Genomic DNA, 72,089 nt, shown 5'->3' with positions numbered 1-72,089 from the left:
TGGCCAGGGTGGCTGGATATCAGCATTCTTAAGGTAGCAGTCAGCTTAACATGGCCCAGCAAAGAGCACCTGTCTTATTACCTCAGATTCCTAACTTAGGGAATGCGTGCAACTGAGGATTTTCCAAATGCCCTACCTATTGGTATAAAATTTTTCAGATAAAATAACAACAGCAGCAACAACAATAGCAACCAAACAACAACAAAAAATCTTATCAAAAGCTTCTCCCTTTTTCACCATTCTGTCCTGTCTTCCCAAATTAGATCTTTTTCTTTCCAAACTGTTTATGATGCTGGAAAATTCTCTATGGCTTTCCCGGATGGCTCCAATATCTAAAGATGTCCCTCACCACTGGATTTATTACTGGGCCTCTCTTGAGTGGGGTCAGAGGGCATCCCAAGCTCTATATTCTGAACCTCCTTCTTCTCTTATGTGCTCCATAACTCTCCTTTGCCGTTTATTGACATTTAAGACACTTGATCTATGACTGCCTTTCTTTCCCTCCCCCCTGTATCCATGCCTTGGTTTTCAGGGGCAGCCAGAATATATTATTTCAAGAGTGAAGACAGGGCCAACTTATCTAGGCTCTGTGAACATATTATGGGTAGAATTTTGCTTAAGTTGACGTTGCATTTAAGACTTAAGATTCAGTATAGCCTTAAACACATTATTTAGATTCTAGATCCAGCAACCTAAGACTGGAATCAGAAATGAGTTGAAGATCCCCATGGTGCTGTCCTCTACCCCTCAGCTTGCCTGGTCATTGTCTCAGTGGCCCTGTGAGGTAGGTCTCATCTCCATGTTAGGAGGGACCAAGAGTCAGAGACTGATTGATTACAATGGTGGTAGAATTGGAAATAAAGCCAGGGGTTCTGGCTTTTTCCCGTGCACCATGACAAGCTTCTTCTTTTATTTCTAAAAAATTCGCATTTAAAAAGAGCATAAATTAGGAAATGCTTTGAAAAGCACATTGTATCTGAAATTTCTCAGTTTCTTAGAAAATCAATTGACCTTACTGTCAGGAGACTCTGTAGGCAGTACTGCTCAGGGTGGGGGTTAGGGGGACCTCTGTTGGATGTTGGCCCTGCTCCTCAGACATCACAACCCTGGTCAGCCACGTGCTGGACAAGAAGGGGCTGCTGTGGGCTCGTGCACATGGAAAGCTTTGGTTTCTTTATTCTTATTTCAAATGAACCTTTAATTTTACAAAATGCTTTAGAATATTGACTTTAAAAATCCTCAGCTCCTAGGCTCTAGGGAGCTGTGTTGATACCTGGAACAGAATAGCTTACCTCTGTGGTTGCTAAACTCTGACCTTTGGAGGGGTGTCAGTCTAAGATGGATCTTCCACTGATGCAGATAAAATGAGAAAAATAAGGACAAATAGGAGAAAAATAAAATTTAAAAAGTGAGAAAAATAAAAATGAGAATAAATAAGGAATTTTCTTAATAAAGCTTCTTTCATTCCATTTAAAGGCTTGCCCTTTATTCCAAGACTACATTGTTTTTTCTATATTTTGATGGTAAAATGATTGTGAGGATAGATTTTTCTTTTAAATTCTTAATCAGTAAAATAAAAAGTTAGAAACCCTATATCCTTTCCTAAATATATATATATTTAGGAAACTACTTGTTTAGCAGGTATTTTTCCAGGCGTAGTAATCTCTGTCATGGGGGGAGGGGATGTCTGTTTGATATGTTATCAGTTTTGGGCAATCAGTCTGTATTTTATCTGAGCAAAGTAAAAAATTTATCTTCACCTTCATATCAATCAATTCATGTGTGAAAGAGCTTTGGTCTCCTTTGGCTATAGGGACTAAGATTCTCTCTCTCTCTCTCTCTCTGTGTTTTGGGGGACCAGAGTTGACCTTTTAAGGCTAGGCCAGAAGAAGTGACTTAGGGCAGTTTAGGCTTTGACACTCAGGAATAAATTAATTTACTTACTGTCAGCTACATTGATATTGGATCAATTTTATTTTTATAGCTAATGCAATATTTTTAGTAAAATAATTGAATAGATTATTATGAGACAAGAAAGCAGGGTTTAGTGTCTTTATTACATTTTGTAAAATGTTGATAGTTAATACTCCATTAATAAATACCCTTCATTAATAAATTATATGGAGTTAAATTATATTTACTTTTACATTATTTAAAAAATTATTATCTATTTAAAAAATTAGGACTACTTGTAAAGAATTGGTAATGTCCCAGCAAGGAAGTCACCGATATGTTCTCTATTGATTGTTGCAAATCTGAATATATAATAGAGTTAGGGAGCTGGATTCCACAATCACTAGCTGTTGTTCAAATAAAACGTCACTAACATGCATTTCTTTAAGGCTCACCATGGTCCTTCTTTGTGACATACAGGGACAATCGGGAGCATTTTGGTCTTTATTTATTGCGGCTGCATAATCTAATTATCTCTCATTAGTCCAGAGCTGATTATTTCATTTATCTTTGTAAATGTGACAACAAAAGGCTCACTTTAATTAAGCAGATCAGCAATTAGCTCTTGTTTTATAGGAGTTTTAAACATCCTTGTACTAATAGCAGGCAGCATGATTATAATCAGAAGCCCAGGGAAGAATAGTGGCAGAGGACAGTTTGATTTAGAGCCCTATTTAAGTGAAAGCTATGTAGGCAAAATAGCTTTCCAACAACAAAGGTCCAGAAAAGGCTGGCCAAACCAGAGGACAGACTTGAGGGGCCCAGGCCAAGACCTTCTCACCTCCATTTATGATACAGGCAGTGACTTAATTCCGTTTTACAAAAAATTTTATTCACTTGTAATAGTAATTGTTATTATTTATCAGTCACTTACTATGCCTCAGTCTTTGCATCTGTTACTTTCGTTTTATTTATCCTTTTAAAACTTCAGAGTAGCCCTTAAGGTGCATATTAATTAACCTATCACCATTTTACAGATGAGGCAACTGAGGCTTAGATTAAGTCACTTGTCCATGTTTACTCAGATAAGGATTAGAACACTTATCTGATTTTGCTTCTCTACAAGTTGGTTTCTTCTCCTCTGTCTCTCTCCTTGCTCCTTCTTTCTTTTTCTCTCCCCCATTCTTTCCTTTTCCCTCTCTTCTCTCACTCATTTCCTTGTGATATGCCAGGCACTGTACACTGGGCTGGAGACAGTAGGTTGAGTAAGACTTGGCAGGACCTTTGAGAAGCTGACAGTGTAATGTAGACAGAGGCATAAACTATTACAGTGCCTGAGACAATGCTAGGACAAAGCTAGACAGAAAGGGCTCAAACTATCATGACTGGAACTTCTGGGTTAACTTCTGGGTTAATAAATCAATATTTATTAGATTGAATTAGCATGGCCCCTTTCATTATTAAGGTTAAAATTTTCTTCTTTCCTAAGGAGGAGCTGCTTCTAGCTGCTCAGAACTCTTCTGATTACCCATATTGATTACATGTTAATGTTTAATGTAAATAGAACTTACTTTAGGGCAGAAGTCTGGCATGGTCTATCGTATGCTACCTTGCAGTCTCATTTAGCTTTTCTGGAATAGTTGGAGGAGGAATAAGGTAAATATGGATTTTTCAGAAGATGAGAGAAGAAAATGGGAAATGAAAGGATGCATGGAAGAAAAACAGGGAGCTCTGTCTGCTTGGTAAGGACAAGGGAAAGAGTGAAATAGGGTGACTGGAAGGTGGGTTCCTGCCTTCCTTGGGGATGGGCTGGTGACTAGCAGTACAGAGGAACTAACTAGTTAGGGCCAGGGCTGGGCCAGCTGGGTGGTCAGGCTGATGGGCTCTGGTCCCTTGCAAGATCCTTGCAAGGTCTGACCACATCTCTCTGGAGACCTGGACAGTGCTGCCACCTGTAACCCATACCTGTCACTACTAACCATGCTAAGATTATCAGAACTTCTGCAAATAATTTGTAAGTTTTTCAGTATCATTTTTGTACTAGACGCTATGCAAAGCACTTTATATGAGTGATCTAATTTTATCTTTTAATTATATTGTGAACTAGGTATTGTTCTCGTCATTCTTCATTCTTCAGATGAGGTACATATAGGCAAATTAACTTAACTGGATTCCTATAGTTGTGGAGCCTAGACTTGAATCTATGATCTAACCACTATGTAATAACTGCCACCCTTCTTTAGACTTTATGACCCACAAGGCACTGGGCCTTATAAATTATGAAAAAAATTTAATTTAGTTATTGTTTCTGAAAACCCTTCTTCATGTTCTTCATGAGCCACAGGTTGGGGACTCTTGCTGTTGGCAATGGGGAGCCATTGAAGGATCTAAACTGAGGTATGACATCATGAAAGCAGTGTTTTAAGATGTGTGGAGGGAGATTTGAAAAGAAACAACACAGAAGTTAGGAATATTGGCTAGGAGGATATGTTGGTTAGGAGAGTATCTCTAGCAGAAGGAAATGCAAGCCTGATGGCAATTAGAATGGGGAAAAAGGTCCAGGTGTGAGAAAAATTATAAAGAATGATTGATAGGTCCATAATCATAGGAGGAAAAGATGGAGGACAACTAAGGAGGACAACTAAAAGCTTACTGTGTTTTTGAGTCTTCATGACTAACAGAAATACAGAAGTCATGTGCAGTTGAGTACATGAACTACAGAAAAAAATGTTGAACATAGTGATAGGTCTTTAGTGACCTAAGAATTATGGTTTCCATAAGGATAGAGCCGATTTGGAGGAGATTAAGGGGAGACTGGATGGTGAGGAAGCTGATAGCATGCAGGATGGTTTTCAGGCCAGGGAGACACGTCTCTTTCAAGGTAGAGAGTGCTTAGGTCCCCCTTCAACCCATCCCTGCCCCAGGAAGGACCTCTGAGATAGCAACCATCACCTCTCCCATCCTGCTCAAGGGACTCAGATGAAACGTAAAAGTAGGAACCTGATTTGTTTTTATCATCTCTGCATTCCCAGCACCTAAAACTGTGTCTTGTGTAGAGTAGGTGCTCAGCAAATAATTATGGACTGACTGAATAGTGACTGAGTGAAAAACTAAGGCCAGAACTGCTGGCTCTATAATGACATTTGGTGGCAGGAGCCAGAAGCAAGGGAGTCCAGATGATCACTTAGGGCAGCTGGGGATGGGAAAAACCAGGAGACTGAGGTTAAGGGTCACAATGAGAGGGGTTGAATTTTATCATTAAATCTTAAGGGTAAGAATTGCAAAGAGGAACCAGTAGGGATTAAAATTCTGTGCCATCACAACCTGGAAGAAATGGACAAATTCTTAGAAAAGCACAACATCGTGAGACAGAACTAGGAAGAAATAGAAAACATAAACAGACCAATCACAAGCACTGAAATTGAGACTGTGATGAAAAATCTTCCAACAAACAAAAGCCCAGGACCAGATGGCTTCACAGGCAAATTGTATCAAACATTTAGAGAAGAGCTAACACCTGTCCTTCTCAAACTCTTCCAAAATATAGCAGAGGGAGGAACACTCCCAAACACATTCTACAAGGCCACCATCACCCTGATACCAAAACCACACAAAGATGTCACAAAAAAAGAAAACTACAGGCCAATATCACTGATGAACATAGATGCAAAAATCCTCAACAAAATACTAGCAAACAGAATCCAAGAGCACATTAAAAGTATCATACACCATGATCAAGTGGGGCTTATCCCAGAAATGCAAGAACTCTTCAATATATGCAAATCAGTCAATGTGATACACCATATTAACAAATTGAAGGAGAAAAACCATATGATCATCTCAGTAGATGCAGAAAAAGTTTTTGACAAAATTCAGTACCCATTTATGATAAAAACCCTCCAGAAAGTAGGCATAGAGGGAACTTACCTCAACATAATAAAGGCCATATATGATAAACCCACAGCCAACATGGTTCTAAGTGGTGAAAAACTGAAACTATTTCCTCTAAGATCAGGAACACGACAAGGTTGTCTACACTCACCACTATTATTCATCACAGTTTTGGAAGTTTTAGCCACAGCAATCAGAGAAGAAAAAGAAATAAAAGGAATCCAAATAGGAAAAGAAGAAGTAAAGCTGTCAATGTTTGCAGATGACATGACACTATACATAGAGAATCCTAAAGATGCTACCAGAAAACTACTAGAACTAATCAGTGAATCTGGTAAAGTAGCAGGATACAAAATTAATGCACAGAAATGTCTTGCATTCCTATACACAAATGATGAAAAATCTGTAAGAGAAATTAAGGAAACACTCCTATTTACCATTGTAACAAAAAGAATAAAATACTTAAGAATAAACCTACCTAAGTGGACAAAAGACCTGTATGCAGAAAACTATAAGACACTGATGAAAGAAATTAAAGATGATACAAACAGATGGAGAGATATACCATGTTCTTGGATTGGAAGAATCAACATTGTGAAAATGACTATACTACCCAAAGCAATCTACAGATTCAATGCAATCCCTGTCAAGCTACCAATGGCATTTTTCACAGAACTAGAACAAAAAATTTCACAATTTGTATGGAAACACAAAAGACCCTGAATAATCAAAGCAATCTTGAAAAAGAAAAACAGAGCTGGAGGAATCAGGCTCCCTGACTTCAGACTATACTACAAAGCTACAGTAATCAAGACAGTATGGTACTGGCACACAAACAGAAATATAGATCAATGGAACAGGATAGAAAGCCCAGAGGTAAACCCACGCACCTATGGTCACCTTATCTTTGATAAAGGAGGCAAGAATATACAGTGGAGAAAAGACAGCCTCTTCAATAAGTGGTGCTGGGAAAACTGGACAGCTACATGTAAAACAATGAAATTAGAATACTTCTTTACACCATACACAAAAATAAACTCAAAATGGATTAAAGACCTAAATGTAAGGCCAGGCACTATAAAACTCTTAGAGCAAAACATAGGCAGAACACTCTATGACATAAATCACAGCAAGATCCTTTTTGACCCACCTCCTAGAGAAATGGAAATAAAAACAAAACTAAACAAATGAGACCTAATGAAACTTAAAAGTTTTGAAACTTAAAAACTTTCCTTTTGCACAGCAAAGGAAACCATAAACAAGACGAAAAGTCAAACCTCAGAATGGGAGAAAATATTTGCAAATGAAGCAATTGACAAAGGATTTATCTCCAAAATTTACAAGCAGCTCATATAGCTCAATACCACTAAAACAAACAACCCAATCCAAAAATGGGCAGAAGTCCTAAACAGACATTTCTCCAAAGAAGATATAGAGATTGGCAACAAACACATGAAAGGATGCTCAACATCACTAATCATTAGAGAAATGCAAATCAAAACTACAATAAGGTATCACCTCACACCAGTCAGAATGGCCATCATTAAAAAATCTACAAACAATAAATGCTGGAGAGAAAAGGAGTGTGGAGAAAAGGGAACCCTCTTGCACTATTGGTGGGAATGTAAATTGATACAGCCACTATGGAGAACAGTATGGAAGTTCCTTAAAAGACTTAAAATAGAACTACCACATGACCCAGAAAGCCCACTACAGGGCATATACCCTGAGAAAATCATAATTCAAAAAGAGTCATGTACCACAATGTTCATTGCAGCTCTGTTTACAATAGCCAGGACATGAAAGCAACCTAAGTGTCCATCATCGGATGAATGGATAAAGAAGATATGGCACATATATACAATGGGATATTACTAAGCCATAAAAAGAAACGAAATTGAGTTATTTGTAATGAGGTGGATGGAACTAGAGTCTGTCATACAGAGAGAAGTAAGAAAGAGAAAAAGAGATACCATGTTCTAAAACATATATATGGAATTAAAAAAAAAATGGTTCTGAAGAACCTAGGGGCAGGACAGGAATAAAGTCGCAGACGTAGAGAATGGACTTGAGGACATGGGGAGGAGGAAGGGTAAGCTGGGATGAGGAAAGTGGCATGGACATATATACACTACCAAATGTAAGATAGATAGCTAGTGGGAAGCAGCCACATAGCACAGGGAGATCAGCTCAGTGCTTTGTGACCATCTAGAGGGGTGGGATAGGGAGGGTGGGAGGAAGATGCAAGAGGGAGGAGATATGGGGATATATGTATATGTATAGCTGATTCACTTTGTTATACAGCAGATACTAGCACACAATTGTAAAGCAGTTATACTCCAGTAAAGATGTTAAAAAAAAATTCTGTGCCATCAGTGGTATAGGAGTATTGTTAAGAAAAATGCTCCTATTATACCTGAGGCCGTTTTTAATCATACCAGGGATTTGCCATGTGGATGGGGTGAACCAGAAGCAGATCTTTCTGTCTGTAACTGAGAGGCCTTTACAGAGACAGACTTGAAAGTTACAGTAAAAAATAAGCAAGTGTAATTGCTACCCATTGTTTCCTAAGAACCATGGAGAACAGGTGGTGATGGAGGTGAGGATGGTGGTGCTGGGGTGGTGGATCTTGGCCAGACTTAAGGAGTAATAGATTTAGTATTTCTCACCACTCTGTGTAGGATTTGGAGTAGGCCCTGGTCGAACAAATCTGACATTCTTTGAGTGCCCAAGGCACCTGGACTATTCTTTGTCTACCTAAGGAAGTCAGATGACCAAAGCAAGAAAGTTTCATTCAAGGTGAATTTTGCTGTGGAGCCTCAAGCCTTGAGTGCCTCTTAACAACACATTGGGTTTTGTTAATTTAAAGGCACCAGTCTGGGGACATCAGAGAGAAAGGAGTTAGTGAAGTGGAAGAGAATTAAGATACTGGCTGGAGGGGTCATAATTGATGTCGCAAATCCATGGAGTCGTAGAAAGTTATATTTTGATGGGATCTCCTATCTTCTACTCAAACATTTGTAAAAAATTCAAGAAAAATAGTCCTGTGAGGGCTAGGAGTGAATGAATTCTAGGAACAGGCAGCAGCATTCATTCTGATCTAGAGAAGGAGTAGCTGTTTCTGAGAAAAAGTGGTGAGTGAGAAGATAGGGCTCTAGACAGAAGCTATTTTGAAGTTCAAAGGCAGATATTAGGGCTTTTATATATGAAAAGTAGACATTTTACCTCTTCCTCCTCAAATACTGTTTCTTTCTCCCCTCTTCTGCACAAGGACTTTGAGTGGCATGAGGGATACACAGACTTTCACTTGCTCCAATTCACCTGTAACACTATGCAACACATAAGAGGAGGCTTGCTGGCAACAGCTAAACCAAAGGTGCTTACCTTCTGAAACTGAAACTCTAAAGGAACGAAAATCCTAATTGTCAACACTTTTCAATTTCTTTGTTTTTTTAATTTCTTTTTTTTTTAATTGAAGTAGAGTTGATTTACAACGTTGTGCCCATCTCTGCTGCACAGCAAAGTGACTCAGTTCTACACAGAGGCATTCTTTTTTAAAATTCTTTTCCATTATGGTTTATCACAGGAGATTGAATACAGTTCTCTGTGCTATACAGTAGGACCTTGTTGTTTATCCATCGTACATATAATAGTTTACCTCTGCTAATCCCACACTCCCAGTCCTTCCCTCCCTCAAACACTTCTCAATTTCTTGAACAACAGTTCTCCTAACCTGTTTTTCAAAAAAGGGAAAAGTATTAGCTTCCCACATAACAGTGTTTCTTCCTAAGTGCAACAATAAACAAAGGTTAAATATATATACTTATGATACACACACAACACATAAACACTATATATAGTCAAGGTGATTTTGCCACAAGACAAAAAAGTAAATGGTAGAAAGTTAAACAAATATGTATAGCAATCCTGAGGTAGATTCAAAGTCTTTGCTTTATACCAAAGTGTAAAGACATAGATGGTATAAAGCAGCTATCCCCAACCTTTTTGGCACCAGGGACTGGTTTCGTGGAAGACAATTTTTCCACGGACTGGTGGCGGGGGCGGGGGTGTTGGTTCAGGTGGTAATGAGAGCAATGGGGAGCAATGGGGAGCGGCAGATGAAGCTTCACTTGCTAGACCGCTGCTCACCTTCTGCTGTGTGGCCCGGTTCCTAACACGCCACGGACCGGTACCAGTCTGCAGCCCTGGGTTTGGGGAACTCTGGTACAAAGGACTGGTTGTTTGTCTCCACGAAAACTCAGGAAACTAGACTTTAAAGGCTATATAAAATGGATGGAAGTAGACATGCACACAGGGAACGAAGGTCTCCCAGACCAGAAGACCAAGCTGGCAGGGTTTGCCTGGAGCTTAACCGAGGAGATTAATGTGTATAAAGGTTCCGTGTGTCCATAGGGTGGGTGTGGGGTGCATCTTCAAGCTGGCAGTGTAAATGCCTACTCTGTGCCAGGAGGTAGACGTTTTAATTTAATTCTCCCAACCCTGGGAAGCCATTCAGAAATTTTAGATAAGGTTCAAAATGGTTAAGTAATTTGCCTGAGGTCCTATGGCTTCAAAACGGAGGAACAACATTTAGCACCTTGGGTTCCTGCTCCCAGAGTTCCTGCTCTTTTCTCCCCACTGTGCTGGTGGATGCCTCTGACCAGGCGTGGGGTCTGATCTGCAGGCACCTAGGAACCGACACTTAAAAAATGCGCACTAGGGGCTTCCCTGGTGGTGCAGCGGTTGAGAGTCCGCCTGCCGATGCAGGGGACACGGGTTCGTGTCCCGGTCCGGGAAGATCCCACATGCCGCGGAGCGGCTGGGTCCGTGAGCCATGGACGCTGAGCCTGCGCGTCCGGAGCCTGTGCTCCAAAACGGGAGAGGCCACAACAGTGAGAGGCCCGCATACCGCAAAAAAAAAAACAATGCACACTAGTGTTTACCACTTTGTTCATTTGGTTACTTCTCCTCTTCAGATTAGTTCTCTGGCTTAATTTATTTTGGCATTGGGGCTTTTTATACAACTACTTATTCTCCCTACCTGGCTTAAGAAATTGTATTCCATTTGGTATTTTCTGACCTTATACTTGGGTGGTATAATAATAGAGTATTTTACACAGGAATGAATTGTGGTGTCATAGGTGAATGTGTGGGAGCTCATAAATCAACAGTGATCCCTGGGGACCATGGAGGGCCTCTTGGCCCTGGCCAGTGCTCTTTAGACTTCTTTATGCTAATAAAACAGAGATTTCTCTCTGAAGGGCTCCACCTTTGCAAATGACACTCAAGCTTGGAACAGTGTTGCTGTGATAGGCTGTTTACCTGCTGGTAGTTGCTAATTTAGCCAGTGTAAAAGGGCTAATGGTCCATTTTCTCCATTTAGAGAATTAAGAGGTAGAATTTTGTCCAAGTAAACTGCATTTGCCTATGGAAGGCCCTGAAGAGAGCCATGGACAAGGAATGTTTCCCAAGAGTATCCTTGCTGAAAATACAGATGTATGAAGACATGTAGGATTATTCATTTCCTGATCTCTATGAGTTACTGAGCTTCCGTGAAGGAACTTTGTTGTCTATTTATTTGGGCATCTTGGTAAGTGGGAAATGGAGCAATTTATCAAAATGGCAAAGAATAGATTATCATGATTCCTTGTTCTACTAATTATGACTTGGAACAGTGAATGCTACTGGAAGACTAGCATGATTATTTAAAACTTGCTTATTTTAGTCTGTATAGAGTTAATAAGAATATATTGTTACAGGGCTTCAGGGGGAAGGAAGGAAAAGAATGTATTTGTCTAAACTAAATGATCACAAACAGGGATTTTTTTAAAGTGATGACAGCATGTCAACATAATGAAGAATTGTGGAGATATTAAATTAACTAAGAAAATATTTAGAAATAAGGAGAATTTATGGTATGTACATACTGAAAAAAAGCAGGACACCAAATTGTATTTGTTTTCTGATGAGATATATGTAAAGTAAACATGTATAGGACAAATTCTGGGGAGCAATATGGAAATCTGAAAATACTTGGGAGAATATGCATTAGTAAGTCTAAGACAAGGTACAAACTGCACAAGATAAATTTTGGTCAGTGGGACGCAGTGTATGCGCTATTTTGATTTACTACTAGTAAGAACAATCATATTTTTCCAATCAGACAATCTTGGTCTTAATTCATTCTAACAGTAGGATTCCTACAGGCCAGTACAATCACAGAAAAGAATGTTCGGTGTTTTGAAAGCTCAGAGAGGGTTTTCCTTCTGCCTGGACTTTCTATAATGTTTTTATGGAAATAAAAGAATTCACACATGGTCCTGATATACACTGAGTTTTGTCAAGTGAAGATGGAGCAGAAGATATTTCAAATGCAGGAAGAGTACAGCTGAGGGCCTGGGGTAGGAAAGTGCCAAATATGAAAGTGCATGGAGGATAAAGTGCTTCGTTTGGCAGAAGTCTGGGCATGAAAGGAATTGGAGAGAGGTTCATAAAGAGTTAACTGGGGGCAGATTATGGATGGCCTTAAATGTTTCACTAAGTACTATACAGTCCCCCTGCTTTGCAGGTTCCCTCTTTAGTAAAGATCTATACCATATCTCAAAATGCAAATTACTGAATATCCTCATCACTTAACAAGCCAGATTCTTCCAGTGCATAAACTCTGCCCTGGCATTAAGCAAAGTACTCTGAAAAACTGCATTATCTCATTCTATTCACTTTTTGAGAACATTTGTTAACTGGAGTAGTGCATGCTATAGGGATGGTGCATAATCTAATGGCTAGAATAGGTATTAGAACATTCGTATTTTTAGCTTGAATAACTAATATTTTGGTTGTCACTTACTCTGATGTTGATCTTGCTTTCACAAGTTGAGGACAGTACTCTTTTATTCCACTGAGGTGACCTTCCCTCAACTTTGCAGGTTAACTGTGTCCTGGGAATGCCTCTTTCTCTCCATCAGTCCAAACACCTCTTATCCTTTGAAGTCAAGTTCAAATTCCACCACATTCTCAAATCTTCTTGCTCTAGCCCATCTGTCTATTGTCTTCTTTGCATATTTGCACATTACTTTTTCTTTTCTTGCATGTACCACATAGTTCATAACTAAATTCTGTCTCACTTAGCCCTCCACCATTTCATGAGGGTAGGGGTTTTTTTTGACTCAGGCAGACTGGAAGCATCTCGAGTGAAGGAATCATCTCATAGATGTCTTATGTATTTTGGGCACATGGCAGGGTATATAACTTGTACATATTAAATATTGGTGAATTCAATGGTTTCAAATAGTACATCGGTCTACAGACATTTTACTGGACTTTGTAATTTTTAATTTTCTTATTATGACTAGAGGTCATGGAATGGAGTTGATTATATTACATAGAATTCATGGCATTTAACCCATGCAAGGCTCTCTTGTTTTTTATTTTATTTTATTTTATAATGTATTTCTCCTATTAATTATCCCCAATATTAAATCCCATACCATTCCACAACCACATAAACTATGTTTATTTACATACAGTATTATATATAGTACTGTTTTGTGTATAAATTTTAAGAAGTACGTAAGATCCTCTGTATTCTGCCTATTCATTTCTCTCCCTCCCACCCCCTGCTAATCCCAGCAATCATTGATCTTTTTATTGTCTCTGTAGTTTGCCTTTTCTAGAATGTCATGTAGTTGAAATCATATAGTATGTAGCCTTTTTGGACTGGCTTCTTTCACTTAGAAATATGCATTTAAGTTTCTTCCATGTGTTTTCATGGCTTGATAGCCCATTTCTTTTTAGCACTGAGTAATATTCCATTGTCTGGATGTACCACAGTTTATTTATCCATTCACTTACTGAAGGACATCTTGGTTGCTTGCAAGTTTTGGCAGTTATGAATAGTGCTGCTATAAACATCTGCGTGAGGCTGTTTGTGTGAACATAAGCTTTCAGCTTCTTAGGGTAAATACCAAGAGACATGATTGCTGGATCATATGGTAAGAGAATATTTAGTTTTGTGAAAAGCTACCAAAATGTCTTCTAAAGTGGCTGTGCCACTTTTGCATTGCCACCAGCAGTGAACGAGAGTTCTGTTGCTCTACATCCTTGTCAGCATTAGGTGTTGTCAATGTTCTGGATTTTGGCCACTCTAATAGGTCTGTAGTGTATCTAGTTATTTTAATTTGTGTTTCCCTCATAACTTGTGATGTCAAGCATATTTTCATATGCTTAGTTGCCATTTGTATATCTTCTTTGGCAAAGTGTCTTTTAAGGTCTTTTGCTCATTTTTAAATTGGGTTGTTTTCTTATTGTTGGGTTTTAAGTGTTCTTTGGATATTTTGGATAACAGTCTTTTATCAGATGCATTCTTTTGCAAATATTTTCCCCCAGTCTGTGGCTTGTCTTCTCATTCTCTTGATCCTGTCCTTCAAAGAATGGATATTTTAAATTTTAATGAAGTTCACCTTATCAATTATTATTTTTTGTAATTTATTATTTATTTTCTTTTTTAAACTTTATTTATTTTTAACATCTTTATTGGAGTATAATTGCTTAATGGTGTATTAGTTTCTGCTTTATAACAAAGTGAATTAGTTATACATATATGTGTGTCCCTCTATCTCTAACCTCTTGCATCTCCCTCCTTCCCACCCTCCTTATCCCACCCCTCTAGGTGGTCACAAAGCCCTGAGCTGATCTCCCTGTGCTATGTGGCTGCTTCCCACTAGCTATCTATTTTACTTTTGGTAGTGTATATATGTCCATGCCACTCTCTCACTTCGTCCCAGCTTACCCTTCCCCGTCCCCGTGTCCTCAAGTCCATTCTCTAGTAGGTCTGCATCTTTATTCCCATCTTACCCCTAGGTTCTTCTGACCATTTTCTTTCTTTCTTTTTTTTTTTTTAGATTCCATATACATGTGTTAGCATACGGTATTTGTTTTTCTCTTTCTGACTTACTTCACTCTGTATGACAGTCTCTATGTCCACCCACCTCACTACAAATAACTCAGTTTCATTCCTTTTCATGGCTGAGTAATATTCCATTGTATATATGTGCCACATCTTCTTTATCCATTCATCTGTTGATGGACACTTAGGTTGCTTCCATCTCCTGGCTATTGTAAATAGAGCTGCAATGAACATTTTGGTACATGACTCTTTTTGAGTTATAGTTTTCTCAGGGTATATACCCAGTAGTGGCATCGCTGGGTCATATGGTAATTCTAGTTTTAGTTTTTTAAGGAACCTCCATATTGTTCTCCACAGTGGCTGTATCAGTTTACATTCCCACCAACAGTGCAAGAGGGTTCCCTTTTCTCCACACCCTCTCCAGTATTTATTGTTTGGAGATTTTTTGATGATGGCCATTCTGACTGGTGTGAGATGATATCTCATTGTAGTTTTGATTTGCATTTCTCTAATGATTAATGATGTTGAGCATTCTTTCATGTGTTTGTTGGCAATCTGTATATCTTCTTTGGAGAAATGTCTGTTTAGGTCTTCTGCCCACTTTTGGATTGAGTTGTTATTTTGATATTGAGCTGCATGAGTTGCTTATATGTTTTGGAGATTAATCCTTTGTCAGTTGCTTCGTTTGCAAATATTTTCTCCCATTCTGAGGGTTGTCTTTTCGTCTTGTTTATGGTTTCCTTTGCTGTGCAAAAGCTTTGAAGTTTCATTAGGTCCCATTTGTTTATTTTTGTTTTTATTTCCATTTCTCTAGGAGGTGGGTCAACAAGGATCTTGCTGTGATTTATGTCATAGAGTGTTCTGCCTATGTTTTCCTCTAAGAGTTTAATGGTGTCTGGCCTTACATTTAGGTCTTTAATCCATTTTGAGTTTATTTTTGTGTATACCTTATCAATTATTTATTTCATAGGTTGTGCCTATGAAACAGTTATTAATATGACCTAAACAGGGATTATTATACCCTAGTACATCTGGGTTTTCTCCTATGTTATCCTGTAGGAATTTTATAGTTTTGTGTTTTTCATTTAAATCTATGATCCATTTTGAGTTAATTTTGGTGAACAGTATAATATCTGTCTAGATTTTTTTTTTTTTTGCTTGTGGACATCCAGTTGTTCCAGCACCATTTGAAGAGACTATCTTTGCTCCATTATTGTCTTTGTGCCTTTGTCAAAGGTCATTTGACTGTATTTATGGGGGTCTATTTCTGTGTTCTCTATTCTGTTTCATTGATCTATTTGTCTGTTCTTTTGCCAGTACCACATAGTCAGTGATTACTATACTTTTATAGTAGATCTTGAAGTTGAATAATGTCAGTACTCCAACTTTGTTCTTCTTCTTTAATATTGTGTTGTCTAGCCTTAGTCTTTTGCCTTTTCATATAAACTTTAGAACCAGTTTGTAGCTATCCATAAAATAACTCCTGGGATTTTGATTAGGATTACACTGAATCTATAGATTAGGTTTGGAAGAACTGATATCTTGACAATATTGAGTCTTCCTATTTATGAATTTGGAATATACTATCTCTCCATTTATTTAGTTATTCTTTGGTTTTGCCCATCAGAGTTTTGTAGTTTTTCTTATATAGGTCTTATACCTATTTTGTTAGATTTATACTATTTCAATTTTTGGATGCTAATGTAAATGATATTGTGTTTCTAATATCAAATTCCACTTGTTCATTGTTATTATATCGGAAAGTAAACAGTTTTTGTATATTAACCTTGTATTCTGCAACCTTGCTGTTAACTGCTTATTAGTTTCAGGATATTTTTGTTGATTCTTTTGAATTTTCTACATAGTTTACGTCATCTATGAATGAAGACAGTTTTATGTTTTTTTCCCAATCTGTATATATATATATATATATATTTTTTTTTTTTTTTTTTTTTTTTTTGGGGTTTGTGGGCCTCTCACCGTTGTGGCCTCTCCCATTGCGGAGCACAGGCTCTGGCCACGCAGGCTTAACAGCCATGGCTCACGGGCCCAGCCGCTCCACAGCATGTGGGATCTTCCCGGACCAGGGCACGAACCCGTGTCCCCTGCATCGGCAGGTGGACTCTCAACCACTGCGCCACCAGGGAAGCCCTATATATTTTTAATTCATTTTCTAGCCTTACTGCATTAGCAAGGACTTCCAGTATGATATTGTAAAGCAGTTGTGAGAGGAGACATCCTTTCCTTGGACCTGATCTTAGTGTGAAAGCTTCACGTTTCTTGCCATTTAGTATGTTAACTGTACGTTTTTGTAGATAGTTTTCATCAAATTGAGGAAGTTCCTTTCTGTTCCTAGTTTACTTAGAGTTTTTATCATGAATGGGTACTAGAGTTTTCAATTGACTTTTCTGCCACATTAATTTTTGTACTAGGTCTTTCATGTGTATTTTATACTTAGAGAATGTCTCAATTCAGACCAGTCACATTTCAAGTGCTCCACAGTCACCTGTATCTAGTGACTACTTTATTGGACAGTGAAGATATAGAACATAGGCTTCTTGTCTGTCCAGTTTAGTGCTACCTTCCTAAATCCAAGAGGAAGGCTCTTCTCCTAATAGGCACTCAACCAAAAGTTTTACTGATTAAATGGATGTCTCTCTCCGAGTTGTGTCTGCACCAGTTTTATATTCCCAGCAGAGTGTATGAGGCTTTCCATTTCCTATTTTCTAATGTTTGTCAGCCTAATGGGTTTAAAATGACATTTTTCTTTTAATTTGCATTTCTCTGATTATTGGTGATGTAGAGCATCCTTCCGTATAACAAACATTTACTGTACCCATTTTTCTGTACAGTTCCCTATTTTCTTTCAGGGGAGAGAGTCTTATTTGTTCTTGTTTGTTGTCTATTCCAAATTTTAGACACTGTAAGATTTTTCTGTCAGTCATCTGTTAAATATATCAAAGTATGAACAAAAATCTTCAGTTTCCATGTAGTTAGTCCAGCAATTTCTCCCTTCATGGCTCTGTTCTTGTTTTGTTGGGTATTCTCCTATATTTTCTTCTACTTTACTATTTTGTCTTTATCATTTAGGGTTTCACTCCATATGGAGTTTATTTTTGTCTGTCCTCTAAAGCAGTGAACTAACTTTATATTTTTTAAAATAAAGTAAGCCAGTTGTTCCAATTGTTTTTACTAAATAGTCCATCTGTTCCCCATTGGTTTTTGGTGCCCTTTCTAACAATTGCAAGTTTCCATATGGCTCTATTTCTGAGCTCTTCATTCTTTTAAGACAATTTTCTTTGTCTTCTTGCAGCAACACCATTCTGATATAATGCTAAAATTGTGCATTTGCTCTAATATCTGATTAGATCTGTTTCAGCCTCTTGCTCTCGTTTTTCAAAAACTTCTTGGTTATTTGTAGATATTTATTTTTCTATACAAATTTCAGATACAGCTTTTCATTTCTATACCTTCTCTTTTTATTCTTTTGGAATATTGATTGCAATTACGTTAAAATTTTAAATCTAAATATTATAATGTGAAATGATCTTATGCATTACTATGGTATATCTCTTCTTTTATTCAGATTTTCTTTTGTGCATTCTTAGTTAGGTTAATTCCTGATTCGTCACTGTAATGGTTACTTAGGTAGCTTATTTTCTTTTGCATTTTCTAATTAGTCATTGCTGATGTAGAGGGAAGTTTTTGATGTTTATATATTCATCTTGTATCCAGCGGTCTGGATGGACATTCTATTTTGATAGTTTATTCTGTTGAGTTTTGGTAGTTTATTCTGTTGGGTTTCTATACAGATAATTATATCACCTGCAGATGAAAATTTTATCTATTTCCTCCTAAGTCTTGCCTCATTTCTTTCTTTTTCTTGCTATTGAATTGGCCAGGAACGAGCAGTACTTGGTTGAGCTGTAACTAATGGTGGGCATTGCTGTAAATTTTTTTTTTTGGTTCATTAATGTAGTAAATTGATAGATTTTTGATGTTGAACCTAGAAGGAATAAATTATATTTAATTATGATATGTTACAAATAATACACTGATGATTTAATCAACTAATTTTTCTTTAGGTTTTGGCGTCTATTTGTACAAGTGAAATTGGTGTATACTTTTTCCTTTTTTTTACAGCTCTTTCTTGGTTATAGCATAAAACCATTATTCATAAAATGAGCTATATAACTTCCTCTTCCTATTTCCTATTAAAAAAAAACTTGTGTAAGGTAAAGATTATTTGCTTTGTTATAACACACTTGTAAAATCACCTGTCAGATCCTTTTTATAGGGGAGGGGTGGTGGTAGAGGGAAGATTCTGATGGCTAATTTCAAGTTCTTTATTGGCAATTCCATGTGTTTTATGTCCTCCTGTCCTAATGTTGATATTTTATAATTTAATAGAAATTTATCCATCTCCTCCAGGTTGTCAAATTTTCTAGAGTGCATATGCTAATAACATTCTTTGTTTCTGTTTAAAATATCTGTTCTTTTCTACTTCTATCTTTCTCTTTTCTAGATCAATTTTGCCAGCATCTTATTCCTCTTATTAACCTTTTCAGTGAACCATTTTTGGGGATTTGCTAATGACCTTTACAGTTTTATTGACATTGTTGTTCTTTATTTCACTGATTTTTAACCTTTTCTTTACTATTTCTATTTTTCTTGTTTTTCTGAGTTTATTCTTTTGCTTTTCTCTAGATTTTTATGTTAAATGGTTCTCATTTATTTTAATTCCTTCTAGCTTTTATGTAAATATAATTAAGACTGTAAATCTCCCTTACAGTATTACTCTAACTGCAAGCCATACAGTTTTGCATTTAATGTTTTTATGTACCTCATAATTTCCCTGGTAATTTCCTCTTAATTCTAGGGATCATTTGACAATATGTATTTAGATTTCTAGACATAAAAAATTAATGTATGATTTTGTTATAAATGTTTTATTGCATTGTAGACAAAACCACATTGTATATGATGCCCATCTTCAGAATTTATTGAAGTTTTCTTTGTGACTTAATGCAGTAAGTCCCCAACATATGAAAGAGTTCTGTTCCAAGAGTGTGTTCATAAGTCCAGTTTGTTCATAAGTCCAACAAAGGTAGCCTACGTACCCAACTAACACAATCAGCTATATAGTACTGTACTGTAATAGGTTTATAATACTTTACACACAAATAACACATAAAGAAACAAGCACAAAAAATAAAGAACACATTTTTAATCTTACAGTACAGTACCTTGAAAAGTACAGTAGTCCAGTACAAAAGTTGGCATACAGGGGCTGGCATCAAGTGAACAGGCAAGAAGAGTTACTGACTGGAGGAGGGAGAGGAGGTGGGAGGTGGTGGAGCTGAAGGATTGTCAGCAATAGGAGACGGAAGGCAAGCTGCAATTTCACTCATGCCTGACATTGATGGCACAGGTTCTGGTTCCTTGCTAGATTCAATTCTGTCTATCGTCTTGAAAAAGCAATCTGGTGATATCTGGGTAGTAGCTCTTTTTTTCTCATTGTAGATGACATGGTAGCACTGGATTGCATTCTGAATGGCTGCTGCAACCTTCATGTACCATTCTACGTTGGGGTCCTGTGCCTCAGAAACTAACAGTGCCTCCTCAAATAAAGAAAATCCCCTTGCCGTTTCCTGTGTTGTGAATCTCTTCAGTTCTTCAGTTACTTCCTCTTCCTCTTATCTCTCTTAGTCCTTTCTCTGGGCCTCCAATTCTATCATTATAGCTTGGCGCTTCTTAGCAGTTCCAGCTACATGACTGCTGCTTTTACACTTGCTCCTGGACATCCTGGGCTTGAAATAAAGATACTGTACTCTATACAGTACTGTACAGTAAAGTACACAAAAGCACAACTACTTGTAAAGGATGCACGCACGTGACAATGTATGCCAGACACGTGAACTAACTTACGTGACTGGATGTGCGAACACATGTTAGCATCTTTGAAAGTTCGAAACTTGAAGGTTCATATGTAGGGGACTTACTGTACATGATCAATTTTTGTGAATTTTTATATATGCTCTTAGTGAAAGTTTATTCTATGCCCTTTGGGTATAAAGTTTATATATTTAGAACAAAATTATTTATCATTTTATTTAATCTTTGATCCATCAGTTCCTGAGAGAAGCAAATTATCTTTTTCTCCCTGCAGTTCTATCAGTTGTTTTATCTATATTTTAAGCTATACTGGACTTGCCTGGTGGCACAGTGATTAAGAATCCGCCTGCTAATGCAGGGAACACGGGTTCGAGCCCTGGTCTGAGAAGATTCCACGTGCCGTGGAGCAACGAAGCCCGAGAGCCACAACTACTGAGCCCGCATGCCACAACTACTGAAGCCCACACGCCTAGAGCCCATGCTCCATAACAAGAGAAGCCATCTCAGTGAGAAGCCCGTGCACTGCAATGAAGAGTACCCCCACTCGCGGCAACCAGAGAAAGCCTGTGCACAGCAACGAAGACCCAGCTCAGTCAAAAATAAATAAATAAATTTATGTTTTTAAAAAAGCTATATTATTGAGTATATATTTACTCACGATTGCTATACATTCTTGTTATATTATTCCTTTACCACTATATAATGAGCATCTTTGTTCCTGATAATATTTGTTCATACTAACTCTATTTGTCTGAAATGAAAAGTAGCTATTTTGGGGGCTTCCCTGGTGGTGCAGTGGTTGGGAGTCCGCCTGCTGATGCAGGGGACGCAGGTTCGTGCCCCGGTCTGGGAAGATCCCACATGCCGTGCAGCAGCTGGGCCTGTGAGCCATGGCCGCTGAGCCTGCGCGTCCGGAGCCTGTGCTCCACAACTGGAGAGGCCGCAACAGTGAGAGGCCCGCGTACTGAAAAAAAAAAAAAGTAGCTATTTTGGTCTTCTTTTGGTTTATATTTGTTTACTATATATATTTTGCTTTATTTCAACTTTCTTTGTCATATATGTTCTAAATTCCTTTTAAAGATAATATATATTCTTTAAATTTTGACTTTTGATTGGTGAGTCTAAATTATTTACATTTACAATAACCATTGTTTTTTGATTTTGGCAATGTGGTTTCATGTTTTCTATTTGCAGTGCTTTCTTTTGTTTTGTTTTGCTTTTATTTTTCAACTTCCCCTCACATACCCATTTTCTATCAACTAGTGTATTGGTTAAATTTTATTTTTCTGGTTTAAGTTTCGCTGCCAACTCATGTTGCATGCTCTCTCCTAGATAGTATACATTTATATCAAAAGTTAAATTGGTTCTTTATCTTTTCTTGCTTCGTGTTTCTTATAGTCTTCTTAATCTCTCTGAGATTATTAATAATGTATATTTTAACTTCATATTCTGTTCCATGAATTTTCCTTCTTCTGATACAAGTTAATCCATCCATTTGTTGCCTTTCTTTCATAGTTCTCATGCTTCTCATATTCTTGTAATGATTCCATTGTTATCGTTTTTATCATTTTGGGATGTCTGCTAATTTGATTGATAATGCCTTCCTGGAAGAAGCACAAAAACCTAGACCTTAGCCTGGGCTCCTTTGGGAGAGCTAAGGGGGTCCTAGGTGTGCTTTAAGGAAGAGAATCTCAAGTATTCCAATTTGGGTTAAGCCACTTCTTGTTTTTTTCCCCAGGTATTGCTCTTCTCTACCAGTAGACCACTGTGAAGGGATGAGATAGAAAAATGGAGGAAGGAGGCCACCCTGATGTTCTGGCTGATTCATCTATTTCATCATCAAAGTCCTTGAGAGAGTGAGCAGTGAACACTACAGTCCAGTGAGTACATTCATATTCATGCAGGTGTGGCTTTTGTTGTTTTGTTTTGAACAGAGTATTTTTTGCCAGTCTCTGAGTCTCTGAGTATTTCTTTTTTTAAAAAAAGAAATTTATTTATTTATTTATTTATTTTTGGCTGCGTTGGGTCTTTGTTGTTGCGCACGGGCTTTCTCTAGTTGCGGTGAGCGGCGGCTACTCTTCCTTGCGGTGCGCAGGCTTCTCATTGCTGTGGCTTCTCTTGTTGCAGAGCATGGGCTCTAGGCGCACAGGCTTCAGTAGTTGTGGCATGCGGGTTCAGTAGTTGTGGCTTGTGGGCTCTAGAGCGCAGGCTCAGTAGTTGTGGCGCATGGGCTTAGTTGCTCCGCAGCATGTGGGATCTTGCAGGACCAGGCATCGAACCCGTGTCCCCTGCATTGTCAGGCAGATTCTTAACTACTGTGCCACCAGGGACGTCCCTCTGAGCATTTCTTTTTATGCTCTGGACTTACCCAAAGCAAGATAATGGAATCGGAACACAGTACAGTAGAAAAATAATTGAACTAGGAGAGAAAAGCTGGCTTCTAGTTTTACATCTGCCATGGGCAAGGCATTTCATCTTTCTAGTGAAGCATTTCTATAGCAATTAGTCTTGGAAGATGCTAAGCAATTTTGTAGGAATATGTGATCCTATATTTTCTTTCCTTCTCTCTACCCCAAGATTTACGATGTACATCAGCACTAATGAGCCCTGCAAGGTAGAAACTTGTTTGTTCTAAGATTTCCCAAATTTATTTGGCCTCAAAATCCTGAGGACCACACATTAGATCCTGGGCAACTACTGTCTGAGAAAAACTTTAGAAAGTGATATTCTACAAACTCAATTTTCTCATCTATGAAAATTGGACTATATGAACTATATATTGCGCCTGTTGGTTATTCTGTGTCACTTGCCCTATGTCCATTCAATGTTTTTCTTGCCAAGTCCTTGCTCCTTCTGGTGTCCCAGTTCTTTAGGCTGTAACTGCAGATGGCTTAAGATTTTGGTCCCTCCCCCTGCCACACACCCCACTGCATTAATGGAATATTAATTGGGTGGAGTTCTGAGTATCAGAAAAATTTCAAGACCTGACTCAAAGGAGTGATTTACTAATGGTGGAATTTCAGGCACTGTGACAAGTGCTTTGGCGAAAGTTTTCTGGGTTCTTGGAGCTTTCTCATTGTCCTTCTAAAGGCGTCATCTATTTAGCAATCTCTTTATAAGACTAACACTATTTTCCTCTAAGTGAAGGGGCAGGGAGTGAGCAGCCTCCAGTTACTGATCCTTTCTTTGAACCACTTAATGGATATAAAAGCTCAACTTTACAAGGGGAAGAGTTGTTATTCCCTCACCTAGATAATGATTTCTTTATCCAAAATGTCCCCTTTGTATCTTCATGACAATAAAGTAGGGAAAATGGATTTTTTTAAAAAGTAATTACACAATTGAACATGTGATAAATCCACTTAATAGGCAAGAATAATCTGCTTTGGCTGCCTTCACAGCCCAAATTCACAGGGTAATTCACAACTCATTCACTGGAATTCAGCTTTATCTCCTAACATGGGGCTTGAAATTGAGACAAACTTATAACAAGCTGCATGCTTTTTCTCTTAATGATGGTCATGAGGGCTTGTCAAGTCCTGTGATTACCTAGTGTGATATACAACCTGGTGCCACAACACAAAAGTGAGATCCAGCCTCCCTGGGTATGACATCTCCAGTCCTTGGCAAGTATGTTAGGACCTGGAATTCATTGCTCTTGAGCCCTGTCATGCCAGGTAGATGGAGAGGGTATTGGTAGAAGGACCCCTTGGATCTCATTCCTGAGTGAATTACTTAGCTCTTCCTCATCAGGCAATCAAGCTTCCATCTAAAACCAATGTCTCTTAAATATTGATTGTTTGTGTCCACCTCTTTTCCTTGGCAAAGGTAAGTTATCATTATTGTGATGAAGAAAAATTTTGTTTCTTTTGGTGAATTATCAGGAAGCAGGTGACATAGGGAAAGTAGATAGATGTTGGAGTCAGAAGGGAAACCACCTCTGAGACAGGAATATAATTTCTTTTTTTTTTTTTTTTTTTTTTGGGTTTTTTTTTTTTTTTTAACATCTTTATTGGGGTATAATTGCTTTACAATGGTGTGTTAGTTTCTGATTTATAACAAAGTGAATCAGCTATACATATACATGTGCTCCCATGTGTCTTCCCTCTTGCGTCTCCCTCCCTCCCACTCTCCCCCCCCACCCCTCCAGGCTGTCCCAAAGCCCCGAGCTAATATCCCTGTGCCTTGTGGCTGCTTTCCCCTAGCTATCTACCTTACTACGTTTGTTAGTGTGTATATGTCCATGACTCTCTCTCGCCCTGTCAAAACTCACCCTTCCCCCTCCCCATATCCTCAAGTCCGTTCTCCAGTAGGTCTGCGCCTCTATTCCTGTCTTATCCCTAGGTTCTTCATGACATTTTTTCCCCTTAAATTCCATATATATGTGTTAGCATACGGTATTTGTCTTTGTCTTTCTGACTTACTTCACTCTGTATGACAGACTCTAGGTCTATCCATCTCATTACAAATATCTCAATTTCATTTCTTTTTAAGGCTGAGTAATATTCCATTGTGTATATGTGCCACATCTTCTTTATCCATTCGTCCGATGATGGGCGCTTAGGTTCTTTCCATCTCCGGGCTATTGTAAATAGAGCTGCAATGAACATTTTGGTACATGACTCTTTTTGAATTTTGGTTTTCTCAGGGTATATGCCCAGTAGTGGGATTGCTGGGTCATATGGTAATTCTATTTGTAGTTTTTTAAGGAACCTCCATACTGTTCTCCATAGTGGCTGAACCAATTCACATTCCCACCAGCAGTGCAAGAGTGTCCCCTTTTCTCCACACCCTCTCCAGCATTTATTGTTTCTAGATTTTTTGATGATGGCCATTCTGACTGGTGTGAGATGATATCTCATTGTAGTTTTGATTTGCATTTCTCTAATGATTAATGATGTTGAGCATTCTTTCATGTGTTTGTTGGCATTCTGTATATCTTCTTTGGAGAAATGTCTGTTTAGGTCTTCTGCCCATTTTTGGATGGGGTTGTTTGTTTTTTTGTTATTGAGCTGCATGAGCTGCTTGTAAATTTTGGAGATTAATCCTTTGTCAGTTGCTTCATTTGCAAATGTTTTCTCCCATTCTGAGGGTTGTCTTTTGGTCTTGGTTATGGTTTCCTTTGCTGTGCAAAAGCTTTGAAGTTTCATTAGGTCCCATTTGTTTATTTTTGTTTCTATTTCCATTACTCTAGGAGGTGGGTCAGAAAGGATCTTGCTGTGATTTATGTCATAGAGTGTTCTTCCTATGTTTTCCTCTAAGAGTTTGATAGTTTCTGGCCTTACATTTAGGTCTTTAATCCATTTTGAGCTTATTTTTGTGTATGGTGTTAGGGAGTGATCTAATCTCATACTTTTACATGTACCTGTCCAGTTTTCCCAGCACCATTTATTGAAGAGGCTGTCCTTTCTCCACTGTACATTCCTGCCTCCTTTATCAAAGATAAGGTGTCCATATGTGCGTGGGTTTATCTCTGGGCTTTCTATCCTGTTCCACTGATCTATCTTTCTGTTTTTGTGCCAGTACCATACTGTCTTGATTACTGTTGCTTTGTAGTATAGTCTGAAGTCAGGGAGCCTGATTCCTCCAGCTCCTTTTTTCGTTCTCAAGATTGCTTTGGCTATTCGGGGTCTTTTGTGTTTCCATACAAATTGCGAAATTTTTTGTTCTAGTTCTGTGAAAAATGCCAGTGGTAGTTTGATAGGGATTGCATTGAATCTGTAGATTGCTTTGGGTAGTAGAGTCATTTTCACAATGTTGATTCTTCCCATCCAAGAACATGGTATATCTCTCCATCTATTTGTATCATCTTTAATTTCTTTCATCAGTGTCTTATAATTTTCTGCATACAGGTCTTTCGTATCCTTAGGTAGGTTTATTCCTAGATATTTTATTCTTTTTGTTGCAATGGTAAATGGGAGTGTTTTCTTGATTTCACTTTCAGATTTTTCATCATTAGTATATAGGAATGCCAGAGATTTCTGTGCATTAATTTTGTATCCTGCTACTTTACCAAATTCATTGATTAGCTCTAGTAGTTTTCTGGTAGCATCTTTAGGATTCTCTATGTATAGTATCATGTCATCTGCAAACAGTGACAGCTTTACTTCTTCTTTTCCGATGTGGATTCCTTTTATTTCCTTTTCTTCTCTGATTGCTGTGGCTAAAACTTCCAAAACTATGTTGAATAAGAGTGGTGAGAGTGGGCAACCTTGTCTTGTTCCTGATCTTAGTGGAAATGCTTTTAGTTTTTCACCATTGAGGATGATGTTTGCTGTGGGCTTGTCATATATGGCCTTTATTATGTTGAGGAAAGTTCCCTCTATGCCTACTTTCTGGAGGGTTTTTATCATAAATGGGTGTTGAATTTTGTCAAAAGCTTTCTCTGCATCTATTGAGATGATCATATGGTTTTTCTCCTTCAATTTGTTAATATGGTTTATCACATTGATAGATTTGCGTATATTGAAGAATCCTTGCATTCCTGGAATAAACCCCACTTGATCATGGTGTATGATCCTTTTAATGTGCTGTTGGATTCCGTTTGCTAGTATTTTGTTGAGGATTTTTGCATCTATGTTCATCAGTGATATTGGCCTGTAGTTTTCTTTCTTTGTGACATCCTTGTCTGGTTTTGGTATCAAGGTGATGGTGGCCTCGTAGAAGGAATTTGGGAGTGTTCCTCCCTCTGCTATATTTTGGAAGAGTTCGAGAAGGATAGGTGTTAGCTCTTCTCTAAACGTTTGATAGAATTCACCTGTGAAGCCATCCGGTCCTGGGCTTTTGTTTGTTGGAAGGTTTTTAATCACAGTTTCAATTTCAGTGCTTGTGATTGGTCTGTTCATATTTTCTATTTCTTCCTGATTCAGTCTTGGCAGGTTGTGCATTTCTAAGAATTTGTCCATTTCTTCCAGATTGTCCATTTTATTGGCATAGAGTTGCTTGTAGTAATCTCTCATGATTTTTTTTATTTCTGCAGTGTCAGTTGTTATTTCTCCTTTCTCATTTCTAATTCTATTGATTTGAGTGTTCTCCCTTTTTTTCTTGATGAGTCTGGCTAGTGGTTTATCTATTTTGTTTATCTTCTCAAAGAACCAGCTTTTAGTTTTATTGATCATTGCTATCGTTTCCTTCATTTCTTTTTCATTTATTTCTGATCTGATTTTTATGATTTCTTTCCTTCTGCTAGCTTTGGGGCTCTTTTGTTCTTCTTTCTCTAATTGCTTGAGGTGCAAGGTTAGGTTGTTTATTCGAGATGTTTCCTGCTTCTTAAGGTGGGCTTGTATTGCTATAAACTTCCCCCTTAGAACTGCTTTTGCTGCATCCCATAGGTTTTGGGTCGTTGTGTCTCCATTGTCATTTGTTTCTAGGTATTTTTTTATTTCCTCTTTGATTTCTTCAGTGATCACTTCATTATTAAGTAGTGTATTGTTTAGCCTCCATGTGTTTGTATATTTTACAGATCTTTTCCTGTAATTGATATCTAGTCTCATGGCGTTGTGGTCAGAAAAGATACTTGATACAATTTCAATTTTCTTAAATTTACCAAGGCTTGATTTGTGACCCAAGATATGATCTATCCTGGAGAATGTTCCATGAGCACTTGAGAAAAATGTGTATTCTGTTGTTTTTGGATGGAGTGTCCTATAAATATCAATTAAGTCCATCTTGTTTAATGTATCATTTAAAGCTTGTGTTTCCTTATTTATTTTCATTTTGGATGATCTGTCCATGGGTGAAAGTGGGGTGTTAAAGTCCCCTACTATGAATGTGTTACTGTCAATTTCCCCTTTTATGGCTGTTAGTATTTGCCTTACGTATTGAGGTGCTCCTATGTTGGGTGCATAAATATTTACAATTGTTATATCTTCTTCTTGGATCGATCCCTTGATCATTATGTAGTGTCCTTCTTTATCCCTTTTAATAGTCCTTATTTTAAAGTCTATTTTGTCTGATATGAGAATTGCTACTCCAGCTTTCTTTTGGTTTCCATTTGCATGGAATATCTTTTTCCATCCCCTTACTTTCAGTCTGTATGTGTCTCTAGGTCTGAGGTGGGTCTCTTGTAGACAGCATATATAAGGGTCTTATTTTTGTATCCATTCAGCCAATCTGTGTCTTTTGGTGGGAGCATTTAGTCCATTTACATTTAAGGTAATTATCGATATGTATGTTCCTATTCCCATTTTCTATATTGTTTTGGGTTCATTATTATAGGTCGTTTCCTTCTTTTGCATTTCTTATCTAGAGAAGTTCCTTTAGCATTTGTTGTAAAGCTGGTTTGGTGGTGCTGAACTCTCTCAGCTTTTGCTTGTCTGTAAAGGTTTTAATTTCTCCATCAAATGTGAATGAGATCCTTGCTGGGTAGAGTAGTCTTGGTTGCAGGTTTTTCTCCTTCATCACTTTCAGTATGTCCTGCCACTCCCTTCTGGCTTGTAGGGTTTCTGCTGAGAGATCAGCTGTTAACCTTATGGGGATTCCCTTGTGTGTTATTTGTTGTTTTTCCCTTGCTGCTTTTAATATGCTTTCTTTGTATTTAATTTTTGATAGTTTGATTAATATGTGTCTTGGCGTATTTCTCCTTGTATTTATCCTGTATGGGACTCTCTGTGCTTCCTGGACTTGATTAACTATTTCCTTTCCCATATTAGGGAAGTTTTCAACTATAATCTCTTCAAATATTTTCTCAGTCCCTTTCTTTTTTTCTTCTTCTTCTGGAACCCCTATAATTCGAATGTTGGTGCGTTTAATGTTGTCCCAGAGCTCTCTGAGACTGTCCTCAGTTCTTTTCATTCTTTTTTCTTTATTCTGCTCTGCAGTAGTTATTTCCTCTACTTTATCTTCCAGGTCACTTATCCGTTCTTCTGCCTCAGTTATTCTGCTATTGATCCTATCTAGAGTACTTTTAATTTCATTTATTGCATTGTTCATCGTTGCTTGTTTCATCTTTAGTTCTTGTAGGTCCTTGTTAACTGTTTCTTGCATTTTGTCCATTCTACTTCCAAGATTTCGGATCATCCTTACTTTCATTATTCTGAATTCTTTTTCAGGTAGATTGCCTATTTCCTCTTCATTTGTTAGGTCTGGTGGGTTTTTATCCTGCTCTTTCATCTGCTGTGTGTTTTTCTGTCTTCTCATTTTGCTTATCTTACTGTGTTTGGGGTCTCCTTTTTGCAGGCTGCAGGTTCGTAGTTCCCGTTGTTTTTGATGTCTGTCTCCAGTGGCTAAGGTTGTTTCAGTGGGTTGTGTAGGCTTCCTGGTGGAGGGGACTAGTGCCTGTGTTGTGCTGGATGAGGCTGGATCTTGTCTCTCTAGTGGGCAGGTTCACGTCTGGTGGTGTGTTTTGGGGTGTCTGTGGCCTTATTATGATTTTAGGCAGCCTCTCTGCTAATGGGTGGGGTTGTGTTCCTGTTTTGCTAGTTGTTTGGCATAGGTTGTCCAGCACTGTGGCTTGCTGGTCGTTGAGTGAAGCTGGGTGCTGGTGTTAAGATGGAGGTCTCTGGGAGATTTCCACCGTTTAATATTATGTGGAGCTGGGAGGTCTCTTGTTGATCAGTGTCCGGAAGTTGGCTCTCCTACCTCAGAGGCAGAGCCCTGCCTCCTGGGCTGGAGCACCAAGAGCCTTTCATCCACACGGCTCAGAATAAAAGGGAGGAAAAGTAGAGAGAATTATTAGAAGTATGAGGAAAGAAAGAAGGAAAGGAGGAAAGGAAGGAAGGAAGAAAGAAGCAAAGAAGGAAAGAAAGGAGGGAGGGAGGGAGGAAGGAAGGAAGGAGGGAAAGAAGGAGAAAATGTAGAGAGAATTAGTAGAAGTATGAGGAAAGAAAGAGGGAAAGGAGGAAAGGAAGGAAGGAAGAAAGAAGCAAAGAAGGAAAGAAAGGAGGGAGGGAGGGAAGGAGGAAGGAAGGAAAGAAGGAGGGAAAGAAGGAGAAAATGTAGAGAGAATTAGTAGAAGTATGAGGAAAGAAAGAAGGAAAGGAGGAAAGGAAGGAAGGAAGAAAGAAGCAAAGAAGGAAAGAAAGGGAGGGAGGGGGGAAGGAAGGAAGGAAGGAGGGAAAGAAGGAGAGAATGTAGAGAGAATTAGTAGAAGTTTGAGGAAAGAAAGAAGGAAAGGAGGAAAGGAAGGAAGGAAGAAAGAAGCAAAGAAGGAAAGAAAGGAGGGAGGGAGGGAGGGAGGAAGGGAGGAAGGAAGGAGGGAAAGAAGGAAAAAAGACAGAAAGAAAGAAGATACAGTAAAAATAAAATAAAGTATAATATAGTTATTGTACTAAAAAATATTTAGAAAGAAAGAAAAAAAAAAGAACAGATAGAACCCTAGGACAAATGTTGGAAACAAAGCTATACAGAGAAAATCTTACACAGAAGCATACACATACGTGTTCACAAAGAGAGGCAAAGGGGGAAAAATCATAAATCCTGCTCCCAGAGACCACCTCCTCAACCTGGGGTGATTCGCTGTCTAAAGGAGGGAAGGAAGGAAGGAAAGAAAGAAAGAACGAAGGTAAAGTACAATAAAGTTATTACAATTAAAATTAATTATTAAGAAAAGAAAAATTTTTTTAAAAAAAAAAACCATGGACGGATAGAGCCCTAGGACAAATGTTGGAAGCAAAGCTATACAGAGAAAATCTTACACAGAAGCATACACATACACGTTCACAAAGAGAGGCAAAGGGGGAAAAATCATAAATCCTGCTCCCAGAGACCACCTCCTCAACCTGGGGTGATTCGCTGTCTAAAGGAGGGAAGGAAGGAAGGAAAGAAAGAAAGAAAGAACGAAGGTAAAGTACAATAAAGTTATTACAATTAAAATTAATTATTAAGAAAAAAAAAATTTTTTTTTAAAAAAAACCATGGACGGATAGAGCCCTAGGACAACTGTTGGGAGCCAAGCTATACAGAGAAAATCTTACACAGAAGCATACACATACACGTTCACAAAGAGAGGCAAAGGGGGAAAAATCATAAATCCTGCTCCCAGAGACCACTCCCTCAACCTGGGGTGATTCGCTGTCTAAAGGAGGGAAGGAGGGAAGGAAAGAAAGAAAGAAAGAACGAAGGTAAAGTTCAATAAAGTTATTACAATTAAAATTAATTATTAAAAAAAAATTTTTTTTTTTTTTTTTTAAAAAAAACCATGGACGGATAGAGCCCTAGGACAAATGGTGGAAGCAAGAGTATACAGACAAGATCTCACACAGAAGCATACACGCACACATTCACAAAAAGAGGAAAAGGGAAAAAAATCACAGATCTCGCTCCTAAATTCCTCCTCTTCAATTTGGGATCACTCCCTGTGTATTCAGGTATTCCACAATGCAGGGCACATCAAGTTGATTGTGGAGCTTCAATCCGCCGCCTCCGCGGCTGCCAGGAGAGACCTCCCCCTCTCCTCCCTGCTCTCACAGCTCACAGGAGCTCAGCTTTGTACCCGGCCCTGTCCCTGCGCGCAGATCGCTGGAGGGCGTCTGTTTTTTGCTCAGACAGGATGGGGTTAAAGGAGCCGCTGATTCGGGAGCTCCGGCTCACTCAGGCCGGGGGTTGGGGGATGGGGGAAGGAGGGGCACTGCGTGCGGGGTGGGCCTGCGGCGGCAGAGGCGGCGTGACGCTGCGGCAGAGGCCGGCGTGACGCTGCACCAGCCTGAGACCCGCCGTGCGTACTCCCGGGGAAGTTGTCCCTGGATCCCGGGAACCTGGCAGTGGCGGCCTGCAAGGCTCCGCGTAAGAGGGGCGCGGAGAGTGACCTGTGCTCGCACACAGCCTCCCTGATGGCGGCAGCAGCAGCCCCAGCGTCTCCCGCCCGTCTCTGGGGTCTACGGTTTCAGCCGCGGCTTGCGCCCGTCTCTGGGGTTCGCGCTTTTGGCCGCGGCTCGCGCCCGTCTCTGGAGTTCCTTTAAGCAGCGCTCTTAAACCCCTCTCCTCGCGCACCAGGAAAGAAAGAGGGAAGAAAAAGTCTCTTGCCTCTTCGGCCGGTGCAGGCTTTTCCCCGAACTCGCTCCCGGCTAGTCGTGGCGCACCAACCCCTTCAGGCTATGCTCAAGCCGCCAACCCCAGTCCTCTCCCTGCGCTCCGTCCAAAACCGAAACCCGAGCCTCAGCTCGCAGCCCCGCCCGCCCCGGCGGGTGAGCAGACAAGCCTCTCGGGTTGGTGAGTGCCGGTCGGCACCGATCGTCTGTGCAGGAATCTCCCCGCTTTGCCCTCCGCACCCGTCGCTGTGCACTCCTCCGCGGTCCCGAAGCTCCCCCCTCTGCCTCCCGCAGTCTCCTCCCGCGGAGGGGCTTCCTAGTGTGTGGAAACTTTTCCTCCTTCACAGCTCCCTCCCACTGGTGCAGGTGCCGTCCTTATTCTTTTGTCTCTGTTTTTTCTTTTTTCTTTTGCCCTACCCAGGTACGTGGGGAGTTTCTTCCCTTTTGGGAGCTCTGAGGTCTTCTGCCAGCCTTCAGTAGGTGTTCTGTAGGAGTTGTTCCACGTGTAGATGTATTTCTGGTGTATCCGTGAGGAGGAAGGCGATCTCCACGTCTTACTCTTCCGCCATCTTCCCGCCGCTCAGGAATATAATTTCTTGACCAAACTTATATTGTAGCTATTAGGAACACTAACTCACTGTTCTGTTAATATAACTTCATCTTCATACATTATACATGTTTACAATGACATAGTCATACTATGACATATTCTGTGAGGAATGCTAGAGCTAGTCTGGCCCTTCAGAGTTGTCTGGAATTGTCTGGGTCAAGATGGTCAGACCTTTATCCTCTGTGATCAGTCAGAGGAAGCACGGTCCTAGGAAGGGGTATGACCTTGAAGCAGGCAGTTCTCTGCAGCTGAGGCTGACTGTCATCAGCAGAAGGGGGATCTGGGTCATATATCACAGTGTCAACCACACCATTGTGTTTTTGTTGGGAGAATCTTCAAGCTACTAAACTCCTGGGAAGCTCAGTGTGCTTGTAGTAAAATGGGGATAAAAATATCTACTAGGCTAGAATGGTTGTAAAAATGTAATTAATTCTTGTTTATTAATGAATTTAAAGTACAAATACTTAGCACAGAGTCTTTCACTTAGTAGGTACTCAAGAAATGATGATGGTGATGGTGATGATGTTAAAATGTTATGCTTCTGAGTATTGGATAATAGAACTTTGCCCTTGGTTTCTCTTTTTGTCTCAGATTAATTGTTCTCTTGTCAATGTATCTATGTTTTTATATTAAGTTATCTCAAATCCTTGCTTTGGAAATGACGGGTATAAATAAGACAATGTAACATATTTTTAATCATAGAGGTATAGCAGAATAATACTTGATATACTGTATTAAACTTATGTTTTCTATTCTCAACAATTCCTGTTATTCTGTAACCCTCCTTCCACCCAAGCAGCAGCCAGAGTATTCCTGAGCTTACTGCTTCAGGGAAGGGATGATGCCGTTGACTAAAAGCCAAATTCTTGTTTTTGAGTTTCAAAAGCTGAGGTCCTGGCATAAATAATAGATTTAGACTAGGTGATCAGTCAGTGTGCTTTTGTCCAAACCTAGAGGAAATGAAGGGAGGAAGAGGAGAGTGGAGTTCAGGTCCTGGTGGGTCCTTGGGCAGGGCTTGTATCCTGCCATTTCCCCCATGACTTGGCTGGGGGAGGGGCAGCTAGGTAAGAGAATCCAAGAGTGGGTTTGTACAGTACCTTCCTTCTTGGGCATATCTCAGGAGGCAGTGGGATTTGCAGACTTCCCTGTGTGGCCAGCATAGTATGGTAATGGCAAAATAGAAATGGCTGTGTGCAATGTCCAGGCAGATAGTCCCAGGACAACCTCAAGAGATTCTGTACTCTCCAGTGTGTCTGGGGAGAGCAGCATAATGTTATCCCACGTGGCACAGTTGTGACTCACAAAACTAGTGGTCCTGAATTGGCCTTGTAGTCAGGATTGAGATGAACACAGCAGCATCTGGATGGCCTATGTATGGACATTGGACAGAACCAGTAGTATACCAGTGGATGCCACTATGGGGAGATGATACCTGAGGATCAGGCAGGTGATTGTTCGCTCTCACCCAATCAATGATCAAATGTATCCATGGGGAAAAAGAAACTGGATATCCTGATTTGACCACTTACCCCAAGTGGACTGTAATGAACTCCACCACTAGCAGAATGGGGCTCCCATTAGAAGTTAAGTTTAGTTACAGAAAAATACCAAAAGTCATATTTCCTGCACTCTAAAATTTATGGCTTTATATTTGTACACATGAATTATGTTAATCTGTGGAACAATGGCCTGTTTTCAGTTCTTTTGTCTATATTATTTGAGCATCATAACTGTCTAGAGGGCATGTACTATTATCTTTATTTTAGAAATTAAGGGTCTTAGTGATTTTCTCAAAGTCACAGAAGACAGGAAAAATATAAACCTTATTAAATGTAAGATCTGGGATTAAAATTGTTTTTCTTCTTACAAGTGCAGATATCTGTAAAATAGTATTTACTAACATTTAATAAATATCTATTATACATTAGATACTGCTTTTTCTGCTTTAAACAGGATTAATTTACTTAATCCTCATAACAATGCTATGATACAAGGATTATATTGTCCCCACTATACAGGTGAGAAAATTGAGGCATAAAGAAGTCAAGTAACTTATTCAACATTACACAGACCATGAGAGTAGAATCGGTCTTTGAAACTCAAACAGCCTGACTCCAGTGCCTATGCTCCTAACAACTCTTCTACAGTAGCAGGCATTTCGGTTCCCCATTTCTGCTTTTTCAACAGAACTTTGACTGTGTTCAGGTGTCCACCCTACTGAAGCTCCATGAGTGTGGAACCTGATTATTCTAGGTCAAACACAGCACTCCCATTCTCCTTCCTAGAGTGATTGGTTTTAGAACCCCATTCATGCATGGTATTCCCCTGGTAACTCTTATTGGCCTGAAAGTTGGCACCTGATCTAAGGTAGCCCAAGGAAAATAATGAAAAACACTTACATTCCAGGGGTGGGGGAGAGGTTGTTTCCTCTCCTTTGGATGTACACAATGAAGCAAGCTGCTGCTGGCAGCCATCTTGGAGCCATCAGTGGACAAGCCTCCATAGGCAAAAAGCCAGAGGCTATATAGAATTGCCTCTGGGAAGCAAAATTGGAGCCCACCTCTGACATGACCTTCCTCCTATAAGGGATAATACAGTTTCTCATTATAATACATTTTCTTATTATTTACACCAGTTGGAGCAAGACTTTCTGCTACTTGTAGTTATAATGACTCTGTTACAGCTCTACTACTTTATCACATGGCTTAAGGAGGTACCTATTGTAGCAACAAGATTCACAATTTTATCCTGTAGGTGGGGTAATTTAATTGCTGTTATTGGCTTTGGAAGATACCAGTATTCTGTTATTGACAATCTATGAAAGGGAGAATTCTTGTGGCAAAAATTATTCTACCACCAAGATGTAAGAAAACAAATAGACTCTTTTATGTTTCTAAGTCTGTGTCTCTATACTCAGAGTTGTTCTTGTCCCTATGACTCATCATTGTAACAGCCCTAAATTTTCTGCTATGTTGGTTACATAGGCTTTTCCAGAGCGTGACCCCTGGCACATGTTAGAGGAATGTGAGGAAGCGCTTCTTTTGTCTGTGTCTCAGTTTGTGTAGTGGGCACCTGTTGAATTGCCCACTGCCCAGTACCCCTTTCTCTAGGAACTGTTCTTCTTACCTCATCGACATATTTGCAGCAGGTGGTATCCTGTCCTCACAGTATGACTCCTCCACCAGTCCTCAGTTGGTCTGCTCAGTTAGTCTCTTCTTTAGGAATTTTGGTACTCATATTGAGGAAGAGGGAGAGGGAGACAAAGAGGGATGGAGGGTTGGAGGAGAGACAAGGGGGAAGAGAGAGAGAGAGAATGAGAGAGAGGAGAAAAGAAACCAGACTTTCAGGGAGGAACACAAACAAGAAATGTAATATACTGATGCTTCCTTTAATTTTTTTCATTTTAAAGTATTTTTAGATTTATACAAGAGTTTCAATGATGGTATATAGTGTTCACATATACCCTTCACCCAGCTTCCTCTAATATTAACATCTCATATAACTATGGTACATTTGTCTAAAACTAAGAAATTACAGTATTAACTAAACTGCAGACTTTATCCAGATTTTGCTTATCCGATAATGTTCTTTGCTGTTCTAGGATCCAATGTAGGATACTACATTGCATTTTGTCATTTCTCCTCAGTCACCTCTAATCTGTGACAGATTTTTGGTTTTCTCTTTTCTTTTGAGATTTTGATACCTTTAAGAGTATTGGCCAGATATTTTGTAAACTGCCTTATGATTTGGGTTTGTCTGAGTTTTTTCTCCTGATTTTACTGGGGTATGGTTTTAAGGAGGAATTCCACAGAGGTGAAGTGCCCATCTCATTACATCATGTCAGAGGTATTAATGTGACTATTAATACCTCTGCTATTAATGTGACTTTTCAGTGGTAAGGATGGGCTTTTTATATGCATGCACCCATCTGAAACTTGCACTAATCTGTGAAATATCAATCTTGGATATTTATGCCTACTTTGCAAATGAGGAAACTGAGGCACAAAGAAGCCAAATCACCCATCTAAGTTCTCAAAATTAGTATCTGGTACAGCAGAGAATGGAATCTAGGTCATCTGGTGATAATCCTGTGTTTTCCTCAAAGCATCATCCTGCCTCCAGATCTTATGTACATTATTCTGTATAGCTGTATCTGAGCCAGTTACTGTCTACAAGACATAAACTTTCAGACCACGTGACTATCACTCTCAAAAGTGATGGGATCAAAGCCCAAGGTCTAAGGTGGTACAGAGAAAAGGAACCTTAGATTTTATCTTTATGAAATAATACCAGACATTTGTCCTAATATGTACATATTATTTCCTAAAATGCATCATGAGTATAGCCCTAGCATGAAAGGATTCCTTGAGGATCACAGGCACATTGACATATTAAAGTCTCTGAGAAAATCTGCAGCTACTCAGCTCATTTCATTATGTGTAACCCAGTTCTTCCCAAACTTCTTTTGAATAAAACCCTGTGACTATGTCCATACCGTAGGAAGTGTTGGTATAGAATAGAAATAGAAATTGTATATAAAACATCACCCAAGTTGAATTTCTCTTCCAAGCAATGTGAATTTATAACATCCTAAAAATTGTTTAGCCTAGATCTTTGAAACCACCCCCTGCCACTTTGGCAAGAGACAGGGAGTAGTGAAGGATCTATTTGGGTAAATCTACTGCCCAAGTTCACTGGATAGGAGCCAGCTCTAGACTTGACTTTGGTCTAGGTAGACCTGTCTCTAACATAATAACTCCTAAATTGTAGAGTGATTTAGAGGTAGATTAGGTTTCTTTTATCCCATGACTTGTTGTTTCACCCTTGACCCAGTAAAATTGCCCTTTTTTAGGAGGAATTGATAATGAAATCAGTGGCATCACTCAATTGCATATCCTTCAAAAGGCCAAGGAAAAAAATAAATAGGAGAGCTTTTATGAGAGAAATTCCAGTGTAATATTTTTTAGCTGTAGCGAGCCAAGGAATTGGACCATTTTGTCAAAATCACCATAAAAAACAGGGACTCAGAAAAGCCTGCGAAACTTTTCTTACTCCAAATTTCAACAATAATACTACAAATAGCTTAGAGAATTCCATTTTGAGATGTAATGGGTCTTTTATAAGATTATGTCAAAGAACTAGAGAATGACTCCTGGAAAAATGCCTACCAGTTCCTAGACCTTCTCTCAGCCATCACAGTTGCTCTGCATGGTTGTTCAGGGGCCAGTGCAAATGAATATGGGGTTCTTGTGCGTGTGTAACATTCCTTTGAAAAAAAGCATTCAAAAATTTTTTCTCAGAAACTTTAAAAAAAGATTCTTAATCAATGGCTTTCAACCAGAAAGGATTTTGCTCACTAGGGGACATTTGGTAATATCTGGAAACATTTTTGATTTTCACTACTTGGTGGGGAGGGAGTGTTTCTGATCTAATGGGCAGAGACCAGAGATTCTGTTAAACATCCTTTAGCACACAGGACAGCCCACAACAAAGAATTATCCAGCCCCAAATACCAATAGTTGAGAAACCCTGCTCTAAATCATATCTTGCTTAAATTGGTATCTCTTAAAACATGTACTAGGTCTGAGAACTTATCTGCTAATTAAAACAACTGTCTTTTGATTTAAAATGTATGAGAATAAGGGACTTGGAATTTTGTATCAAGCAGTTCTGGAAATGTAACCATGTGAAAATAAGCATAAATATCACACAACTGCACCCTATTAGTTCTTCAGACATGGAAATTATACTCTCAGAAGCATATAAATTAAAAGTCTAGTGTTGTCTGATGTCGTTTGTGATGTGCTCATTATGCTCATCACTACTACTGACTAAATGAAACTAAGTGATGTTCTCAATGCATGGAAATGAATAATTTTAGTGTTTGTTTCCCCCATAAAATTAATGTCTAGTAGCAGTTCCAAGGAAACCACATACAAGCAGGTGAACATGTGCTTGCACACATGCACATATACAATCACCCATAATGACAGTGCAGTTCATGCTGTGCCTAAATTGTTTGCAAAGTATGGAAGCAATTACAGAACAAATTCCGGTTCTCAATCTGCTTCTGTAAAAGAGGTCTGGCTCAGAGGCGCTCTGGAGTTATTTACGGCAGGAGCAAACAGAATGGCTTAACTATGCAGATAAACTTCTCATTCTTTTATGTGAGGCAGCAAAATAAACACCTTAACAATTCATGGTTCCCAGAGTGCATTAGTTAATTGGTCCAATATCATTCTAATTCTCCTCGTAGCTCATTGAATTGGAGCCTGTGAGCAGACAAAATATGTCTTTAGCTACTATGTACTTATTCCAGTGGCCCTATGGTTGATGGATGACTTTCTGATTTTTTGAAACAATGCCAGCCGAGGGCCTCATGGCGGCTGCACAGTGCCCGAGATCTCTTGTTGTGCTTTGGGGCGCAGGGAGAGAGGGAGGGGGCTCTGCAGTACGAGGTCTGGCTCAGTCATTTTCAAAATCAATACTTGCTCTCCAAGCCTTGGATAATTTAGAGAACATAATTCAGAATTCTCCCTTTCAGCATGTATCCTCCATCAAAGGGGTGTTTTCATCCAGAGTCAGCACAATGCTTCTGTGACCCAGGAATGCACACATAAGGTTAAAAAGGAAGAAAGAAGTGCATTTATTCTCTCCTTCTCTCTCTTTCCAAGCATGTTTTGGACCCAGCATACGTGTGTTTGTATGCCTCATTGTGAATATTTCTATTTAGAACAGAGAACCTAAATTATGGTGTCTCATGGTATTACTTCATATTTAAGGCTTTTGGGGGGTGTTTTCCATTATAAACCCTTAGCCTAAGGGATGTCAGCCTCAGATAATTTATTCCCAGCAGGTCAGATATAGGATACAAAAATTTCAGCCCAAAGGCTGTTAAACTCTGCTTTTCACCTTATTTTAGAAAGTGCCATCAAAGTAGTGTTTTGTTGCAGTGATAAAATTTTGTGTTCCTGTGCACAGAAACAATAGATTTCATTTGCTTAAAAACCAGCATGACACCAATTATTTAATCCTTCAGACTCTATTCACTAGGTTGCTCTAAAAAAGGAGCCTCAGTGGAAAACATCTTGGTCATTTAAGTACAAAGAGCTGGAGATTTTATAGCAATTTTCCAATACTAATTACATTTCACACTATCTATCATATGCATGGCTTGCAAAACCCTATTGATTTTAATGGATACTAGTGCATTGGGAACAGGTTATTTTATGACATGTTATGTTATAGAACCTTTGTGAAATACCTGGATCTTAAAATGTGGGCATAGATATACTCTCAATTATCCACAAGTGGATTATCCACTTTGTCTATTACCCACAACATATTTAAAATTAAAGCTGCTGTCATTAGGTGACTCAGTAGCCCAAGGCCAATTTCTATCATCAATTTTCTGTGCTTCTGGAATGCAAACTCATTTCAAAAGCCTTTGCTAACATGATTAGTAGGGATGTACTTTTGAAATTGTTGCCAAAAATGTAAAAATAAAAGACTCGTGGATTATGTCTTATTTTGAATTATCTTTGTCACAAATGCCTTCCTTTAGCAGGAAAAATCAAGAGACCAATTACAAACATAGGCTCATAGACATGTTGTAAATGTAAAGTATCCTGAGAAATAAGCATAGTCTTGTACTGTCTGTAAATGATTGTTTAAAATAGTTCAGGCTGAAATGCCACCTGCTTTGTGGAGCCTTCCTGCATTTTGCCCTTCAGAATTGTTCACCTCTCCCTCTGGGGCAGCCTTGAGTAGACAAACGAGAGCATAGGCTTTGAAATTAGAAAGAGCCTGAATTCTGATTCTATAACTTATTAGCTGAGTGATCTGGAAAGAGTACTTAACCTTACTGAATCTCTTTTTCCTTATATTTAAAAATGGCCTTAATGATCTCTACCATAGTAATACAATATATGTTAATTCCATAGCATGTTGTTTGGCAAATAGCATGAACTCAATACGTGCTTGTTCCTTTCTGGTTCCATATCTATTTTTCATTAGATTCTGAGTTCCTTGGAAGCAGTGATCATATTTAATTCATGTTTGAACCCCACAGTGTTTAGTAAATTATCTTATATGTAGGATTTAATAATATTTGCTCAATTAAAGTGTGAATTAAAATTGTCTTTTGGTTTTATATCTGAAATAAATTACATTTTCAAATTTCCACAAATGTGTTAAAATTATTTTGCTATTAATTTCATAGAAAGAATGAACGCTAGATCAATATTTTCATGTATAAATATCAGCAATCAGGTATAAGATTTCTCTTAAGTAAAAAACTTATCCTAAGAATATCATTAACATATGTACATGACTGTATTATATGTGTGTATATAATACACACATACATGCATAATGTGTGTATTATATATGTATGAAGACCAAATACCAGCTAACATTAACAACAGGAAAGACTCCTTAGCAAATTCACAAATTGTTTTATTGCTTTTAGAGCTATTCTCAAGGCTACATGTTGAAACAAGAGTTTTTCCGTAATTAAAATAGCATATATTTTAAATTTATTATGTTTTTCATTTTTCAGTTGGGAGCACAATACAACAAAGCTTCCATAGACTTACAATCTTAGTGAAAGCAAATGTCCTCAGTGTAATAAACAATTAATTAATCCTGAAAAATCAGAGATTTTTTTCATTGTGTTACTTAGCCATGAACTTCAGCTTTCTCTTTTCATATGTGTCCAACTGAAGTAAGCACCACAGTCATTCCTTAGATGTTTATTTTGCACCTTCTCTGTCCATGGTACTGAGTGGTTCCTGTGCCATGGATCAAATATTACAGTGAAGTCAAGCTGGGATAATTATGCTTACATCACTGAGTGCTGGGCTTGGGTGACTGGAAATGTAACAGCAACATCATTCTTTTCAATGTATTTATTTGTTTACTTTTGAACTACATGCTCATTTTATTTAAAAACTATAATTATAGAACTAATATAAACTTATAAATATTGTAGAAATATATAATCTAGAAAGTTTGTCATTTGTTTCAGCAACCATACTTTTATTTAGGGTTCATTGATGCTAAAAGCAAAATGGACTGAGAGAACTCTTGGATATAGGTTGTGCTTCAAATTTGTAACTATATTGTGCAAATATTTGTATGTGAATCTTTGTAAAGAAGCATTCATGTTTGCATCTCTTTCCAACATCTGTGCATTTACATCAGCAACAAAACACCAGAGGCATTTGGGCTTTCCCTACTAAAATGTTTCTTAGTTACCTTGACATTTTGGGTAATTAGATTGAAGAAGATGTTCCACTTTATTTCAGTAATGAGAGATATTACCTGAAAATTGTTACATTCGTTCTCACCAACGCAGTTCTAATGGAAAGGACAAATAACTGGGACTCTCTTCATTGCCTGCATGCAACAGCTTAAATACATAAGTGCATAGCAACAATATGTGAATAACATATCAAAATAAATATATTCAAGTGCAGTTGATTGAGTGGGTTGTGTGGGGTCAGTGTCATGAATGGGGGTTAATTTCTGTTCAGTCAGGTGAGGTACAAATGGATCAACTTTGCTGGAAAATGGTTCTAATTGTGGCTGAATGGTCTAGTTTCCTGTGGGATACAAGCAGCCTATTAGTTCATGTTTTTTTTTTTTTCTTTTTGCGGTACGCAGGCCTCTCACTGCTGTGGGCTCTCCCGTTGCGGGGCACAGGCTCCGGACGCACAGGCTCAGCGGCCATGGCTTACTGGCCTAGCCGCTCCGCAGCATGTGGGATCCTCCCGGACCGGGGCACGAACCCGTGTCCCCTGCATTGACAGGCGGACTCAACCACTGCGCCACCAGGGAAGCCCTATTTCATGTTTTAAAAGGCTTGTTCAGGTTGGACCATTTGGATGGGAATCAATACAACAGAGGATGGGGGAATCATCAAAGACCACACCAGGTGTACCACTGAGGCCAGGTCCATGTGCCCATAATTTCTCCAGTAATCCAGGAGACACAATCTGTTTTTGTCTGGCATCACCAGGAGCTAGATGGTCCAGTTCAATACTGTAGGCTTCACTTCATTACTGATAAGATGATTCAAGGTGGGAACAAGAGCTAGCAGCCCTTTGGCTATCTGACTCTTCGTAAGCCATGATTGAAGTGAATCAGTCAGGAGGAAACCAAGTCATTCCTCAGTGAATTTGGGCCAACCAGAATAGCTGTCTGGAAAAGGCAAGCTGCTACATGTGTCTTTGTAAGTGATCTAGATTCCCCTGCTTAAATTAGTCAGAAATGTGCAGGATCCTCTGGCTGTGTGGTAGGAGTTATAAAGGAATGACGCAGATTTACCACCGTAGGTTGTGAAAATAACTTCTTGCTCACCTATTTGCAAATTTGCTTATAATGAGTTATTTTAGTTTTAGGAGCATTTGTATAAAATTATGATACGTACAAAATAGGATTCTTTTTTCAGACACCTAAGAAAGAGCCCCAAATCACAGGTATTGAATTACTGGGATTTCACTAGGCTTATGTCTGAATCATTTGAGTCCAAAGATAGGTTTACAGTGGTCAAGTTTTCTATGAACGAAATATATAAGCCATGATATTTTTTCAAATATAGTTAAGTTTTGCAAAAGCCAAATAAAATTTAGTAACACCCTAACTGGTACAGTTTTCTCATACCCTGATTTCGCTAGGTAATGGCCTCTTTCTCCACTGTATGTGGCTTGGGATCTCACTTACATTTTCAGTACAGTAAAATCTACCAAACCTATCGGACTTCAATAAAAGTTGATTCTAAGCTCTAAGGTCCCCTGGCTGGAATGGTCTTTTTTGTTCCGTGAAGTAGCATGGAGCTGCACAGCAAAGTAACCTCTTACAAATCAATCCTCCAATTTTTCTCCAGACGTGTGTACTGGAATGAGTTTTGATGCAGTTGGACTTTCTGTCCAAACAGTGAGTATTACCTTTGAGCTGCAGACCTATAGAAAGGTGACCTAGGGAAAATGAGTTAATGTTCCTGATCCAGTCTTCAGTATCCATCACACACATACCTTATGGCTATTAGTAACTGCAAAAGAGAAGTCCTAGCCATTTGGCTCCAAACTTATCTGAACATGAATCCAGTGTAGGGACTACATCTGAGGGCAGTGACAGGAAGGAAGGCCACAGACCATTCATTCCTAACAATTCTGCTCTGCAGATTCTTAGAGGCACCTTTTTGGTGAAGTCACTCACTACTGAAGATTTATTATCAAAACTTTAAAAAGAAAGAATAAAAAAGCAGCCTGTTAAGCATTTGCTTGTGTTCTGAGATTATTTATGAGATAGAGAGGCAAGACATGAAAAACCTGATCTGTGTCTATGGAAGAAGTAATCAGTTTTGTGAGAAACTCTATGAAAAGTTAGGAAGTAAATAAGTGCTAAGTTAAAAAGAGATAATTTATTAAATTTTGTTGAATTGTCTAAAACATCGCTTAGATAGGACTGTATAGGACAAATTGAGTTAAGCTGGCTTTTAAAAAAATCTAGAGGTATTAACTTTTTATGTCTATTGTAATTCGATAGCATTTAAATTTCTACCTTTATCAAAATTCATCTACAATGATCGTATAAGTGTATAACAAAATTATTTTAAGGAACTGGACACATTCATTTTTTTCTCTTGGAGATTACTTTGTATTTTATACATCTCCATTATTTTTCCTTAAATGAATCTGCAATTCTTATATTCAAGTAGGAAACTGCTTCTAAGCCTCTCCATTTTGTGCTATAAGAAAAACTGAAATATATTCTGGTGTCCACCCCACCTGCCCCACAGCCCAAGTCACTTCGTGGGCCTCATATCTCTTAAACCACCTGCTAATCATAACAATTGCTAATTTGAGCCCTTTTTAGTCACTTCTGGTGACTGACAATGCCATCGAGTTTGCAATGGCCATGTGGTCAGTCCCTCAACCATCCTAGCAGGCTGCTGCTGCTGCGCCTTTAGCTGGGGTCTCCATTGTTCTCCCAGCCTCTGCTGACCATAAGCAATTCCTTCTTCCCTAATCTCGGGGGATCTGCTTCTTTCACAATGGGGGTAGGGCCGTTTGCTTTGTGTGCAAGATAATCTTCCTTAGAATTGTTCACATATGCAAACATACACATAACAAAACCTGACTCTGGATGTAGAAGGATATATGTATTTGTATATGGGTACACACATATACACACATACATTTTAATATTAGCTACAATAATCACTTGTCAATCCTGTCTAATTTTTTTAAGTCACTCAGTAATATCTATTAATTTCAATTATTTGGGTTTCTCCTTGCCTTGATTTTAAATTGATTTTTTTTTCTTCTTACATACGGCAATGGAGATTTTAAACATTACTAAGTTCTTCATTTTAAGTTTCTTGAAGCCCCTGTATACCCTGCCTATGCCTCAGGAACATATTTTGGGAATGAATTGGAGATGGAGGTAGATGCATGTCCCTGGCTGGGATGAATGATTAGGAATTGAGGAATTGATCATTTAAACTCAGCAGGCCTGATTTCTACTAGGGAGCATCCCTTGGTTGAATAGCAGATAAAATTTACTGGATTTCCATGTCTGAACCCTTGCAATAGCACTGTGTACTCCACTTTGATGGATTTAAAGCTGGTCATTATGTTACAGGGCAAGTTGTAGCAGGAATAAAAGCAGGTCATTTAAAGTAGCCATTTTAATCAGGAGACGACGTTACTCTGTTATCATTAAAGCTTGCCATATGCCATAGAAAGGGATAGAAACATACTCTTGATTTTTAGGGCAGATTAAAAAACCCTGATTTTGTAAGGAGACAGAAAGTAAGTAATCCAATAATATATATATTTGAAATATTTCTCTGCCTCAGTAAGCAAGGCGGGCTTTGTACACCCCCTTTGGGGTTGTGTCCCTCCTTTCTTCTAAAACGCTGAAGTAAATTAAAAAGCGAAAAACCCCTGCTGTGTCATTTTGGTTGTTCTGCTGGGCGCAGTAATGCTCCCAGGCTGCCGAGCACATCGAGAGCGCCCCCTAGGCGTTGACACATGACACGGCAGGAGGAAGCGGCGGCTGATGGATAACTGGCTGCGTGTATCCGAGTCCAAATGCACAAGCAACGCCGGGTCAGCAGCTCATAAAGTGACTGCTATCTGTGCCCATTGTCTGAGGGTGGGCTCGCAAGTGTCTCCACTTTCTACAGCAGTTTCAGATCAAGGCAGCTCAGGGTGCCTTTCTTTGTGTCCTTAGCACAAAATTGCTGTGGAGAATGATGTTGAAATTAAAATGAAACATGTTGGCTTCCAGTGGTCCAGGTTGGCGTACTAAGGCTTTAGGCACATGTTCTGTGGTTCATCCTGTGCCTCCTTGTGCTCTGTAATTTTACTAGCCCTGGCGTCATCTGGATGGGAGGGCCCCACTCTGGACATCTTCCTGCTGGGCAAGGTTGTCTGCCCTGCAAAAAGCATGAATGCCTCTTTAAACTTGTGGTCTAAGACCCGAGAAAGCTACCTACGGGTAAGGAGAAAGTCGCTGGACTCAGAAACCAAAGGTTCCAGTGTTACTTCTGGCTCTGTTGTTTGTGAGCTGTGTGACTCTGGGCAGATCACTTCACCTCTCTGAGCTTCAGGCTTGTTCCTCTATAAAAGAAAGGGATTTGATCAGATATTCTCTATGTTTAAGTCCAGTTATAAAGTCTGTTTTTGACCTCAATACTGAAAATTTTTATTTTAAATTTTGCCAAACAAGTCAATATAACACTTTACAGAATTCTTAAAAGATACAAATTGGTCAAAAGAACAGAGTGTATTTGTTTTGGGGGGTCAGATCTACTGTCTGCAATGAACAAAAAGTCAATTAGATCAACTACGTGGCATCTTCATAACCAACCTGAATTGCCATTTGATGTTGGTCACTCCTCAAAGGTGGTCCAGTTGTCCAAATTGAGCAACTTGCCCCCATTCTGGCTGTAACTTTCTGCCCATATTTATCAGCTGCTGCGTAGATCCAAATGGTGGTGCTTTCAGCCCTTCTTTCATCCCTATTGGCCAGTTGCCTGATCACTGATGGACAAGTGGTCCTCCATTCATGGAGTCACTTGTGGGCAGCTTCTCTAGGTTGGTAGCTCCTGGAGTCAGTTTTCTTTGCGGTCAGCTCATCAGTAGGTACTTGTTTATACAGCTGTCTGTGAAAGACTTGTTTTTGTTTGTGGAAGCTGCTCTGATGCAATCAATTGAAGGAGAGGGGCCTGTATACCTGTCTGGGTGGGGATAACAGGGAACTCACCCAGGGGTTGTTTTTTGGTGGGGCTGGGGATGCAGGCCAAGGTAGGAACAGAGGTGGTGAATGCCTAATGCCTCAACAATATGACCAGTTTGCGATTTTGGAAAAGCCACACAGCCACCTTCCTATTCAAGGGCGGTAATTTGTCTTTCTAGTGATAATAATGATAATAGTTATTAATATTTTATTAATAATAATAGAATTCACTCTCCCTTTCTCAGTTAAAACTCCACTCTTATCTCTCAAGCCTCTGTAGTTTTGCCCAACTGGTCCTTTTTCCTGAAACATGTGAACTTGTCTTGCTGGCAAGGTTGCAGATCAAAGCTATTCTGAACAGGTATTCTGAACACTTTCAGCAGCCTCTGACATTGCAATGATATTTTTGTTATTTAATCAGGACTGATAGTAAGATGATAGACATTGGCATGGCTATACAGTTGTTAAAATATTGAACTATTTATGTTCTGGTTGGTAAACAGCTGCATCATGGGCCCTCAGATTGCCCCTCGTTGCCCTATACCACCCTTCCTGAAGCCTCCCCAAGTTTCAGCAATCAGCACTTAAGACTTGCCTATCAAGGGTGGGAATCACTGGCACCCAAAAGTCATGGCCAGCCTTTGCTAAGTGGCTGGTGCCTGAATCTTATAGGCTGTTGATTATTTGTAATATTACTTAAGTTGTATTTATTCTCATATTTGTTTCTGCCATTAGACTGTGAGTCTTATTTCCAGTGCCAAAACCATGTGGCACTTGGAACTAAAGTGGTTAATGAAGTGGATTTTTTGAGTGTTCTTTTATGTACCACACTCTGGGCTAGGTGATTTACATACATGACAAAAAGTTGTTAATAGTATTAATTTCTATTTTATTCACATTATTCGATAAGACTCAAGGAAGGATACCACACAGTCTTGTGTTGTAGATGTCAAGACTTTTCTTGCCAGTGAAGTTAAATTGTCCTAGAAGAGGATGAGCTCTGAGAAATGGAGGGAAAGAAATGGCTTAACTGGGTATGTGTGGTGGGGTGGGGGGGTGGTGAGCAGCAAGGAGTCATGCGTTACTCCCATGCAGCATCCCAAGTGGGGCAAGCTTTCCCATGTGTGCTGCCTTGATGTTGGGAGGTAGACAGAATATGGTGATTATTGAACTCTGAGAGCATGGCTTTTTGTGGTGGGTAATCTGGGTACCCTCACTGGCACAGAAGAAGCCAAGCTTACTGTTGTTAAATATCGTACATGGTCCTGGACAATGAAACCTCAGGAATGATAATCATGGGCTGGGGTTAGAAGATCTGCCCCTGTTCTCTGGTGCCACAAAAGCCCCACGTTCTTCTCTAATCCCAGAGGGGAATTGAAAAAAGAACACCAGTGATGACTGAGGTTGAATTTCTCTGCACTGTAGAGAGTAGGGGCTTAGAGCCCAATTTGAGATTTGATTTAGAAAAATAAAGTAATATGACATTTCTTTTATCAATATGGCAAATTCATACCAGTAACACATATATTATTTCAAGAAATAAGTAATTAGGTTTGAATCTACAGCTCACTTGCTACTATTGGGCCTTTGGGATATAAGCTTCCCCCTTTTATGGCAAGGACTTTTGGTTAACTGGTCCTTTGGGGGTAAATTTTAGGTACATGTGGTCAATACTTGTAAAGTTGTTGTATGGTTCTGTATTTCTTTTTAAATCTTTAGGAAAATTATCGTAAATCCCTTAAATAACCTCAGTTGTTAAAAATGTCACATGGATATCAGATCCCAAACCTAATATTTGACTATGAAACTTGATTTAAAAGCTGCAATTTCTTGGTCATTTCTACAGAATTGCATGTTTAGTGAAAAATTATTTAAGCTCAATATATCATAGAATCAAAATAATTCTTTTCAGGACCCTGTGTCTATCAAGTAGATGATCCTTTTTTTTTTTTTGTGGTACGCGGGCCTCTCACTGTTGTGGCCTCTCCTGTTGTGGAGCACAGGCCCCGGATGCGCAGGCTCAGCGGCCATGGCTCATGGGCCCAGATGCTCCGCGGCATGTGGGATCGTCCCGGACCGGGGCACAAACCTGTGTCCGCTGCATCGGCAGGCAGACTCTCAACCACTGTGCCACCAGGGAAGCCCTAGATGATCCTTTTGATTACATGTAGCTTTTGTTTGGCTCAATTTGACTCATAATATGAGCATGGATATATCATTCGGGGAAGTGTGTGTGGCTGTATCATGTTCTTGTTATGATTTTTTTTTTTGAAATTGACAATATCTAGGAATTAAAGTGATCAATTTGGGACAACTATAGAAAGCAGTCTCTACTTCAAGTCACAATAATACCTTATATAAAAACTCCTTTACTATTACTAAGAACCTTCACACTAATTCTGAGAAATAATCATGGCAGGTAATATTATACCCATTTCTCAGACAAATAAACCCAAAACTTAGGTAGGTTAAGTGATTTTGGATAATGACACAGAACTAAAGAGAGTAGTAGAGTTAGGCTCGGAGAAGACTTGGTTTTCTTATTCTTTCTCTGGTTCATGTCACTATAATGAACAGGTTATAGGGAATATAGGGGTCATATTGGCTTGGCAAGGAGGTAAGTGACAAATTGGGGCCCATATAAGGTCCATGCAAGTCATTGAGCACCTATTCCAGGCACAGGCTTAGGAGGGCAGCAGTGTGGGAGATTGCAAGTCCTGGAATTCATTTGAAACATGGGCAGAGCAGTACGCAGACATGGATTGGCCCAGCATGATGTAATGAAGTAAACCATACCCTTTTCCAAACAGGCTCTGTTGCTTCCAGGGAATGTCTCATTTCTGTTGTTCACGTGTTTCTCCATTTTCCCTTGGGCTTTAGCTATTTCTTCAGTCTCTTCACAAAGGGGATTCTACAGAAGAAAGAATGGCTCATGTGCAACCTTTGTACAGTGTAGAAGACACAGAGAAGAAACATGGCACAGTTAGAGTACAGGGTCAAGGATGGAGGGCTGCTAGAAATGCATGTAGAGCTAGCTTCCTGTTTCTCCCTTGTACTCACTCTTCACAGGCTCTTTGTGTCAAAGAGGACACAAGTGCAACTTTAGGAGTCAACCTCAAATATCAGCACCAATGGCTCTGAAGAAAACCTAGGACTCATTGTGCAGAGATAATGTGGCCAAATATGGCCACAGCTTTCCTGGTAGGTTACCTGGCACTTTGGGTTGCAGTTTTACCAACATAGAAACATAAGCTTAGCTCCATAATGGTAGAGCGAGAATCCTGGACATAGTGTAGTACGGTGAATGAGAGCACAGATTTTTTATTCATGTTGGCCTGGATTTAAATTCCCGCTCTGGCATATAGTAACTCTATGGTCTTAGGAAGTTTTCTTAACCGCTTTTTTTTTTTTTTTTTTTTTTTTATACACGGGCCTCTCACTGTTGTGGCCTCTCCCGTTGCGGAACACAGGCTCCGGACACGCAGGCTCAGCGGCTATGGCTCGTGGGCCCCGTTGCTCCGCGGCATGTGGGATCTTCCCGGACCGGGGCACGAACCCATGTCCCCTGCATCGGTAGGCGGGCTCTCAACCACTGCGCCACCAGGGAGGCCCTCTTAACCTCTTTTTGTCTCATTTGCCTCATCTGTAAAGTGGGGATAATGGTGACTACCTCACAGAGTTTTTGGGAGGAATAAATAAGGGGATGTATGTAATGTACTTGGCATTGTGCTTGACGTGTAAATGCCCATCATCACCGCTGTAAGAGTTCGGGTTTACCTCATTGGAACTGAGACTAGGAGAATAGGCTACATTTAAAGCACCCCTGGTTACAGTTATAGTGATTTCAGGAAAAAAACGAAAGGACCAGAGGACAAAAGAGGAAAGGAGGAAAGGAATAAAGAGCCACAAGCTATTCTCTAATCCTGCATTCACTTTTCCAGTACATATACATGTCTATAATGGTGAGTTGAGCCTGTTGCCTTTACACAAGCTGATAAGCTTTAAACCTTTATGGTTCCCACTAGGAAAGATGATAGTGGGAATGATTCTGTGATTCTTTTTGACTTGGACATGAGTTAGGATTTGCTGCGAGGACACTTCTGCCTTTACCACGACATTAGTCAAGCCATATATACAAAAACATTCCCCAAAGACCATATATATGATCTTTCCAGATTTACAAATCTCCTTTAAAATTCAAAAATCTCCCTGAGAAATAAGCAGAGGAAGCATCATTATCTCCATTTTATGCATGGAAAACTTATGTGTAAAGAGAATAAAGCATGGGAAGTTGCCTAGCATGTAGTAGATGCTGATTTCCTTTGCCATCAATCTACTGAGAAATGGCAGAGCCATTTTCCAAGGAGTGGCAGCTCAAGGACTAACAGGACACTTGGCTTCTGGTCTCTGCTCTCTCACAGATGTCTTAATTTTGGATTAGGAGAACACTTTTTTTTGAATGGTAGATCATTGAGACACAGATCCCTTCTGGTGGTCTGGGGTGTTCATACCCTCTTCAGGTCCTTTTCTTATTCTGGCCCAAGTTCCTGTGGAATATGGGGTCCCTGGTCTCACATAGAGCACTAGTGTCTTTAATATTACACAGTGTATTACAGATGCTTTTTTCTGAGTTTGAAATGGCATCAGACTTGCATGAGATTTCTCACTCAATTGCTAGGTGGTTCATGAGCTTACAGCCCAGAAACTTCCTGGAAGTACCTTTAATATGAGTGCTGTAATGTGTGGGCAGTCATATAGACTGATATGAGCTGGAAGTTAACCGAAGTGAGTAAATGAGCTGGATCACTCTGACTTGGCTGTGTATAGGACAGGACATAGAGGTTTCTCCCAGCAGAGAAGGCTCTTATTTATTGTCATTAATATCTCTCCTTCACCCCCCATGAATACATTGGATACAGGATTAGGCATTTTCCTGCTTACACTGAGAGTTTTATCTGCAAAAGAGAAAACATCATGAAATGGCATAAACCTTAGAAATCTATATTTTGTTTGAAGAATCCTAAGTACTTCCCTGAACTTGGAGGTCTGATGCTAAAAGAAAGGGTTGCCTAAAAATAGATTTGTCTGGCAAACTGACTTGAAAGTTCTGTACTGCTTCCTTTTGCACAGGTCAGATTTCCACAGCCAGGCAATTTTCCAGACAAGGCTGACCTCATGCTCTTCCTCACCCTGTGTTTTCTGTGGCCTTGTTATTCAGATAACTGCTTCTTTTCTCCACTTCCCTCTGGCCTCAGGCTTCCACATTATCTCAGGGAGAAGCTCTCATTTGGCTGGCAAGCCTTTGAGAATAAATTGATGAAGAAGAGGAGGTGGAGGTTTCCACAGGACCTCCATGGAGTCTTGAATAGTGCTGGGGGCTGATTCTACCTTGATTCCAAAAGCCACTGCTTCCTCCTTTGGCTTTTGAAAGAGTGATGGAACTTCCATTTATTTTTCTTTCTGTAACATAAAATATTCATTTATTTAATCATTAGTCCATATGTTTTATATATATATATATTTATATATATATATACTTATATATATTTATATATATGTATACTTTTATATATATGTTGAGAAGCTACTGTGTGCCAGGCTCTGATGACACAAAGTTTACTGAGGCTAAATTTCTGTGTTCTAGGAGCTCATTATCCAGTGTATTGTAGAACTCACTGTTCCCTTCATTGTAGGGAGTGACCTCTTTTCCTGTTCCTAGGCTTTGATCCTCTCACTACCAGCTCTCTCCCTGTCTCACATGGCCAGGTCATAAACAGCTTCCAAGATTAAGCTCTTAGTTGCTTTTCTTCCAGGAAGCTTTTCATGGTCACCCCTACTCCGCACCCTCATCTGAAGACATGTAATATGTTTCTTTGCACGGCTTTTAGTTCTACGTGTATCACATAGTTATTTATGTATATGTCAATAATCCTAAACTATAATCAGGTTTATATGTAATAGGTGCTCAATTAATGTTTGTTGAATGTTGGACAAATATTTCTATCTTCCGTTTCTCTAAAAGCTGCTTTCAGCTGAAGTGAGGTTGAATGGCTGCCAGAAAAAGACACATTAGGTTAGTCCAAGGTTAGTGAAATGAAAATTTTAGGAGTGACAGCATCACACCCCTTTATGGCTGTGCTGCCAATCCTATGCATAATAGTAACAGTGGTATGTTGTATCATGGCGTCTGAAAGGGGAAAGAGGTAATATGTAAAATGGCTTGCCCATATCCCCTGGAGAAATGAACCAGGTCCATAAATACAATACAATTCCAGTTAACCAAGCAGAAAGATATAGTCTTCTGGTAAACTGTTAAGCAAAAAATCCCTTCTTGTTTCATTTCTTGTTGGAAATTTTGCCAAAATGTCCACTTCTGTGGCTCATGAAATACATTAGAGGGGCAATGCTGCGAACTGAGGTCTTGCATTACATTTGGCTCATCATTTTAAACTTTAGTTACGATTGTGCTATATCATGGCCATAGATATAAAAGGTATAGGAGATTGGGTTGCATTTATATTGACGCAGGCTAAATCTTTTCAGATTTTATTTCTTTAATGAAAATTCCTGGTATCTTATTCTGTGTGAGACTTGCTAAAGGAACACTGGTATTAGAGAGAATTATGTCTGAGTTTCACTTCTTTCCTTTCTTTGGGAACTTGGATGTGTCTAAGAGTCACTTTTCTCGTCTATAAATGGGAGCAATAATAGCCTCATTTTCTCTGTAGGTTATTATATGGGTTAAATGAGATACTATACAAAATGCACAGCCTGGCATAGAGGGCCCAGTGAATATTACCTTTGATAATGACAGTAATAATGAGGATATAGTCTGTATGAGTTTCCTAGGGCTTCTGTAACGAGTTGCTGTTTAGTAGGTAGCTTAAAATAAAAAACAAAAATCTTTCACAGTTCAGGAAGTCACAAGTCTGACTTGTGACTTCAGGGTTCAAAGTGTCAGCAAGGTTGGTTCCTTTTGGAAGCTCTGAGAGAGAAACCGTCCCATGTTTCTGTCCTAGCTTGTGGTGGTTTCCAGCAATCCTTGGTGTTCCTTGGCTTGTAGTTGCATCCCTTTAATCTCTGCTTCTGTTTTCACATGGCATTTTCCTCTCCATGTGTCTCTCTCCGTCTTCTCTTCTTATAAGGTCACCAGTCTCTAGATTTAGGGCCTACCCTAATCCAGTATGACCTTGTCTTAATTACATCTTCAAAGACTCTACTTCCATAAGGTCACATTTGAACACTATGGGTAGACAGGAATTTGGGGGGATAGTATTCAACCCACTACATAATCATAAAAACAAAATGAGGATATAGTCATAAAAACAAAGTTTTAAAACATTTGGCTGGCAAAGGGCTCTAATTAGATGGGTCATGGCCAATATAAGTTTATTTAGAGTAGCTATTGGGACTTTCCATGGATTATATTTTATTGACAAGGTCCAGTTCTCAACTTTTCTGTTGTTAAGTAGGTCTGTACAGCCTTAGAAAAATGGATAATTCATGAGGAAAATGGTGTTTTCCTGATTCACTCAGGTTATGATTTAGCCTTCTTCCTCAGTTCAGTTGGCTTGTGCTGTATCTTTATTCAGCATCATCAGAGAAATGGAAGTTTTTGGCTAATGAGAGCCTCTAGTTAATGGGCAGTATTCAGGCATCTCACTTGTGACCAATTCAGGAAGAATTTTAAGCACAGTGAAATTCATGATACATGACACACTGATGAATGTAACATTGGTCCTGTACAGTGACTCAAAAGGGTTCCAGGGTTATGCTTTAGGGTAGTAATTTTGAGCAACAGTTATAACTATAGTAGAAATATGTGGATGATGGCTAATAGAAAATTCCCATTAACTGGTTGCCAGACTGGAAGGGAATAGCTGTTTTTATCTTCACTTACAAGTTAATAATAAGTGAATTGGCATAAATTAGGCTCATCCTTTTTGCTTTATACTTCTATATCTCTGTTTGTGCCTTGGCTTCTGGGCAGGGGTTGTGGATACTATATCAGAAACCAGGGGAGGATTCTCCCATGACTTGAGGACAAGCACAGCCCTGAGAATTCCTTCTCTCTGTCCATGTGATCTCCAAAGACGATTCACTCATTCCAGAGGAAAAAAACATTATCTTCTCTAAAAGTATAAGATTTAATGCTTTAATGCTTATGCAGTGGTTGAGGTGCTTAGATGAAATGCAATATAGAAATGCAAAACAATACTCAATGGGATTTCAAATTTTAATTTCTTTACTAAATTATATTTATTGGCCAAGTTAGAATTAAGATTGTATTGTGTTTATATTTAAATCTCTATTTTCAAGTGCTTTTGACATATAGTGTATGTTTTCACTCCAGAGGGGATTTTATTTTAAACGAAATGTGAGGGAGAAAAAAAAAACCCAATTGCACATCTTTTACTTAAGGGCACCAAATAAAAGAAGTTAGTGTTTTCAGAGCATATTTTGTACCTATGTAACTTAAAAATGAGATTTTTTTTAAAAAAACAGGATTTTTTGTTGTTTTTCACATTATTACAACTTTATATTAGGATTTGGGATATGAAAGCAAGGGAGGGATTAGTTATTCAGAGGGGGAAACAAAGTCAACAGAAATGACCAGTCTGGAATAATTAATGTTGTCACAGATATATTATGCTGCAAATATCTTTGTTGATTCCTAGTATGAGTGTGGTTTAGTTCCATAGGTTCTTGCTCTATAGATTTCCTTGTGGCTCTTTCAAATCTCTTCATTTTAGCTTCTTATCATTGAAGATGCTGGCCTAAGATCAATAACTTTAGCATAAGTCCAGTGATCTGGGAAATTTTAGTTTGAATTTAACCCACCCCAAAGGAAGGGTAGAATGTTCTCTGAATATATTCTTCACACATTTAAGTTCAAAGTTTTCCTTTTAAAACTACACAGAAAATAGAAAATAAGTCTGTTAGAATCCAAAGACAAGGTTTCGTCTAAAAATGTCTGGATTCTCCATCCTTTGAGGGCTTTTAAATTCAGATACAAGGCTTATGTGACAAGGAGGGTTGCAAACCCAGGCTAGTTATAATTTGTCTCTGTTTCTAACACCTTTGCCCTAAATAATCCCACAGAGCTGAACTTACATACCCTTCAAATATAGGAGAAATGAGCTCATTAAACTTTAATTGTCAACATGCTGCATCTAATTATAATGTGTCTTGTCTTAACTCATGACTGCTGTGTAATAAACTCAATTACTTTGGTTTCTTTTCTATTTATATAAACTTGTTTCCAGGGAAAGCAGAGTTGCAAACTCCCATAAACAAGGGAAATGAGTAACCCTTAATTTCCAAATCATGACCTCACTAGAGCATATGTGTACATGTGTGTGTGCATGTGTGTGTAAAATTTGTTATTCTAAGGAGAAAGGCAACACCTGTATAATTAGACCCCCCTCCCTTGGGCCCCAAGGGTGTCCCAATAAAGAAAATTTCATACATTGATGTGCTTCCCATCTCTTCATTTCTTTGTTCTATCACCCTGTTGTTAATAACACCCTGCAGCAAAAAAATGTTTGTGAAGCTAAGAGCTGTCCAGATAAGAGAAAAGGTCATGATCCCCCTCCTGCGTGTTCATCAGCAAACGAACACCAATCTGAAAGTAAGAGGATGCCTGTCGATATGGAGTGGGCAGGCGGCAGCATACCATCAAATTGAAGGTAGTGGAATGCTCACACAGTTGTACTGAGCTCCAACCTTAACCCAAAATCAGTAATCACCAAAGTATTACAATATGAAGTGACTGAATCATAGCGGGCAGGGGTGAAGGGAGTGGACATATGTGTGAAGATTTATAAATGCTAAAAGTGAGGAATGTAGTATTTCTCATCATCTTCAGATTTCTAAGATAAGTGTATTACAGACAGTTAAGGGTATAAAACGGATTTGGAGAGCCTAAGGCATCCCCGTTTTATTAATGTATAGTGTGGCAGGTTTCTTAAATAAACTTCTACCTCAATAAAATGGTGAAAATCTGCCTGCTTGATTTCAGGCCCGAAATTTGACTGCAATGAGTAATATTAACTCATGTATATTTTATTATTATTGCCTTTGATAATTGTATAAACAGTGTATGTGTCATAGGACAGATGTCTTTCTTATGCTGGAGAAGAAAAATCCTTATAGACTAGATTTTTTAAAGAACTGAGTGAAGAGTCATTGCTTTTTTCCAGATTGGTTTAAACAAAGTGCCTTTCCTTTCTCCCCTGGAACTCTTTGCTTTGAGGTGTTTTGTGAGAAAACCCCCCTCTTCCAGGAAGACTTCTGAGTTCCAGTGGAGATAAAAGAAGGATTTTCCCATCTGCTGGCCTAAATACTGTCTGCCCTCGGGGAACAGGGATTAATCTAATAGAAGAATTGAATAATACACAATAAAAATATAAGATTTCAAAGAAAAATGATACAAAACATACATGTTTATAGACTGCTTCCTATAGGTATATTTGTCACCCCACTGTTTATTAATTTCTGAATAATAGTTCTTTTGGGAAATGGTGAAATACAGCAACAAAACTATAAAACATATAGAGTAAATGTATTTGATAATAATGAGAGTTTTACCTTTTGCACTTTCCTTTTAAAAGTGGGAATATTTTACCCTTTCTAGTAATCCACTTGGTATCATTATTTTCTGTTTTGTCTATTTGTCTTTCTATGTGTGTATTTATGTACCTATGTATGTATGTGTCTATCTATATATGAACGTATGTATCTATCCATGTATGTATGCATGTATGTATCTATCTAAAGTATTTATGTACATATGTGTGTATGTATCCGTCCATGTAAATATGTATATGTGTATGTATATATGTATCTATCCATCTCTGATTTCACATACTTGTGCTGCTAGTGGCCTAAGAATTCCGGCATCGGGGACTTTTCTGCCAGCCATCTTATAAGCAAAAATCTAGGCTCTCGCTCCTCCCAACATTCAGCCTTAGATAAAAATTTAAGAACATTGGATGAAATTAAACATTCATGTTCTATAGGTTTCTGTCAGATAGCTTAGCTAGACCTCAAAAACAGAACTGAGAGAAGGCTCTTTGCCTGTCTCGATGTTTTGATGTGCCTGACCATTCATAGAGTTTAGTTAGTTGATGGAAAATCCCACCTTGAAATTCTCTCTTAATTATTACTTCTCTTACATCTCCAGATATCTTGCGCTTCCTCCAAATATCCTGGTGATACTTCCTCCTCATATAGGTACCCACAAGCATACACTCATGGACAACAAAAATACCTCCAAACACCTTTATCTAGAGCACACTTATGGATTAAATTTTAAAAAATCAAGAATAAGGAGTCTGCCTGCTGGAAATGACTGTTCTGATTTCTCCCCTTAATTTCCAAAAGAAATTCAGAGGAAGAACTGGTGATTAATTGTAAATAATGTGATTTGCAATAAAGGAGAATGTTAAGTAGGGAAGAGAAGACTAACCAAAGTAAAACACCTACACAGAAGCTGGCCAGGGAGCACTTGGGCACCTTTCTGGGTTGCTGGCTAGTACTCTTTGAAGTGTATATGCTGCATTAATGCTTGGGTGCCTGGAGCCAGCTAGAATGCCAAATCCTTTCTTTCTTCCTCTCTAATAACATGAGAGACCTATTGCAGAGACAGAAGCACAGGAAAAAAATCATTGCAGCTCTCATACTGTGGACTAAAATGTTTATTAGAAATTTTGCTACAATTTGCAAGGAGAATTAAGAATACAGTATAGGAACACTGGATGCAATGTAATACTCAAGTTTAGGGTTAATAAATTTGAAAACACACTACGTGAGAAAATAATGAAAGCTCTATTTTTGTTGTACAATACACAGGTTTTCTTTATACTGTAGAGCATAGTTCTCATAACCTGTGCTTCAGAATCAAGAGTCTTGAGCCTGGGGACAGCCTAAGTGGTGAGTGCACCGAAAAGGGTCTGCAGCATCCTGGGGACACACCTGTGTGCGCCAATGAAGTTGCAGGAGTGTAGGTGCTGGGTATGGAGTTCTCTCGTTCGATTAACAGCTGCTTAAGCAGCCATCTGGAGAAAGCTTTTACAGAAAAATTCAGGTCAACCTCTACCAGGGCAACTTCTATGCCTTGAAGAATACGAATACAGCATTCCCATTCAGCACATAATACAATGCTCTTCACACAGAAATAAATCAATAAATGCTGTTGACTGGTGACTGACTTTACTTAATGTCTACCCTTTACGTGTCTCAAACTGCTTTGACAGTATTCATTCACTGATACTTTTTTTTCTTTTTGGCAACCACTGTAAAGTACAAAATCTCTTTCCCTCCCCCATAATGAAGCAAATAAAGCAGAGTTAGGAGACTGGGTTTTTTCCTAAGCTTCTCTCCATCACTGACATTGGCCAAGTCAGATCACTTTTATGGACCACAGTTGTTGCAGAAAATATCCCTCTGCAATATTACTGTAGTGCCACCAGCATCATTACAAATTCAACAAATTGACAGTACTTGGCACTTTACATACACAGTTTCATTTTAAATCTCACACTAAGCGTATGAGGTAGGTGCTATTACTATCTCCATTTTATAGATGAAGAAACAGGCAGAGAGAAGCTAAGGAACTTGCCCAAGGTCACACAGCTATGAGTGGTGGGACCATTAGTTATTGCATATTCAATTAGATTGTAAGATCTTTTAAGAGTTATTTTCTCTCTCCTTTGTATCCTCTTGCAGCCCCACTTTTCTCACACCAAGACACACACACACGTGCATGTGCACACACATGGCCACACCACATCACACCACCTTGCCCATGGGAGAGCATTGATGCATTTCAAGCACTTGTACCCATAAAACTCTAAAACTAAAATCAAACCCAATCTACTAATTTAATGGAGTGGCAAATCCAATTAACCTCAATGTTATCTTGAAATATAACTGTAACAAAATTTTTCTTTTTTTATCCTCAAAGTGTCCTAATTTATATAAGTGACAAGGTCCCAAATTATGTAAGTGACTGGAATGATATAAATGACAAGGTTGATTTTCATGTGTGACAAGTGCAATCAGTATCATTACTTTATAGTCACACCTCACGTTTTCCTAAATTATTGAACCAGGAGAAAATGAGAACATCAGATTATTCTCTGAAGGGAATCTCATCTGAGTTGATATTTTATTTTGTTGGAGTCTCTGATAAGTATTGACTCATGGATTGATGAACTGATTTGAATCTGAGCCTATATCAGACTTGTTAGAACACACTTCTTAATTAAAGTTTTGGGGGAGCAGAGGAGATTCTTTTTTGAATTAATATTAATAATTGCTTGTCAACAAAGAAGACTCTCAGAAACAGGACTTTTTTTTGGATTCAGACATGAATTTATGTGTTACCTTGCCCACAACACTGCTCTATTAAAAATATAAGTAAAAGCGTCCCAGTGTATTTGCTGTTTATTACTAACCCCAAAGACCATATCAGTTGCCTTTTTATTCATGTTTACATCAGGGCTAAGTCTTCTGGCTTCACCTGTTCAGATCAATATTCAATGTGGCATCAGCAGTGTGGATGGAATTGACCTTCCCTGACCTCTTTTCCTTAACATAAACCTATGAAAATGAAAATCAGAAGAACACTCAATGGGCCATTCAGGCTTTCAGTAATCACGCGAGGCTAAAAGCCTCTGGCTTGCTCCTGCTTGAGGAAATTCCACTCCAAAATGATGTGGCCACACTGTCATAAACACTGATGTCTTAGGGAGAAATTTGGATAATCAACAACCTCCTGGGTGCCTGAGAGCTACAGCCTGAAGCAAAGAAGAAGTTGGAGAGAATAAGAAGCAGAGGATCCCAAGATCAATTCTCCCTCAGAAATATAATATATATGATCATGGCCAATGAGGGCAGGTCTTTTTCTACTATTTTCTCAAATAGGGGATGGGAGGTAGGTGGGCTCCAAGGAGGCATAGGAAATGGAACACACACCTTTCTGAGTCCCCATCAATTGTCAAAGCTCTATTTTTTTCCTATCCTTCTAAGTATAATACATTTTCTTATCCTGCTAAGAAGGCTTACCTGGCACAGATGACTTCTAAAAAACTACATCATCAGCAAGTCAGCAAGCTTATTACCTTGTTAATTAGGGTCACTGCTCACTAATAATTTAGCCAATAACATGATATTTTTTAACAAGGCATTTACTGCATTTATTATTTCTCTTGGCTAGCACTATAATAAATACGGTGAAATTTATTAATTTATGAAGCTTTTATCTAATACAAACGCATTTGCCATGGTCTTAAATTTTCGCCACGTCGTCATATTCATATTCTATTGCTGTTGTGTTTTTCTAGCTCTGAGATGCAAGTTTTCTCTGCCCCAGGTAGCTTCATCTGTAACAATACTTGTCTTACAAGACCTTTTAAGGATTAAAGGATATAATATATAGGAAGCTGACCTGAGTACATATAAGAATTTAGCAATGGGGAAAAATAAATTATTTAACACATGGTGCTGAAACAATTGGATAGTCATCTGGAGAAAAATTAAATCATATTTCTACCTCACTTAAACTTACATAAATTTCAGATGGTTTAAATATTTAATTATATATTAAAATATTTAATTATATATGTACAAAAATGAAACCATAAAATACTAGAAGAAAATATAGGTGCCGTTTCGAGTAAGGCTGACCTTCATAAGCATAATGCAAACACCACAACAAAAAGAAAAGATTGATAGCTATTGACTACAGTAAGTTAAAAAGAAATATCTACCTGGAAAACAAAACACCATAAAAAAAAGTTAAAAGAAAAACTGGGGAAAATGTCTATAAGTTACATTACAAAGGGCTTATTTTCTTATTATATGAACGTCTCCTATGAATCAGTAAGATAAAGTTAAATAATGCCCCAAATAAAGATAGGCAAATAATATGAATAGGAAAGGAATTACAAATGGCTCATAACCTGTCCAACCTTGTTCTTAAAGAGAAAATTGCAAATTAAAACTTTATAAGAATTGCAAATATAAACTATGATTAGTTAGTAGTTTTGCAATGTTTACGATTATGTTTAATGATTGTTTACATTGTGCTATGTCTGTTTGATAGACGAGCTATATAGATATATAAATGTGATTTATATAGATTCGTAGAGATATATATATGACACAGGATCCTACAAAAGATGCATTGCATTTAGTTGTCATGTCTCTTTATTCTCCTTTAATACAGAAAAATTCCTCTCTCTTTTTTTTTTTAATCTTTCTTGGCATTTTTGAAGAGTCAAGCCTCGTTTTCTTTTAGAATGTTACAACAAAAAAATCAAACCTGTATAAGAAGATATACTCGGAGAGCTGTCCTTCCCATCCCTATCCCTTTTACTATGTTCCCACTTGTCCGTATAGGTACTATTTTCATTATTTTCTGATGCATTCTTCCGGTGTTTCTTTTAGCAAAAATAAGAACAAATAGATATAGATAAATGATTGATAGACGTAGATATATTTCATCTTTTTCAAATACAGAAGGCATTGTACTATGTATGCACTCTTTTGCACTTCACTTTTTAATTTACCAATATATCCATATAAGTTCATAGAGATATTCCTCATCCTTTTGGATAGCTGTGTAGAAGCAACATAATTTATTCAACTAGAATCTAGTGATAGACATACAGTTTAATTCTAATATTTTCCCATTCTAATAATGCTGTAATGAATAACTTTATGCTTATGTTGTTCAAAAAGTAGATCTTCAAGCAAACTATCAATTTTTGAGACATGTTAATAATATGTTTCCATCAAGATGTCATTTGTATGTATCATCATGCTTTTTATAAGCTCCAGATACTATTGGCAACAAGCATACCTAAAGGGCAGAAGCAATGATCCATCACAATGTGCCAGACAATATGCTAAGGTCTTTATATGATCCCTTAAAATATTATATGTTATTTTATTAGGCCACACAAGCACAAGTAAAGGTTATGCATTGTTGTTCTCCTTTCAGCTTTTCTGTTAGCTTGATATTTGTCAAAAAACAAAGGGACATTTAGTGGTTTTAATATGCTTATAAACAAGTGATGGCCAGTCTTTAGAAATAATGAACAACGCAGGTCAACTCAAACATTAGTATTTTTGTTAAAGAGAAATCCAAGGACTTTGACTCAGTGCAGAAATGTAATATCAAATCATCCACTGAATATTTCCCTAAAATCTGTAGAGATGCTTTATATTTTCTGCAGCTTTACGGGAAGCCAGAAAGCTAGAAACACTTTGAAGTCACCTTGCCCTCTTTATAAAATCATCTTTCTTTGTTTGTAAGTGGTTGGTTCAAAAACACTAGAAGCAACAAATTCAACATGAATTCCATTGAGTTTTGAAAAATTGTGTTTGTATCAAGGGCTTGTTTTGGGAATATTGTTGGTGTTCCACATCTGTCTATTTTCTGAGGATCCAGAGAGGAACAGATGGAGTAGTGGCACGAAGCACCATTGGCCTGCCCTGCCACTAACCCTGTTTTCTATCTTGCCCTCTCAGAATCCAAGGGAAAGAGTAGTGTCTTGTTCACTCTTAAGGGTAGCGTCTTCTGTGGAGCAGGGGGCGATGGCTGCCAGCAAAGGACTTGGGAGGGGAGCCGTTGGAAGCTCCAGCAGCAAGCTGGAAGAAAATGCTGCCATCTATATGGCAGTCTCTGGATGCTGACTCCACTCCCATCTACATGGTCACAAAAACTTCTCTAATTTGTTCTGTCCTCTGTCCTCTCCCCTCCTGCTAGTCTCGAGGAGGAACAAAAGCTTAGCTCTTATCTCATATTCTCTTAAATTTCTGAATTCTTATTGTTTCCTAAGACCTAGGCTTTTGAATTTCAAATGCCAAAAATCTGCCTTACCCTTATGCTGTGGCATCCCTCCCTGGAGGCAAAGCATTCAGACTATCTGACTGATGGGCAGAAGGATAAAGGAAAATCATATCTATTGATATTTCTGTTAATATTAAACATTTCTTCATGCCCTAGTGCCCCAACTCTTTTGTCTCACTCTCTTCACTTGCTTCCCTTCCAAATTCTATAAGAAAAACATCATCTGCCAAAAGAGATTCATAAATGATCTTACTTTCAACTTTATTATTTATTAGAGGGCTGTGGAGTAGCGGGAGCTTTATTTAAGTGTTTTCTAAGGCTCTCATGTCCATCATCCATCTCTTCTTGGTCATTCTTCATCTCAAAGGCAAAAGCTTAGTCTTTGGAGACAAAAGAGCTACACTAAATCCTGTTTCTGCAAGGTAGGTAAGAACGCATGCTCACTTTCAACATCTGTAAAATGGGGATATCAATACCTACTTGATAGATTTATAATTAGGATTCAATAAAATATATTTACAGTGCCTAGCATGGTGTAGGTGATCAGTACCTTCTTACTTTTGACTTATTGCCTCTTTTCTCTTTCTAAATAGATATTTATTGCTCAAATATTATAATTAACAATAAAAAAAGAAATAAAAATAGAATCAAATATACCACAGCACAATCTCATAACCATTTTATTATTTTCGATTTCCAGGTTTCATTTCTGTCTAGCCCTGGAGGATCTCTGTAGTCTTTAGTGAAAAAGATACACTCTTTGAATGAACTTTCATATTAAAGAATTAAATACTCTTTCAGAGTGGCTGGAAGAATATTCTATTTTCAGTTTTAAGTCTGTATTTTTTTAGTCTTGAGATGTGAGCATTTGGGGTGGGGCCATTGTGGAAGATGAGCAGAGAGAGAAGAAGAGGAAAAAAGATGAAATGAGGTGATGGGGATAAGGAGAAGAGAGTTATAAGGATAAAGGCATGAGGATTCTGGGTTGTCTTGTAAAATAGAACTGATGAACCATGCTCTCCAAGATAACTTTCTCCTTTTCTTACCCTCTGTGCTAAGACAAATTTTCTGTTCGGCTTATGATTATGGATTAATTTATGACTTTCCTTAATTGTCTGAGCAATGCAGTGTTAATGTCCTGGTAAGGACAAGTTCTCTTTTACTTTATGAGAACAATCACTTAACGAAAATTAGGCTATTACTTTTTATCTCCCTCTCCTTGCCAATGCCTGATACCACAGAACACTTCTGCAAATTTTCCTTCCCTTGTGTTGTGTTAAGGAATAGATCTCTATTTGGCTTTGACACTTTGAATATTTCCTGATAGTTGATAACAAGATTGAACTCCAGAAATATCATCTGATAAATCAGGTTGGAACAGTATATCTTCCCAGGGCTGTGAAGGTTCTTTGTTGAGTGGCTGTTGATTCTAGAAGCTACTACTAAGAGGGAATTTGGCACCAGAAGAGACCCAAGGGGTATGGCATCGACTTCTGTTTCCCAAAGCATTGAACTAGAGAACTAGCCAGGAGAAATATAGTATTGCCAAAAAGTACCTTATGGGGCTATAGATGGGTTTGGGGTTGTCTCTAGCCTCTCCCGAGTACTAGCTGTGTGAGTTAGAGCAAATACTTACTCTTAATTTTAGTTTTCTCATCTGTGGAATGGAGATAAATATACCTATGTTGTTGGATCCTGTCACTAGTGATTGATTAATTTTACAATCATTCGCTGGATGCTACTCCCTACTGGATGCTTTACTAGTTTTCAGGAAATGTGTAGTAAGGTCGGGCTTACCAGAAGCAGACCCTGAGACAAGGATTTGCATGGACGTGATTTATAAAGGAATGCTTCCAGAAGAAACCTATACAGAGTGGTGGAAATGCCAAAGGGGAGGGTGCCAAGCAAGATGTGATTTAAGAGGGTAGTGTCTGCCTGATACTGCAGGGGAACCCGTACTCCAGTATTTGTTCCAACTTACAGCAAAAAGAGCCTGAGCAACCCATGGCATATATTAAAAAAAAAAGAGAGCATACTCTAGCACCAATCAGTCAGCAGCTAAGTAAGGGCTGTCCCATGGATGAGGGGTGAATGTAAACTCCAGACACCTCCAGGTCTTCGTCTGTGCAGGCAAAACGGCTCCCTTTGCTTAAGGCTAGTCATCCAAAGAGGGTTGCAGATGCATGCTATTAGAAAGAGAAACATACAGAATGCAGAGAAGGGAAACCCAGAGATAGTTAAGGGGATTCCAGTGTTCTTATAAGCAGGATACAGTGGTGAACAACAAAAAGTGATATCTGACCTCATAGGTTTTATACTTCTAACAGGAGATACAGAACAATAAATAGGCAATACAGTGCAATGAGTGCTATTATAGAGGATGGTCAAAGTGTTATGGGACCACAAAAAGGGGCACTGGGAAAGGATTAAGGAAGTCTCCCCAAAGGAAGTGATGTCTACTTGATGAGTAGGTGGGAGTGGGCGGGGGTCTTCCAGGAAGCAGGTCGGCATATGTGTGGTTCAGAACCAAGAGACTGTGGACTATTTGAGGGACTGAAGGAAATACAGTCTTGGCTGGAATGTATAGTGGATGGTGGGAAAGTGGAGGTGTTGAGAAATGATGCTGTGGCAGCAAGCAGGTACAGAGCTTGTAGGGAAGTTATGTGCTCAGTCTAGTAGATATGCTCTAAATAGTAACTAATGTGAGAAATAATAGTTCATGGTAGAAGTAGTAATTATTATAGGTATTAATACTACTTCTACTACCTGAAACTATTATTACTCCCTTACAACTATCACTATTAACTTGGGACCAAATTACAGGCCTGGTGGTGTTAGACTGTTTATTTACTTATTGTATGTCTCTTTGATCAGTCTGTAAGTTCCATGAGGGTAGAGACTGTGCTTTATCCGAAAATTTAGCATTATACATTTGTCAAGCAAATAAACAAATGTTTTTGAGCATCTACTACATGTAGACTGTTTAAAACACCGTGAGGGGTCCAAAGATGAACAAAACACAGTCTATTCTCAGGAGCACATTCATTTATTTACTCAGTGGTTATTCACTGAACACATTCAGTAGTATGTACTAAACCTTTGCTAGGCTCTAGGAGTATAGTTATGAGCAAGTTACGGGAACATAAAATCCCTGCCCTCATGGAACTTACCATCTAGCATCATTGTTCTCAACTCAGTAGGCACAGTTCTGTCCAGTAGGCAGCATATGAAAATTTGTGGAGATGTTTTGACTTGTCAAAATGCTGGTGGTTGTTGTTGGCATTGGGTGAGAGAAGTTAGGTGTCCTACAATGTGCAGGAGAGGCCCACACAATGAAGAATTGTTCTTTACCTCATGTGACTTTCAAGCATTTTGAAGGACAACATACACGTAGGTGAAAAAAGCTCTTTTCATCGAGTCTAGAACTCAACTCTTTTACATATAAAACTAAATGTTTCTGTAGTATTTTATTATATATCTTTTTTTATTGTTGTAAAAATGTATAACATAAAATTAACCATCTTAATAATTTCTACATTTATAGTCTGGTAATGTTAAGTATATTTACATTGTGGAACAGATCTTCAGAACCTTTTCATCTTGGAAAACTGAAACTCTATGCCCATTAAACAACCACTCCCCATTTCTCCTCCCCCGGCCTCTGGCAGCTACCATTCTACTTTGTATTTCTATGAATTTGACTACTCTAGATAATTTATGTAAGTAGAATCATACAGTTTTTGTCTTTTTGTGATACCTTATTTCACTAAGCATAATATTCTCAAGGTTCATCCATGATATAGTATGTGTCAGAATCTCCTTCCTCTTTATAGCTGAATAATATTCCATTGTATGTATATACCACATTTTGTTTATCCATTCACCTGTTGATGAACGCTTGCATTGTTTTCACCTCTTGGCTATTGTGAAAAGTGCTGCTATGAACGTAGGTGTGCAAATATCTCTTTGAGAGCCTGTTCTCAATTATTTTGTATATATGGAAGTGGAATTGCTGGATCACATGGTAACTACATTTTTAGTTTTACACTGATTTTTTTCTTCCAAAAATACAATTGTAAATCAAGGAAAGATTATATTTCATTTTGCTTGCTATTTTACCAAGAGTTGTTCACAGTTTAAGAAAAATCATGTTGCCAGTGGAAATGTTGCTCATGGTATTTGAGTCAGCAGTTCAACACACCTAGAATAGTTTGCATGTTGCAATTCTATGTATAACACAAACTTCAGACCTTTTGGTTATGTTTTCTAGTACAGTCATGCCTAGGCTTTTATGTGATAATATGCATTATTTTGTTACATATTACTTTCCTTTTATTTCTCCTTTGTATTATACTATGCTTACTGCATTATATTGATTTTTGGAAATATATGTGTGGTATATATATAATCTATGAATTTGTTATCAGGATAGTGAAGTGAAGCTACAAAATATTATATTAAAAAGGAGTCATTGGTTCTGAATGGCTTAACTGTTCTAAACTTTTTAAGTGAACAAAATTCTAATGGGAAAGAACTTAAGATACAATGTTTATTATACATGTCAATGACAAAAGCTTGAAAACTGCTCTGGTTTTGTAGGTCAGGCTGGCTAGAGGCTGACAGGTACTTTAATATACATCTAAAACACTGGGCATGGTGGGAATAATTAAGATATATTCTCTTAACAAACTTGATGTTTATAACACAATATTGTTGTCTATAATCAGTATACAGTGCATTAGATCTCCAGGACTTTTTTATCTACTAGTTGTAAATTTGTAACCTTAAAAAACATCTGTTCCTGCACCCCTCAGCCCCTGGTAACCACCATTTTACTTTCTGTTTTTATGCATTTGGAAATGGAGGTGCTAGCTAATGCTACAATGGCAATTATCTTGCAATATATGAATATATTAAATCACCATGATATACACTTTAAACTTACACTATGTTATAAGTCAAATATATTTCAATAAAAGTAATAAATTTTTAAAAGTGGGGCATGTATAGGCCTGTATCAAGTAAACTCTTTTCCCATATGTCTTCAGTTTCTGTAGCTCATCCAAGTGGCTGAAAATGATGGATCTGCCTTAGTTTTATGCTTTCAAGCATCTGTCAGCATTAATTTTTTTTTTTTTTTTTTTTTTTTTTTTTTTCCCGATACACAGGCCTCTCACTGTTGTGGCCTCTCCCGTTGCGGAGCACAGGCTCCGGATGCACAGGCTTAGTGGCCATGGCCCACAGGCCCCAGCTGCTCCGCTGCATGTGGGATCTACCCAGACCGGGGCATGAACCTGTGTCCCCTGCATCGGCAGGCGGACTCTCAACCACTGCGCCACCAGGGAAGCCCTGTCAGCGTTAATTTTTCTTGTTTCCTCTCTTGATTGGTTAATCACCATTGAACTTTAATAAGAAGTGATCACCATTTTGGAAACTTGCGTGATGACAACTGCTCGTTGTATCTGGGTCTTTAAAACAATGTCAGTATTAGTCTGCATTGGTAGCATCACATTCATGGGTAATTCTACCTACAGGTGCAAGCCCCTGACTGCTTCATCAGGTGTCCTAGTATAGTCATCTCAGAGCATTCATATATTGAAATGTGTACTATTTTATTATAAATTACTTTCCTTTTATTTCTTTTTATATTAAAATTAGGACATTTATTGATTTTAAAAAATATGTGTTTAGGCAGGTTATATTATCCATGAATTTCATTTCAGGCTAGTAAAAGATGGTGCTAGAAAATATTTGTCATACAATGGAGATTTGGACCTGGTAGGTTTGAGAACCACAGGTTTCGCAAATAATTATACCTATAACTAATCAATTACATTGCAATATATATTATACAGGAAAATCACAGAGTGACCTGAGTTTACAGTCCAGTTTGGGATTCATGACATGCACCCTGAAATAACAATTTCAGTAAGTACTCTGATCAGCTACTTGCCGCACGACTAGCGCCAGATCAAAAAGAGTTTGTCACTTGTATAAAGAGTGCTGGTGAAGAAAGAGTGTGACATCGATTTGGAGGGCTAGGTAGGAATCTGGCTGTAGTATTTGAGGTGACAGGGCCTAGATGAGTATGGCACTGTGTTGTGTGCAGGACCATGAAACATAACTCTTGGACTTGTGATCTACGTGGAGAAAGAAGACATCCTGTCCTCAGGAAGACTTCATTTATTTATTCATTTAACAAATATCTATGAAGTTCCTTCTATGCACCCAGTGCTTCTTAACTTGTTGTTAAGGAAAGCCAGGCAGTAAACAAATAAACAAGTAAGTATATAGTATGTCAAATGGTGATAAAGACTACAGAGAAAGATAAGCCAACATGAACGGGATAAGGAGGCTGGCCTGGGATGAGAGGGCTAGTTTATATTAGGTGGTCAGGAGAGGCATCTTAGATACAATGGCATTTGAGCAAAAGTGTAGAATACTTCGCACACAAAGCAGGAGCAAGCCAGGCCATGGGACTCTCACATAAGTTTCCTCTCAGTCTCCTCCAACCCTCTGCCATTCTTCCTGCTACACCCTGGCTCTGACTGTAGCCTCTCATCCCAGACAAGAACAACTGGCGTCATCCTTTGTTTCCCTGGTTTTTCACCACTAATTCCTCCTTACACATAATTGCTCCTCATTCCTGCCAGATTGTCCTTCTGAAATCTGGTTCCAAATGTGTGCCTCCTCACAAACCTTCATGCAATCTTAGTTTTCACAGAATAAGGTGTAGACTCTTGAGTGTGGCATTCAAAGTCTTTCAGGATCAAGACCTCACTAACCTTTTCAGCTTTCTCTCTTTCAGCTTTCTCTCTTGCTGCTGCCCCTCCCTACCTTCTCGAGTGAAAGCAAGCTCCTGTTTACCAAGTCTGACTGTGTTTTTCCATCTCACCTAGTGGACCTTTCCTTTTCCTCTCCTTCTCTTTGGAGCATTCTTTCCCAAGATCCTCTTTCCAAAATCCTAGCCTTTATGACTCATGTCATCCGTATCCAGGAAGACTTCCTCATCCCCTTGAGATTTTCTGCACATCTCTTTTCCATTTTATATTACATTTTTTTCCCTACTAGATTGTAAGCATGAGCCAAACTATAGGCTATTGGAGTGAGTAGCAGGGGAGCAAGCTCAAGTGCAGTTAGGAGCCATGCAGGTAGCATAAGGGAGTGTCCTAGTGTGTGAATACAGGACAGTAGGGTGGGATGGGGCCTGTAGAGAACTAGAAAGTTCATGTCTTAACTAGAGTCACTCACATCCTTATTTATTTATTCTTTTTGAAGAAAATATCATGCCAGCTAAACAAAGCTCATTTACTTAGTCCCTGGACCACATATCTAACTTCTGGAATAAGGGATATGGAATCATATTGCTTGATTTTTGTTTCTTCATTTGTATCTTGGTAATGATGTTACCCTCCAGGCATTAATGAGAGATATATAAAGTGCTTGGCAAATAGTAAGTGTTTAAATACTGTCTTCCTCCATGCCGTCGTCGAGGACAAGCATAGGTGCTAATCACACAGTAGTTCTTGACAACTGTTTGCTGAATTAGATTGTTCTATGTAAGAGTGTAGAGGGTCCAGAGTCAATGGAGAGTATGTCCCAGTCACAACTGATGAGAGCATTGAGAGGGAAAATTGAATGTGGGCTAAGGTATCAAGAGAGACTTTGTGAAGGTGGTCAGGCTGGTACTGGGCTCTAAAACTGGGTAGGATTTAAATGAGCAACTGGGAGGGAGATGGTGGAAGAGCATGAACGAAGGCTGAGATAAGTGAGTGAGGGAGAGACCTTCCTGGTACCTTTGATGAACAGTTTATTGAA

This window comes from Phocoena sinus, chromosome 2 (assembly GCF_008692025.1).
Source record: "Phocoena sinus isolate mPhoSin1 chromosome 2, mPhoSin1.pri, whole genome shotgun sequence".
In the NCBI taxonomy this organism is placed as follows: domain Eukaryota; kingdom Metazoa; phylum Chordata; class Mammalia; order Artiodactyla; family Phocoenidae; genus Phocoena; species Phocoena sinus.
Note: the sequence above shows the minus strand (reverse complement) of the source record.